This window comes from Meriones unguiculatus, chromosome 3 (assembly GCF_030254825.1).
Source record: "Meriones unguiculatus strain TT.TT164.6M chromosome 3, Bangor_MerUng_6.1, whole genome shotgun sequence".
NCBI lineage: Eukaryota > Metazoa > Chordata > Mammalia > Rodentia > Muridae > Meriones > Meriones unguiculatus.
Window position 1 is genome coordinate 95,194,898 of NC_083351.1, and position 72,089 is coordinate 95,266,986.

The following is a 72,089-nucleotide window of genomic DNA, read 5'->3' on the forward strand; positions in this document are numbered from 1 at the left end:
GCTGCTTCCTGGCTCACAGGTGGTTCCTTCTCTCAGTAGGAAGGAGAGTTCCCTAGAGGTCCTTCAAGACCCAATGACGATATTAGGAAACACGGCTATGTAGAGATCATTGGGTCTTGTAGTAAAAGGTGAGGAGCATGGTGAGATTTTTATTCATGTCCTGGGGCTTTTTAGATGGGGTTACTTGTCAGTAATGAAACTGAGTGTTTAACTGAGCCTATTTCTAAGTGAAACATTGCCAATTAGGTCTCAATTCTGATTATCATGAAAGAAGACAGATATGACTCAGACAGACATGTTGATCAGGGAAGAAGCAGAACTAAAATACGTAGAAAAAAAGATCTATAAACTTCTCAAGCCACTCATACCAAAAGGAGTGGAGAAGTCAGCCTAAGAGAGAATCAACACTAAGAAAATAGCCATGGGTGGCCAAGGCTCCATTTCACTGGGAATTGGTAAGGATACCCTCATCTCCACAGCAGCAGCCAGGATTCTCCAAGCCAAAGGAAGAACAGCTGTGAAGGCAATCTTAGGTTTAGGCAATCTACAGGTGATAGGGGCAGATAACAGAACTAGGTGGGCACCTCTGGAGCAGTCACAGGCTCTTGTGCCTTAGGACAGGGAATATGACAGAAACACATCAAGCAAAGCAAGGGAGCTTACTAAGAAAGAATTGACTTCTGAGGGAGGAGGTGTGTTCGAGCACAGAAGAGGACACATGCTTAAAGGCAATGTCAAAGCTCACTTGGGGCTTTGAGGTCATGTTCTGTGGGCTTTGGGGGCAATTAGCAGGGCCATTCGCTTGCTGGCTTATTTGCACAGTGTGGGCATAGTTTATGGGCAACTCAGTGCATCATGTCTCATTAGCACCAGAAGCCTCCACCCAGGGCTATGTATGGGACAGAGGTCACCCTCACCTGCACGGGTGGCTGTACACAGTTATGGTTAGTCCTGGTCTTGGGCTTTTCAGCCTTCGTTTTGCCAACAGATTTTTCTCATTTGGTGATTTGGCAGCCTAGAGGATTTCTAGGCCTCACTCTCTGTCCTACTCCCTCACCTCACCAACATGTTGCCCCTCCATCTCAGCCCCAGAGCGTGAGTGCTGGCACAGGGAGACACGAGGGCTCATTAGTTGTTCTTTTGATTGCTCTGAATGAAATTCCTGAGAAAATAACTTAATGGGGTAAATTATTTATTTTGACTCATGCTTGAACTGGTGTCATCCTGTAAAGGCCAAGGAAACATAGAGCCCTCAGGGACACTCTTCCTATGTGCTTGCTCCAGCTGCCCACCCCTTCCCTTAAGCACCTTCCAAAACATCTGTTCATCAAGTAAGATTTGTCTGACTTATTACATTATTACCTGATCCACTCCAGAGATGCCCTTATAAACACACACAGGTGTGTTTCACTAATTCTGGCAACTCCTAGCCCAGCAATGTCCATAGTCAAGATTAAACATCACATGCAGCTTCAAGGGAGAAGCTGTGGCTTGTGCAGGACCTGAGAGCTACCTCTCAGAGCCTGGTATACAACATGGGCCTTGGGATCCACTTTCCTAGCATGCATAGGAAGCAAAATGTCATCATGGTGTCTACATGATTCCATCTCTACTGCTTTGCAGAACATAAGGGTCCTAAAGACATGATGTATCCAACCAGATTTCCATGGGTGAGCAAGGCCAATCCTTCCTGTACCCTAGATAGTTGTCTTCCCAAGAGTCCATCCAACCCCAGAAAGCTAAGTTCTTCTGTCCTCAGGCTCCTTAACACACTGGGTCTCTGACCCTGATTGTGTTACCATATAGCATTGTCATACAGCTCAGGTGGTAACACATGTAAGTCACTCTTTGCTGACAGTGCAGAGCTGATGGTTCCTTGACTTACACTGCTAATCTCAGCACTGCCGTTCGCACTGTTAATCTTCCCACATGGTGCCAGAAACTCTCCTGCTTCTTTTTGCCACTGACAGGCTTAGCCTTGCAGATTGCTGGCACTAGAAAGTTAGACTAAATGCCAGGAACCACTTTGCCCAAATTAATTGGACTTTTAACTATTTGCACTTAGGGAATAAATAAAATGTCTATATAATTTGCCAAGTATAGAACAAAATGTAATTAAATTGGAATTAAAGTTCATAAACCTTATTTTAGAAGGTTGTTAGCAAATGGAATTATGAACTAAAACCTAGGCTTTGCAGAAAAAGAAGAAACTACTTCAAATGATAGCAATATCCTTAAAGAAGAACTAGGTGTTGACTAGTCAAGATACTGGGTTTGGGGCCAGGCAGTATTGAACTAAGCAGATTTTCCACTCTCTAAGGGATTATCCAACACTGAGCCCTTCGTTTTATGATTTACACGGCAGCTATGGTCATGGAAGATTGTGGCTAACATCTCTACTTTCCTCGGTTGGCAGGTTCAGTGGTAGACTGTGTGCTTGCTTGTGTGAGGGCTGGGTTCATCCTGTTCTCACCACAGACACACAGGTAGGGAGTAGAGAGATAGCAGATGACAGGCCAGAGATAAACAGAGATAAACAGGTAGATTATAAATCATAGATAGAAGATAAATACAGAGGTATATTCAGTATCAATAGATTACATTAAATGCTAAATTCGTTACTTTAGGAAAACAACATTTATTAACCACAATTCCTGCTTTCTTCTAGAAAAGAATACAGGCTACTGTTAGAACGAATCTTTTGGTGGCCCCACTTCTCTTCCTCCAGACTCATCCATCATGTTCTGGCTACTGGTGCCCCCAGGTTAGCCCTTTCTTTTCTAGATACCATCCCATCTCCGAAGGCTGTCCCTTGCATTCCCTTTATTCCACTCACACACAACCCATGTCTCTCACATCCCACAGTTAAAATAGCACAGTTGAGTTTTGACATCTCTGAATGAGATTGAAAAGTTGAGTCAATTAAGTGACCCTGACTCTTGTGCAGCCTTCTTTGCTTGGCTTCCCAAGTGAACTCATTTATTTAAGTTAGATGTTTGCTAAGTCTGCGGAATGTTCTAACATGGCAAGCTGTGGTCTGGTAAGGGAGCTCTGGTCTTTGACAGGGGAATGGTGTAATCTGAGGAACACTGGACACCTGCCCTCCAGATAACACTTGATCGTGCATGATGGTGATTGTACGTGTTGGATGTACCACTGTGACAATCAGAAAGAAGACAGTTCTCCTCAGATGAACTGGACCCAGCAGTGTTCTGTGTCCCCAGCAGTTCATGGAAACATAGAGTGCTGGCCGTTGAGACTGGAGTCCATAGTGTCTGTACCAGGTAGCATGTCCGCCAGAAATGAGCAGTGTTCCCCTTACCCCATCTTTTCACCATAAACTGTTTTGTTTTTTTTAAATCTTGGCCATTCTAACTGGGGTATGCTGAAATCTCCGTGTGATTTAATTTTCATTCCCCTGATGGCCAAGCTTGTTGAATGAACACTTCTGGGTTCTGTTTGTTTGTTATTAACGGTCGGTCTGGTTTGGTTTCTGGGTTTTTTTGAAGACAGGGTTTCTCTGTATAGCCTTGGCTGTCCTGGACTCGCTTTGTAGACCAGGCTGGCCTTGAACTCACAGAGAACTTCCTGTCTCTGCCTACATGAGTGCTGGGATTAAAGTTGTGTGCCACAGTGCTTGACTTGTTGAACACTTTTTATTTAAATTAGTAAAGAATTGATCTATTCACTTTACATCTGGATCATAGCCCCCTTCCTCCCCTTCTTCTTGTCCCACCCTCCCTACCTTTTCTGCCATCTCCCCTCCCCTATTCCTCAGAAAGTCGGAGCCCCCACCCTCCCACCTACCCCAGCTCATCAAGTTGCATCAGGACTGAGTCTATGTTCTTCTCCTGTGGCCTGGCAAGGCAGCCCTGCCAGAGGGGAATGATCAAAAGCAGGCAACAGAGTCCATGTCAGAGACAGCCCCTTGTCCCCTTACTAGGGAACCCACATGAGGCCTTAGCTGCCTGTGAGCTGCTTCTGTGTAGGGGCCTAGGACCATGCTGTCTTTTCTCCATTGTGCACTTTTTGCTTTTCTCTAAAAAAAAAAAAAATCTGATATCCATAGGTGTGTGGCCCATGTGTGGGTTTTCAATTTGATTCCATTAATTGACAACTCTTTTTAAAATGCCAGCTCCATGCTGTTTTTATTACTCTAACTCCATAGTACAACTTGAAATCTGACATGGTAATACTCCCAGCAGCTCAGACATTATTCAGGATTGTTTGAGTTCTCCTGGGTTTTTATGTTTCATATGAAATTTAAGATTTTACTTGAATTTCTGTGAAAAAGTGTGTCAAAATTTTGATGAGAATTGTGTAGGTTGCTCTTGGCAGAATGACCATTTTCACAATATTAATCTTACTGATGCATAAGTATGGGATATTTTTTACTCTGCTTGTATCTTCTGTTTTTCTTCAGTGTTTTGAAGTTTTTATTATATGAGTCTTTCACTTGCTTGATTGGAGTTATTCAATGATGTTTTTGAGGCTACTGTGAAAGGTAGTTTCTAAGTATGTTTGTCTTTTGTACATAGATAGGCAGGCTACCAATTTTTGTGTTAACTATGTACCTGGCTACTTTGCTTAAAGTGTTTACAAACAGTCTTTGGGGTCTTTGTGTATTAAAATCATAAAATCTGACATGAAGTTAGGTTGGTAGGGAGGTAAGTAGAATCTAAGATGACTTGGCAGAAGGAAAAGAATATAATCAAAATATAATATATAAAAAAATCAAATAATTTAAATTGTGTGTATGTGTGTATGATCATGCATGTGTGTGTGTATGTATGTGTGTGTGTGTAAGAGTCCAGATTAGAAACTGAGTAGGGTACATACCAACACTGAAATAAATACAGAATGGTTGGATTATTATGTACTTTATGGTGTATTCATTTTTGGTGGGAGGATAAATGTCAATATTATAGAAATACCAGATACCATAGCTTATCTGTTTAACAAAGCTGCTGTCAGCCATGTTTTTGAACAGTTTAGACCAACCATGAATCTTCTGAACCAGGCAGAGTGGTGCATGCCTGTAATCCCAGCACTCAGGAAGGCAGAGACAGGTGGATCTCTGTGAGTTCCGGGCTAGCCTAGTCTACAAAGTGAGTTCAGGACAGCTAGGGCTACACAGAGAAACCCTGTCTCAAAAAACAAACAAAAAGATAAAGAATCTTCTGAGTCTCCATCAAAGATGTAGAGGTGATACTGTGAGGGCCACAACATTTGCCCCTTGAAAAATTCGTATGTTGAAGCCCTAATAGCCAGCACTTCCGAAGGTGTCATTTTTTGGAACCAGGATCCATATGAATCCAGTTAGTCAAGATGGTTCCTAACCCCATATGCTGTTGTCTTGAAATAGGGAAACTTGGACACATACAAAGGAGCACAGAAGGAATATGGTGTGCAGAAGTAAGAAGCAGTATCCATGAGCCCAGGACAGAGGCTGTACCAGGTTCCCATTCAGGGTCAGAAGGAGTTAACCCTTCCATAGCTTCATCTTGGACTCCCAGCCTGCGCACCTGCAGTACAGTACACTTCCGTCTAAGGCACCTTGCTGTGGGCGTTCTAACCAGGAGAGAAACTACGCAGCTCGCCCACGCAGTGCCCTTCAGGAGCCTGCAGTCAGGTCCCCTTACTAGCAGCAGCAGCTCTGAAGGCTGCAGCTCCCACGGACTCACCATGTACCCCAGCACCTTCTGTGCCCAGTCCCACATTCATGTGCTGGTAGCTCATGGTGCCCAGAGGACCAGAGAGAGCAGCCAGTTCTCTCCACAGCCTCCTTCCCAGAGCACTCTAGGCATTCTGCAGCACTAACTAGGTAATTACAGACATCGGTCTCTGTCAGGAGTTTGTTTCATTAGCTTCACATAGACATGACTGCCCTGGAGCTAAACTGCAGAATAATAGTTGAAGCTACAGGGAGAGTGTCAGGCTGCCCAGACACCCTCCCATATCTGAACCCTGAAGGATTTGGCTGGTGACAGTATGGTAAGGACAGCCATGAATCAGCAGCTTAAGGAGCAGGAAAATGAAGGGCCAATATTTCTGGAAGCTAATAGGGAGGGAGGTGCCTAGCTATGAAAGATGGATTGATTCCCAGGAGGTGCAGTTCTGCTGGGCAGGCTTGCCCACTCTAGCTCTAACCTCAACCAGGATGCAGACGGGACTCCACCAGACCACTATCTGTGGCTTTCTGAGAGGGATCTGCCTTGAAGGCCCAGGACCCACAATAAGCTTCTCCCTAGTCCTGGCCTCACTAGTTAGCAGCAGAGATGATTTGGGGTTCATGCTGACTCTTCCCTGGACAGACCCATAATCTGCCTGAGTCATCATTCTCCTTACTCACTCACAAAAAGGGAGCTCCTGGGGAAGGGCAGGAGTAGACAGATGGGTCTGAGAGAGTCAGCATGGGCATTTGGCCCGGGGCCGGCCACTGCACATTCTTCCTTCAGCACAGAATCTCTTGAGACAGTCTGTCCAGTCCCTTAGTTTTAGAACCAATAGAGGAGGGGCTGGGTGGAAGAGTGAGCAGCAAGTGTTAGCCATCTTGGATCTGCAGTTTTTATCAGAACTGTTGCTGACTTTAATAAACATGAATCAAATTAGGTAACCAGAAAATCAAAATAAAGTATATTTATCAAGAAAAAAATACTACAGCCTCCGTCTAGGGCAGAAGCCAGGACCCAGACATGTAGAGACATGAGAACTCTGCTGTAATGCATTGTGGTCATCCAAGGACAGAGGAGTGGTTTTCTGCAGAAGGGGCTTCCAGGGAGGAAAGGCACAAACACCGTTACTTTCAGTCCCCTGTGGGAGTACCTGAGCTTATTATCAGAGCAGAAGCCTGAGCACTGACACCCACTGCATGTTGGAATAGAGTGGGAGAGCGCAGTTTCATCCCTGGGAATCCCTGACAGAACACATCTGTACTCACAGGTTGCTAAATGATCATGGGTCTCTGTGGACAGTGATTGTCTCCCAGCATCTCACACTGGACCCAGTCCTGCCTCTACCCCTCCTTGTCACACCTATGGCTGGTTGTCATAGGATGCACAGGCTTAAGCATCTGTGTCTTGGTAAGGCAGTGTCTAGGCTGTAAGACAGTTTTATGTAGCTGAGGAAGTGTAACATCCCCGTTCAGCATTCTCCAATAGCGTCTTACTGACTTGAACGCAACAACCCCACTCCAGCAGAACTGTGTCCTAGCTGGCCTGACACACACTTGCACAGCAGGAACTACCAGTGCTGCATGCTTTGCTTCCTTGGTCCTTTTGGTCTGACTGCAGCATGTCACCCAGCATCCAATGCTACTCATCCTGCTGTCTACCTCAAGGAACTGGCAGGAACTAGGGCAGGGAGAAACTAGCTTTCTCAGGGTTCGGGGAAGCTAGGTGGGTGGGAGAGAGCACACCGGAGAAACTTCAAGGCTGACCGTTCTAGGCCAACATCTTGTTGCCAGTGGAAGTATGGCTGTGTGCAGCAGAAGGCTTTGCTGGTCCAGGCTGCTTTGTTAGCCTTGTGTGAGGGGCAACAGACACCCATAGGTTTTTTCTTGCACTTAGGACTGAACCAGCCTCAGCACTCTGATGCCTACAAACTGTTCCTACTAGCACAGAGGAAAAATGATCCATGGCAAAGAACAAGTCAGCTTTGACACCAAAGAGACACATGATGAATTGAAATGATGAATTCCCAACACCAGCACACGGTCGAATAGGAGGACTCATTTATCAAAATTTCCAGCACCATATACAACAGGAAGAGTTTTAAAGGTTTGAGTTGGTCGATAGGGAAATTGACACCTTTACTAAAGGTTTATATAAAATCCGATGTGAAGCTTTAATTTAGCAGCCTGTGCTTTCCAAGTAAGTGAGACGGCACAGTCTACCTGAGAGACATTCCTTTGCATTTGCTATGCCACAGCCACCACTTACCACAGTTCCTGATACATGCTGAGTTGTCAGCTTGGTGAGGCCTGGCTCTGTGAAAATGTGAATTTCTTGTGATTTTAGACATTATACCTGTCTGCACAGTGCATCATCCCTAGCACACAGAATCAAGAAGAAATTCTGAATGCCATCAGAACCCCAGGTGTCCTTGACTGGGGCAAGTGACCTCACACGCCCTTCCAGCTGTGTCTCCTCAGACCACCTTCCCAGCAAGCCCTAGCAACCATGAACTAGAGGTAGCTGGTGCACTGTGATGGAATTTTCCTCACGTGGGCTTCCATGAGAACCATCTCAGCTGCTGGCTCCACTAGTGCAACAACAGAGGCCACCATCACCACCGTCTTTATTAACATCTCCTCCCTGGGGTAGCAGTTTTGGTCATATCATTTCTAGCTTAATTCTGAGAAGACATAAATGTGTCTCTGCATGCCTAAGGCGACTTCTCAGGAGAGAAATGAGAATGTCTCATTGTGTAGGAGGGAGGCCTGGTGAGGTTGTGCATAGAGTCACAGTTGGCGGAAGATCATGGGTCCTGGTTTAGGTCTTTGGCAGTGTTCCCTCTAGAACAAGCTAAGGTTCTTGCTTCTGAAAGGTCTGCAACGGTCCACTGCACAGCCTTCCCTTTATGTGAGGCCATGCCCACTCCTGGACCGGATGCAGTAAATGGAGCTGGGAATTGCCTCTTCAAGCCCACCTATGCAGAATAAAGTTTGCTATTTCTATTTTGCAACTCACTTCCTCCTACATTCACATAGCTTTGGAAAATATCTAGCTCCATAATATATATATATATATATATATATATATATATATGTATATATATATATACCTGCTGTATCGTTGGCTGCCTTGGCTCCCACTAGGTCCAGGAAGCTCTATGAGAAATGATAGGTGTGTTTGCAGGAAGCTCTTGACCTGCCCTGACTTTCCCCATTCCTATCCTTACACTCTTAGCTAGGGCCACTTCCCACCTTGACTGAGCCCTGATGCATCCCAATCTCTGCATCCATACTGAGTATCTCCTGGTCCCCTGGAGTCAGAAGGCACCATGGCCAAGGTTCTTCCATCATGGGGAGGGAGCATCCTCAGTCCACCCTGTGCAGTGGGTGTCACAGTTTCCCTCTCTGAGCATTCAATCAGGCCTGCTTATCAGGGCCAAGGGGTCATTTAACTAAAGCTACTGAAAAAAAAAATACAACAGTTCAGGGTTTTGAACAACATAGATGTATTATATCATAACCGGAAGGCCGTAAGTTTGATTCTGGGGCACGAGCAAGGCAGTTTCCTCTTGAGAGTTGTGAGAGAAATTCAGGCAGGCTCTTCTGCTGTTGTTATAGCTTGCATGTGAAATACATCCCATTGGCTTACATGCTACACATTTGGTCCCTGGCTAGTGGAACTGCTTTGGAAGATTCTAAAAATTTTAGAGTGGAGCCTAAGAAGAGCATTAGAGGGGCTACAGGAGGTAAGGCACTGTAGTATGTCTTTGGAAATGATATCTGGCCCCTGGTTCCATGGTTTCTCTACTCCTGTCATGAGGAAAGCAGTTCTGCTCCTCCCTGCCCTCCAGTGATGGCTACTTGACATAACTTTGAGTCGTTTTTGAAAAGGAACTTAAACCAAGAAAATGCCCCCCAAAGATTAGCCAGTGGGAAAGCATGTGGTGTACTGCTGATCGATGATTAAGGTGGGAGAGCCCAGCTCACTGTCAGCGGTGCCATTCCGGGGCTGGTAGTCCTGGGTTCTACAGGATAGCAGGCTGAGCAAGCCATGGCAAGCAAACAGTAAGCATCACCACTCCATGCCCTGTCCATCAGCTCCTGCCTCCAGGTTCTTGTTTGGAGTTTCTCCCCTGAATTCTCTTCATGTGAGAGTGTGATATGGAGCTATGAGCTGAAATGAGCCCTTCCCTCCCCCCACGTGCTTTTGGTCATGATCTTTTCTAATCCTAACAAGACACCTCCCACTATTCCACTCTGCCTCACCAAAGCTACAAGAATGTGGACATGATATACTGAAACTGAGGCAAAACCAAAAACCATCCTTCCGTTTTTATTGGTGTCGTTGGTATTTTGGTGACAGAGACAGAAAACTTATTTAGTACAGAAAATTAGCACCAAAATGTGTGACTACCTGAAAATACCAAAATATGTGACTACCTGAAAATATCAGAATGTATGACTAACTGAGAATAACAAATTATGTGACTACCTGAAAATACCAAAACATGTGACTACCTGAAAATCTGGTTTTCAAAGTTCTTTGCTTCTGGTTTTCAAGAAGAACCTGGAAAAGTTTGGAGAAGCAAGCTAGAAAAGGCTTACACTGTTATGCATGCAGATTAGAGGTGATTCTGGCACAGTCAGAAGCCTAAAAGGCCAACAGGAATGTGGAGAGTCAAGGCTAGGCCCTTGAGGTTTCAGATAGGAATGAAATCTCCATCAGGAAATAGGCCAAGTCCACACATATTTCATCCTGACAGATTTGTCTGCCTTTTATCTGTGCCCAAAGACTGTGGAGGTGGACACGGTTGAAAGGGAGAGACCAATTAATCAGGTGCAGAAAATTTGCAACAGTCCAGCTTGCAGGTTGGGCGGAGAGTGGGGGGAGCATTGCTGACTGCTATTAGTCAGATTTCAAGTAAGTGCTAGGACTGAAATTGGCACTTGGTCCCAAAAGTTAGCATAAAATTGAACTGAGGAAGGCCTGGTAGCTGAAGAAATTTTAAAGACAAGTGCATATGCATTTGCCATCAGGAAATCGGGGAGAGGCTGAGATCAGCTCAGAAACTGGCCGAACTCCACCTGTCATAGCCTAAATAATATAAAAGACTAAACTCTTCCCCTGCAAAGAGAGAACCTTGGCGCCTCCAGCTCCCACAGCGCCACCTATGAAGCTGCCTTTCTGGGATTTGTTTCACAGTGTCTTGGCACCCAAATGCTCAGAGGCCAGTGCAGGCATTGTGTGAGATGGTGTCAGACCTTGCCATAGTCTGGATAATGCTGGTTTTATAGGAATGCAAAACACAATGACTATAGCATCAAAGAAAGGGACTATATGAGATCCACCCAGATTCCAATACAGTGCCTAAAAAGCCAATAACTACGTGGCAGGCTCAAAGTCTACAGGCATCTACAGAGAGGATGGTACAGGAGTGAAACATAAGCTGCTGTGGAGACCACAGAATATTGAAAGTGCCAAGAATATGGAGTGCCTGTTAAGGAAATCTGTGGGCAATGAGTAGTGTTGGTATAATGTTCTTTTAAAATGTATACACCTTACCCTTGTCCATTCAAATGCTGATTTCTCCCGCCCTCCCCCCCCCCCCAACTCTCTGATTTCAATCCGGATATTGCATTGTGGTACTCATTCTAAGCATCTTGTCTCAACTCTTGTGTAAACAGGACAAAATAAAGCAACTATACACAATGTTGAGCAGGGAAGAGCCAGAGGACAGGAAAGAGGGGAGGAGCCAGAGGGCAGGAAGTGAGTGGGAAGAGAAGGGGGGAGAGGAGAGCTAGGAGAGCAGAGTTGGAGGAGAGATCTTGGAACTACGAGGAGGAGAGATGGACTGGACCTAAGATATCACTAAAAGCAAGTATAATGTGGGGAATCTAAATGTTAGGAAACTATTAAGGCTTGGAGGTTTAGGATGGAGTAACTATTGCCCAGCATTGTGTTCTAGGTTAACTAAATAAACCCAGTCTCTGTGTGGTGATTTGGGTATACAGCTGTTTAAGACTAACAGCAGCATTACCAGAAAAGAATTATTAGCAAATATTAATCACCACCTACAACAGAGTAGAGATGGCTTGAGAGAGAAGCTATGTGGGCTGCAAATAGCAGATACAGAGGTGAGGTAGCTGACACTTGGTAGAAGCTCCTCGCATACCAGGATCCTCACATGTCAGGATCCATGGACAGGCATCTATAGGAGTTGTGTGTCCTTCTGGTTTTCAGTCATGTCTGGTTCTGTTCCTCCTTTCTATGCCCTCATGACATCCTTTCAGGATAGTGTCTTAGTCAGGGCTACTATTGTTGTGATGAAACAACCATGACCAAAAGCAAGTTGGGGAGGAAAGAGTGTGTTTGGCTTTACACTTCCACATTTTAGTCTTTCATCAAAGGAAGTCAGGACAGAAACTCAAACAGAGTAGGAACATGGAGGCAGGAGCTGAGGCAGAGGCTGTGGAGAGGTGTTGCTTATGGGCTTGCTCCTCATAGCTTTGATCAGCCTGCTTCCTTATAGACCCAGGACCATCAGCCCAGGAATGGCACCACTCATAATGGGCTGGGCCATCTCCCATCAATTGCTAATTAAGAAAATTCCCTACAGGCTTGCCCACCGCCTGATCTAATGCAGTCATTTTCTCAGTTGAGGCTCTCTTCTCTCAGATGACTTTTACCTATGTCAAGCTGACATAAAACTAGCTGGCACAAATAGGGTGATGTGTACACTGTGTCATATTATGTTGGGATTACAAAATCACTATGATTAAACATGAATTCACACACACACACACACACAGTATCATGAATTGGTTGCCTGATAATGTACTTTAAGACAGTGGTAGAATCTTGAGGGCTCAGAAATAGTCAGTGAACTTATATGATATGTCATGATTAGTAAGTGATGAAAGATAAAAGATGGTTTGAAGGTGTAGGTCCCCAGGCGTGGGTTTTTAGGGGCTATCTTTTGCCATACTTCCTTTCTGTTTCTTCTGTTCCCTGCCCTCCATATGGTGTATAGCTTCTTTCTCTACACACCCCCTGTCATGCTGTTTTTGTCTCACTCAGAAGCAATAGACCAATGATTACATACATAAATCTCTGAAAGTGTGAACTAAAGGGAATCCTTTTTCCCTTAAGTTGTCTCTGTCAAGATTTTTGGTCACAACAATGATAAAACTGGTACATTAACTATCTTTATTTTTTTAATTTTACTGAAGGGGTTCACAGTTAAAAGCGTGTCTTGTGTCTCGAAGAGGCTTTTGAATGGTGTTGGAACTATTGGTTTGGGAGTACTCAGAGATAAATGCATTTTTCATTACGAGATGGCCATGCGCTCTTAGAGCCAGGGGAACAATATTATAGTTTGAGTATAAGATATTCTCACAGGTTCATGTGTCAAATGTCTGGTCCCCCAGCCATTGCCTCCTTTTGGACGTTGTTGTAGGAGGTAGAGTATAACTAGAAGCAGGAGGTCACTGAGGCACGCCTTTAAAGGTACAGCCATACAGCACATGGTGAAATCCTCTCTCTGTGTGTCTGTCTCTCTTTCTGTGTATGTCTCTGTCTCTCTCTCCAACTCCCATGAGTTGAGAATCCCTGGCTCCCTCACCAAGAGCTCAGGAACAATGATACTGGTGATGATCAACAGATTCCTCACTTTTTGTTGTTGTCTGTAGTATTTTGATCATATCTATGGAACACTATCAGATGTGACTTCAAAAGGTGGCTGTTAGATTTTATATCCTCTGGCTTTTAGACAGACATATCCCCCAACTTTGCCTTTCATCTTCATATGAGGTTTCCACATGTTTGTGTCTATCTCTGTGTCTAGGTCTCCATTCCTAATACTAAGAACATCTGTAATATTGGATGTCTGACTCCAGAAACTTCATTTTAATGGCATCACATTTGGGAACAACCTATCCCCAAGAGAAGTCCGGCCCTAAGGTTTGTGCATCAAGCATCACACAATACAACCCATGAAGCTGGCATGAGGTGAGTTAAGTGAAGATCTTGTTGCCTTCTAATACTTCTCTATGCTCTTGCCACCTCGTCTAAAACTCTGGATATATCAGTTTGTACAATACTGGGTCATTGTGACACTCGAATAAGGTGATGCCTACAAGTGCTTAAAATGGCATTTAGCACACAGACATTCTCAGCAGCTCTTAACCATGATTACATCTATTAAAATCTCAATCAGGAAAACATGGGTTTGAGGTGTTTACATCACTTTGGGTTTTTATAAGCAGCTCAAGTTCAAATTAGTGGACACAGCCTACAAGAGTGAAATTAAAGCTGGTCAATCAGGAGCCGACAACTAACCAATGGAATTAAAGCTGGACAATAGGAATTGACAACTAACCAATGGAATTAAATCTGGAAAATCAGGAACTGACAACTAACCAATGGAATTAAAGCTGGCCAATCAGGAATTGATAGCTAACCTCTGACTAGGGCTCCCCCATTTTCTTCATCCTGCTTCTCATAACACGTTGCATAATTGGGCCTCACATCCCCTCTGTGCAGCCCTGAACTTCTCGTGGTCTTGTGCTCCACTCCTCAATTGCTTTGTAAACTCGAAAGTAAAAACTTTCATGTACCATGAACCTAAGTTTATTTTTTAATGTTGTTCTTTAGGCCTCAAACAATTTATGATTTATTATTATATATGTAATGTTGTGTCTGCATGTACACCTGCATGCCTGAAGAGAGCACCAGAACTTATTATAGATGGTCGTGAGCCACCATGTGGTTGCTGGGAATTGAACTCAGGACCTCTGGAAGAGCAGTCAGTGCTCTTAACCTCTGAGCCATCTCTCCAGCCCGATTGTTGTATTTCTTAATATACAATAGTGTATAGCACATCTCCAAATCCTTTAAGATAAAGAATACATGTGCCATAAATTGTATGTGACACAATGGAAGAACTAGGGGTGGAAACTTCTGGAAGTTGGCCTTGGGAGGGGAGCTGTCACACTGTCATGTTGTGCTTGCTGTCAGTGTGTATCTGAAGGCCTGTCAGGTGCAGTGAGGGAAATTAGTGTGTCTTCCAAACTCTTCTGATACTCACTCCCCTTTGTTCATTCATCTGGGTTGTTTTTCCTTAATGCAGATCCGTGGATGCAGAACTGCCCAGAAAATGCCAGGAGGACTTGTGGCTTTGTTCTGAACTTTGCGTGCATTCTCTTATGGTTTGGTAAATATTTGGGACACTGTTTCTCTCTTCATCTCTTTCAGTCCAACCAACTCCAGTCCAGTTCAGTTCCATTATAGAGATAGAGTTAGAACTCAGTTTCATTTTTGGGCTTCATGATTATCAGAAGCAAGCTAACAAGAGCTTCTCATTCAAAGTATGTTGAAGGAAGCAGCGTTCTAATCTACCTGGAGGCTGAATCTATATTCTCCACAGGGCTCACTGAGGGGAGCCTTTCTGGGATATGCTTCAGAACGTAAGCCATATTGCATACAAGAGAAATGCAATATAAGCAGTGAGAGGGTAGGCAACTGCCCTTGTTAGACAGGTAGAAAAAAAAATGGACTGGGAAGTGGCAAACAGGCAAGGCAGTAGAGAAATCTCAGGTGTCAGTGAAGCCAACCTCATGGACAGCACATTAAGAGGAGGCCTGTTGGCACTCCTAACCCTTTGTGATTTGGACATGATAAATGTCCCCAAATGTTTCTCTGTTGAAGGCTTGTTCCTCAGTTGTCAGTACTTCTGAGAGATGGTTGGCTCTCCAGGGTACCAACTTCACTGACTCACTAACCTTCTGATGAATATGTAGCTGAACAGGCTGGTAGGAGTGGGACAACTGGAGAAACTGAGTCACTGAGGACATGCCTTTGAAAAGTAGGTCTTGTCCCTACCCTGCTCCAGTTTCCTTACTCTGCTTTCTGATGTGTTGGTGTGAACTTACTCTACCCTGGATACCTTGGTGTGAAGATCATGGCCATGCTGTCTGCCATACAAGTGGCTTGACCATAGACTAACATCTCTGAAACTGTTAGCCAAAAACTGCCTTCCTTTTAAACTGTTTCTCTCCCAGGGGTAAAGACAATCCCAGGAGCAGGCTTTGTTTCTGGAGCCTCATGGACAGAAGCAGGGACAACATGTCCGCCTGCGCATCTACCCTTCAATCTGCTCTCTCTCCACCGCATGAGCTACCCCTCTCTTCCCACGCTCTGCCATGCTGAACTAATACCCCTGAAACTTTGAGCCAAAATAAATCTTTCCTCCCTGAAGTTGTTTTGCTGAGGCATGATGTCATAGCGGCAAAAGTCTAACACAACCACAGACAGATCCTGTCTAATGAGGGCATCACTCTTATCTCATGACCTTGTTAAGCCTAATTTGCATTGTAAAGGCTCCAACTCCAGAGACAGCCCCATTGAGAACCAATACCTTAGCACAGAAATTCCCAGGGATCATAGTTCAGTCCTAACACACTTTAAAAGGATGGGAAGGTCAAAGATGGAGAAGAATTGAGTTTATTTTACATACATGCATGAGAAATTAGCAACTGCCTCGTGATAATAAGTGATTAGATCCAAGTAAAATATTTCTATTCCAGTCTATTTTCTTTGAAATAGTGTTAAAATGAGTTACATGAAAATATTCTTTCTAAGATCTTGTTAAATTCTCTTTCCTGTTTTTAAAGGAGAACATGAGCTTCCCAGTAGGATGTGCCTGCAAGGTGAAAGTTTCAGGGCATAGCAGTGAGAATGAAAACACCGTATTTACTGCATGCCTATCTTTCAATCAGTGTATTGGACTTCCCAAGCATCCTGATTTCCACACTGGCCAGCTGATGGGAGAGATGGGGTGCCCTCAGTTGAGCTGTTAAGAAATCTCAGCCATACACCTAGAGCTGAGACCCTGATCCAAACTCAGCTCTGGCCCGGTGCATAAACTGATCCTTAGAAAATGCAGAGCAAACATAGCAAGCAGTTGGTAGTGCAAAGCTGTTTTCTCCTTGGTGAGCGTTGCTTTGGACAGAGACACTGAGCATCTGCTAGGTAACTGTGTCTTGTCATCACTTGGCTCCCTTCCTCGGTCGCCGCCTACTCTCAGAGCCGGACGCATCATGTGTCTGTTTCCTACTTCAGAATGGAAGGTGGCATTTACTGGTATTGATTGTCTACAGTAGCTACAGTCATCTTTCTCGTCTCTGGATACAGAAAACCTAGCGTACTCTGGGCTTGGAGCCCCTCTCCAAAAAGGGTTCAATGTTTTTGCACTGTTTGTTTTGATGTAAGCCCTCTGCTCATAGCTCAGATCCGAGGAGGAGGTCCTTTGCAGGTCCTCAATGGGATGCGGAGCTCAGGGTACTTCTACTTTACAAAATACAAGGCGGGCATGCCCTGCTTCCCCATCACACTAACTCAGACTTTAATGATGATGCTTTGTTGCTTCTTTTTCAAAATATTTTTATTTTTTATAGTTTATTCACTGTACCTCCTAGTTGTAAACCCCTCCCTCATCTCCTGGGCCCACACACTCTCTCCCTTCCCATAGTTCTCAGAAAGGGGGAGCCCTCCTCCCCTACCGTCTGACCCCAACCTCTCAAGTCTCATTAGGACTATCTGCATCCTCTTCCTCTGTGGCCTGGCAAGGCCACCCAGCCAGGAAGAAGTGATCAAAGAGTGGGCATCAGAGTCTACGTCAGAGATAACCCTTGTTCCCTTTACACATGGAGACTGGGCTGCCCATCAGCTGCATCTGAGCAGGGGTCTAGCTTTGTTGCTTCTTACCCCCGCTACCAAGATTTTAATTAGACCTATGAAATCAAAGCATAACTTTCATATCACAAGTGTCATCCTTAGACTAAAGATAGTTAGTAATAAATTTTTGTTAAAGAAAGATATTTGGATTCCAGCGCTCAGAGAGGCAGAGACAGATGGATCTCTGTAAGTTAGTTCATGGCCAGCCTGGTCTACGAAGTGAGTCCAGGACATCCAAGACTATACAGAGAAACCATGCCTCAAAAAAACCAAAACCAAAACCAAAAGAAAAAAGAAAGGAAGAAAGAAAGAAGGAAAGAAAGAAAGAAAGAAAGAAAGAAAGAAAGAAAAAATCACAAGTTGGTGGTACTGCTAGTGGCAACTTAGGAGGCGTGGCCAGAAGTAGTATGTTATTGGTGGTGTGGCTTTTAGACCTTAAGACCTCATCCTGTTATGAGTTTGCTGTCTCTGCTTGGTCTTTACATTTTTCAATTTCCTTGCATTGCATTGTCTTTTCTCGACCATGATGGACTCTTATTCTTCTGAAATCATAAACCCAAATAAACCCTTCTTTGTAGAATTTTAAAAAAAAGATATTTGGGTTCCTTTAACTGTCAATGCATTTGATACGAAGTGATGGATTAGTCCTGTCTGAGTGGAACCATATTATGCCATTTACGCCACAGTATTTCTTCTACTTATTATAAAACCATTTATTTTCAACAAGAAATGAGCTAAGTAGCCAGACAAGGATATTACTTGTTTATGAAGTTCATGGCATCTCTCCTTTCTTTTCTACAGTTGAGAATTCTCTCTCTCTCTCTCTCTCTCTCTCTCTCTCTCTCACACACACACACACACACACACACACACACACACTTTCTCCTTGCTTCTGCTGTCTGGCTGAGAGGCCCGTGTTGGTATGTTACCTGAGCCAGCCTTTCATGGGTCTCATTGGATAGTCTGCCCAGTGTCTGCCCTCCAGCAAAGAGGATTTCCAAAGTCATGCTGCAAAACTTCATGTGAAAAGTTGGATTGCCCATTAAGTGCTGTGGAGTAGCTGCAAGGGTCACCTTCAATCATATCACCTGCCGTGCTGGCTTCTCTTCTCTCCCTCTAACTAATGGCTATTCGCTGGTTGGCTCATTTGCTTTCCTTTGTTAGCTGAGTTCTGTCCTACATGAATAACAGTGATGAAGTGTCAGTCCTACACATGAGACCATGTCATACATAACCACTGTGAGCAACTGAGCTTTCTCCCCTGGTACAGACCAGTTGTTAAAGGAAAGAGGCCTGGGCCATCCCCTGTGAAATCCCAGCCTCTCTTCCCTCTGAGATGGGTGTTGTTTGAGATTACCCAACTTGATAGAAAGAAATGATAAAAGAAACAAAGGCTATAAGAACACTGGGGTTTCTGCTGGCCTGTCTAATATGAGAATAAGATTACTTTCTATTATTTATTGCCATCCCACAGGCAGCAGAATCAGAGCCCCAGCTTCCTCTAGAACAGACTGGACAGAAATAAATGTGGCCTCTGGACTGTCTATAGGTCCCACTGTGGTTGTCACAGGAGCCTGGGAACACTGCCTTCCAACATTGGTGGAAATAAGCCATTCAATCTACTACAGGCCATCCGTCAATGTCAAGCAACAGGATTCAGACAAAACAAAAGGCATATATCTTGCACACATGGGGGAGGGTGACTCATCATCCCCTGGCCCCAGGGAGGCAGACATACAACACCTGTGCACCCAGAAACCCTGGGGACCTGGGGATGCATGATCCTGCCCTTGGGTTGAACTGCTGTGTTGCCCTTACATTGTGTCCCCCTGCCTTCCCATTTCTGAGCATAAGATCCTTCATCAATACCTTTCCTCCCTCTGGCCAGTGGCTCATAGCCGTCAAACCCTTTTATCACACCCCCAGTTCACCCTAAATTCTGTTTTACATTTGCCAGCTAGTTAATAAAAAATGTAGAATATTTTCAATTTATCATCACTAAAATACATGTGATTATGAACATAGATAAAGATGGGAGTAGAAAGATTGTAAGAGCCAGAGGACTGGGACATCTGCTGCAAGGTAGTCTTCTATATATGACAGAAAAGTTGCGCTTGTGAAATCTTAAGAATATGGTTGCCTAAAACAAGACCTAAGTAGTCAGTCATAGCACCAGTTGGCATGCCAGCTGGCAGACGGGGAATGTCACAGGTTCCCACCCAAAAACCAAGAACTACTGGAAATCAGTGGCTGTCTACAGAGTGGGAATCAGTCTTCTCTAAGGCTCAGTCTGATCAAGGTGATCTAGTCTTGAGTAGTCAGTCCTAAATACATAGACATATAGACAGCGCTAAAATGGTGTGTGTGTGTGTGTGTGTGTGTGTGTGTGTGTGTGTGTGCGTGTGCATGGGTGTGTGTGTGCGTGCTTGTGTGTGTGAATATCAAAATGTGGAGGGGGAAGACATAGACGAGCTAGAGAAGGTGAAAGTAGGCAGTGGAAATGACGTGAACACAGTACTCATGTAGGAAACTCACAAAAAAGAAAAAAGCTAATTCATTTGCTCGTGAATTTTATACTTTGTACATGTATGTCTTCTTAAATATGCTGGATATCATTCGTCTTCTTTTTGTTCATTAGCTTTCCTAGGAATTTCAATTACCCAATTTAGGATATTTAATTTGTTGACACACCTGTTTTTGCTCTTCTCTTTCTGAGATCTCGTTGTCCTTACCAAGCTGCCTCCGTCCCTTCCATGTGGTGTCCTTGGAGGCAGCTAGGAGTCACAGGCAGAGTATGAAACACTGCTGTGCTGTATGAACACTGGAGCCAGACACAATGGGGCTGAGACATTGTAGTGTTCATTAGACAGATGAGGAAATCAAGGCAGAAAGAAGTTATGCTACTCCCCAAAGGAAGACTGGACAGCCATCTCTGTTGTGTGAAAGTACTACAGACCCTGGTGTCCACGATTTGTTCGACTCTGAAAGTCCACACAGACCATGTGACTCCGAACTCCATCTGAGAGGGAAAGGCACCAGTTTTCTGCAGTGCTGAGTCAGTTGTACCTGCCCAGGGAAGCCAGCGTACATCACAATGAAAGCACTGTCTTAGAACCACAGGAACAGACTTTCTGGAAGTTCTGGAAGCTGACAGTCTGGAACTACCATATCCTTGGAAGGCTTTCGGTAAGAACCTATGCCATGCATTCCCCTGGGTTTCTGCTCAGCAGACATCGTCAGTTTAGGCCTTAAGCCCACGTAAGTCACCCCATCAATATCCATTAATATCACCCCAGTTCCACCTCATCCTCACGTGGCTTCTTTTCTTTTATCTTCGCATGAGACAAGAGTCACTGGGTCTCCAGCCTGCCCTGACCCCAGTATGCTCGCACTTCAAGGTCCTTACTTATGCGCAAAAAAACCTTTTTCCAAAATACAGCCACACTGGAAGGCTTTAGGCAGGCATGAATTTTGAGGGGAATTTTTACCCACTACAAATGCTTACAGCTGAACTAAGTGACTTGACATTTACTCTTTGCGGTGTATCAAATTCAACTTGCAGCGCATGCCTCTTCTTTACCTCACGCCCTCTGGGGGAACGTTTCTGCAGTACGCTGGCAAAATCACCCATATTCTTGTTACTGTGCACCCCACCTTCAGAGGGGTTAGAGGATCTTATCTTCCTCTGTTCTGCGGGACTGTGTGGGACCTCCAGTCCTATGCTAAGTTGAATCCTCTGTAGGTACTTGTGCTTCTCAGTATAATGTGCACCTGATTCTCTTGATAAAAATTCTCTTCATATAAAAATCAACCTATGAGACCTGGAGATATGCGAAGCAACTGTGAGGAACTGAGTTCAGTCTCTCAGCACCCAAATAAAAAGCGAGAAATAATTATGAGTGTCCTGGCAAGCTTCACAGCTGAGTATGATGAATGTTTACCTTTCTCCTCTGGGACTGTACTCAGATTCTCTCAGCACTATGAAAGCTGGGATGAACTTTCCTGACCAGTGCCAGATTGATTTCTATATATTCTATGGCTCAAATAAGTGATGTCAGTAACAGGGCCTTGCTATCTAGTTCTGTAACGTTTGGGGTCTACGCAACCTCACTGACCATTCCCAGTACTAGGAATTTTATTTGTTAGCTTCTACTATCTACCCATCATAGGGTAACTACATATATACATATATGGATATGAATATATACATGAAATATATATATATACATGTACATGTATATATATATATATATACATGTATATATGAAACCTAATTCCTGGAAAGACATCACCAGTGGTGTGAGTGAGCATCATTGGAGAAACCTACCACTTCCTGATTGGATTTAAGTCCTGTTCCACAGAATGAAATCCATAACTGGTACCATTATAAGGTCAAGAATCTATGGCATTAGAGGTCATAGGCCCTAAGACAGAACCTACTACTATTATTCTGCCAAATTTTCATAGTATTAAACCAACTTCTAACAGCTTATTGTGGGGTTGGGGATTTAGCTCAGTGGTAGAGAACTTGCCTAGCAAGCGCAAGGCCCTGGGTTCGGTCCTCAGCTCTGGAAAAAAAAAAAGACAAAGTAACAAAAAGACCAAAAAAAAAAAACAACAAGGTAACTAATAGCTTATTGCTATACCCACAGAGCAATGTGCCTCTCAGCCCTCATAAGATAAGCTTCCATTTGCAGTAAATAATAGAGAACTTCAACCAGCTAAGGTATCGAGAACAGCAGACTTTAGAATGTTCATCTCTGTGCAGAACACAACTACTGCTCCCTCTCTTCCCAAGGTTCAGGGATCACTGTGGAAAAGAGGGAGGAGAGAATGTAAGATCCTGAGGTGGCCAATGACTACAAAGGCTCGGTGTCTTCCAGACACAACAGAGAAGCTGCACATATGAGCTCACAGCAAGATCTGTGCAAGCCCAAGCCACACCTAGCATGGAGATGGAGAGTTAGGCATGAAGTTCCATGTGGAATGAGGAACTATTGGTAACCATTAGCTCCTGGGAAAGGAAGAGCCTGTTTTCACTGGGAGTGTAGCCCCTGTTGAATCGACTACAGTCCAGTGGAAAACCACACATCTAATAATAGTTGGTTAGCGCAATTTGGTCTTGATGGGGTAAAAATAAAACAAGAGAACACAATTTGACTAGAAACAGAAGGGGATGTAGACTTGGGAAGAGTCGAAGTTGAAGGAGGGGGAGGATGATGTCATCAAAATGATGTTATGTGAAACTCTTGAACTCATAAAAATTCTAAGATAAAAATAAAAATTAAAACCTCTCCAAAAGCCAGGCACAGGGATGCATACTTATAATCCCAGCACATGGCAGGCAGTGATAAGGGGATCTGAGACAGGCTGGTATGAGACAAATTGTGAGTTCCTAGATCAGTTGATGTGCACACACACACACACAGAGAGAGAGAGAGAGAGAGAGAGAGAGAGAGAGAGAGAGAGAGAGGTCCATTAGTACTACAGGGGAAAGGGCAGGAGGGCTGGCACAAGCAGTCAAGTGTTTGCTGTGCAACATGGAATATAAGAAGAGACAACTTGCAAAGCTGTCCTCTGACCTCCATATGTGTGCTGTGGCATACTCATGCTCGACAATAACATATATGCACAGAATAATATTAAGTAAAACTTTTTAAAAAAAATAAAATAGGCAAAATGGCAAATACGTGGTTATCTCTCAGTCGTTCTACCCTATCCATCCATCTGTCCATCTGTAAATCAGACATCTAAGCCGTCTTTCCTTATCTTTTTCATTGTCTGAGTACACGTGGGAGTGAGGGCACATGTGCACACATGTGCATGTGCACGTGGGAGCCAGAAGACAGCTTCAGCGTCGCTTCAGGGGCAGCATCTACTTTTCGGAGACAAGGTTTCTCACTGGCCAATAACTCACTAACTAGGCTGGACTGGCTGGGCAGTGAGTCCCAGGAATCTGACTGCTCTTGCAGGAGTCAGTGTTGGAATTGGCAGCACATGACTCCAGAGCCAGCCCCTCCCCATGGTTTCTAGGGAGTGAACTCAAGTCCTTATATTTGCACTGCAAGCACTTTACTAAGCTACCTCCTCCACACTATTCTTTTCCTTTCTGTGCAAAATTATGGGCAAAGTAATTTGTAGATATACTTGATAAGCCCTGTGAGAGCAGATTGCTGTTGGCAGTAGTGCCTGCATACTGGGATTGCAGAGGAAAAGTCCTTCATGCATGTGTATGACATCTTGAACTTGCACATGTTCTAGAAGTTTCTTTTGTTCCCACTTTCTAGAAACCCTACAAAAAAGTTAGGGTTTACTAAAACTCAAATGAGAAGACACTCTGTTTATGTATTAAAAATGGCTTTAGTCTATCAAAGTTAATAGCCTCTATTACAGCTTTTGAAAAACCAATAGGCATAATAAACAAAGCTTAGAATGTTGACTTGCTTAGGAAAGTACAAAGAAAGATACAAGCACGTCTGCGACACCGCTGACTCTCAAACTCCTGCTACAGCGGGCTGACTCCAGATGGCATCTTTAATTTCATGGAAACTAGACGAAAGAAAAGAACATAGCCCCAGCCTGTTTATTCTTTCATACACAGTTGAGAATGGGACTCTAATAAACAATAAGCAATAAAAATCCACGAACCAGAGTGGAACCAAGTAACACACTAAAATGCTACTCTGCTGCTAGCCCATTGGATACCTGGAAGATGCCCGAGTGCTGCATGGTTTGAGTCGCTGGACTTGCCTAAGGTGGTTCCTACTCTTTGCTAATGCCATCTATTCACCATTGGTGTCACAGCAGCTTCCTCTTACCAGGCACTATAACATCTGTGCAAGGATACAGTGTGTGCATGCCTCTTTGTCATTTCATACTGACATAAAAATAGACATAAATAAATTTTATTTTTAGAAAAGCACACTTGCAACTGTCATCACACCATCCCCTCTCTGCCTCAGGTAGAGTATGGGCTCATGCTTTGTCATTCAGATAAACCCTTCATGCCCCTGCTCTGCCTGCTCCTTTAGCAATCTAGCACTTCCTTAGGGTCTCTCTGATGGTTCTATTGTCAACTTGCCATGAACTAGAATCATCTAAGTAGGGAGCTTCAAATAAAGAAGTGCCCTGACTCTCCTAATTAACATGAGAAAGCCCACCCAAGTGTGGGCAATGCTACCAGATGGTGCAGCCCAGATGAAAGAGGCTATGGCAGAAGGAAGATCTCTCTCCTGCTGCTTGCCTGGCCATCAGGTTCCTCGCTCTTGCCATAAGGTTGATTTATCCAGTTGCTATGGCTTCCTTATCTTCGTCCTTTCTATCATTTCCAGGCTTCCATCATTGACTGAGAACTAGCAAATTGCCAGGAAACTTCGAGGTTTTTATCTTCAAATTGGGATAGCTGAGCACTCAGGTTGAGGAACTGAGAAACTACCAGGTTCTCAGCTTATCAGATGGGAGACTACTTGGTAGAATTCTAGAGAATCCTTACCAGAGAATCCTTGCCCTTCCCTTCCTATAATTTCTGAGGACTCTAATGAAGCCACCCATAAGAAGGTGACATTACTACTATACTATACTGTAGTATATATTCTTTGCTGCTATACTACATGAGCAGGAAGTGGACTGCCTGGACCATGAGAGCCCACAGTGAGTTGGCTCCCCTACATCTTCCTGTGGCTCCTTGGCTGCTCCACATGGCTTCCTGGTGCCCAGTGTACCAGGTCCTTCCAACACTCTGGACCCATGGATCTCCTATTTCCCTTACAGCAGATGTCACTTTGTGTATGAAAGGTCTCTTGACTTTCTCATTCTGTTTTAAATTTATCTCCAGATCCCAGAACACAACCTCATGTGTGTGAATAAAATGCAATAAATACCTCTCAAATGAACAAGAGAAAGACAAATGTGTAGGTTGACATGGATGCAAAAAGGAAATGAGAATGAACAAGATGGTGAGATTCTAAAAGCATTTGGTTTACTTCAGACTAGCAGGTCATGGTGATGAGTTTGGATTTTATCATGGAATCATGAGAAGGCATGGGGCATTTTGAGCAGTGGTGACTTTTTGATCAATATGGGAAAAGAACATCATGTATCCTATAAAAAGGAATTACAGAGGAATACATTGGAAGTAGGTAGACACATTGGGAGGCTTCTAGCCTCACTGGATGTGATACATGGAAGAGGTTAGACCCATAGTGGGTGTTTGGAGGCCATAGCTGGTTGATGAATTGGAGAATGGAAAAAAAGGGCAAAGTCAAGGCTCCATGCAAGTGTGTAACCTAAGCTTCGGGCTACCCAGAGAGAAGCTGTCTGCTTAGAGGGGCGAAAAAGGGAAATGCCGGTGTGAGTGACAGGTAAAAGGTGCCTTTCTGGGCCTATACGGCTAAAGTCAATCAGGTATGCAAACAGGCACAGAAAGCAGTCTAGCCACATGGCCTCGGAGGAAGATGGGGCTGGAGCTGTAGTCAAAGTCATCGCTGGCATATGTCAAAGCAAAGACACCAGGACAGCATGCCTAGCAATGAGAGCAGGAAACAAAAGTAGGCCAGGAATGACCAAGGTGTTGAGGAGAGAAGGGAGAGCCAGAGCAAGGTAAGAGGATCAGGATCCTTAGAAGAGAAGGAGCAGAAGACGTATGCACTGTTTCTTCGTCCCTTGTTTAAAGATGAGATGGGGAGAGAGGACAGATAGGTGACTGGGAATAAACTGGACCTCAGGGAGATTTTGATGCAGAAGACAGAAAGGATAATTGCAAGAGCAAACTTTAGTGGTTACAACTTAGTCCAAGTGACATTACTGCAAAGATAAAATAGGTACTTAAGTCCATAGGCTGACAGGGGGTACTAAGACATAGAGATCTGTTAAAAGGACTAATGGATGGAAAAGAGCACTCTGGTGACAGAGGAGAGCAATAAACCACTAAAACGATGAAAACGCACTGCCTATAAGTATCTATAATTTTCCCAGGGAATAACTGAGTGTTTCTCCAGAATGTATTTGTCCTGCATAACTGTCTTTAAAGCACAAAGCAAAACAAGCCCCATGCTTCCCTGGATAAGCACCACGCATTTTTATGCCATGAATATGCATCCCCTTGTTTCTGAATGTGTGATTCATGCACCATAAAGCGGCCAGAAAATGAGCACATTTCATGGATCGTGCGTCTAGCATCCCTTCCCTTTATGATGTGCGGGAGGTTTCATATCCTCATAAGGCAGTCAGTTGGTTCAGGATGCTAACAGTGTGTGAACTACATGCTGATCAGTTGCTTACCATCTTTGCACCTTGAGAAGATATTGCTTGGGTCTAGGAAGAGCAATCTAATTACAATCTGCCTTAAATAGGTTTTCTTAAATTCTGGTTTCTCCAAGAACTAACAATCTTACTGTTTCTCATTGAAACACACACACACACACACACACTCACTCACTCGCCCGCACAGAAACTCTGAATTCGGAAACAGCTCAGCTGCTTGCTGTCTCTGTGCCCCTGGATTAGTCAGTTCATATCTTAAGGCTTTGGGGTTTTCTTCATAAACAGGTACAATCACACCTGCCTCTTTAAGGTGTAATTTAGATGAGGTGAGACAAAGCTTGTGGCAACACCTAATGGGGTGAAAAACGCAGGAGTTGCCAAGTCGGGAAAATCAGCTCTCTGAAAGAGCTGCCTAGTCTCAACTGGCCAGACACTCCTTGTGCTGTTTTTATGGAGAACCTCAGCATTGTTTCTCAAGCACAATGCAATAGTCAGTTTTCCCCTGTGCATGTCTCATGTCTTGAGGCTCTGAGGAACACCCCATCACCCCTTTCCCACCAACACTGCACACCTCAAAAGCTCCTACCTGAGTGACCTACTGTGTTTGCCAATAGGTTCTTCCCAAATCACGCTGCAGTTTTCAGCTTCATCGTGTATTTGACTTCAGCCTTACATCCTTCGAGTTTAATAAAAATAAATAAAAAGCATTGTACAACATGAATTTGGGGCAGCGCTGTTTGTTTTGCTTGACATTGACTTCTCTACCTACAAGGAATTCTAAGCACATGGAGTATATCATGACCAAGAGAAGCAGTGGTGACACACAGCAAGTTGGTATGTGACTGGAATCTGGGACATTGTGTGGGCACAGCAGAGGGCAGTCAAGGCACTGGGCCACGGAGTGCCACCCCCAAGGGCCTCCACCATCGTGCTTGTTGTCTATCATGTTCCCTGTGAATTAAATGGCGCATTATAAATTAGGGCTTTGGAGGGGGACTTTGGTACATGAAGGGCAGGGATGGGAACCTAGAAGGGCAAGCTCAGTCATCAGGCACGAGAGCAGCATTCCTGAGTGACGCTGTGTGGTAGGTGTGCAGGTTTGGGGCTGCAGGAAGCTAATCACTATCCGTCACTGCAGAGAGCTACTGAGCCTGGCCAAAAAGTGTATCCACGAGGAAACCTGGAAATAAACACAGTCGGCTCACAGGGCCCACAGCGGAAGCATTCTAAGAGCCCATTCCTGGTGTGGAAGGCAAGAAGGAGCTATGTACGCACTGCTCTTCCTATGCACACATATTTATAATGGAGATTAATTTCTAAATAAGCAAAAATGGGAAATGGGAGGTAAAAGTCGGCCACAAAGAAAGCAATGTAATAAGCAGGATAATGCAAGCATACATAGATCAGTACTTTTCAACCCTCCTAATGCCATAACCCCTTGATGCAGTTGCTCATGTTGTGGTGACCCTCCTCTAACCATAACATTTCTTTTGTTTGTACTTCATAACTGCAATGTTGTTACTGTTACTGAGTCATAGTGCAAAGATCTTTGCTTTCAGGTGCTCTTAGGTGACCACTGTGAAAGGGTTATTTGACCTGAGAATCTTAATCTTTATAAAAAGAAAACAGCAACATTAGAAATAAAATAAAAACAGTCCTTTAGATGTCCCTCCTATTCTAGAAGAAGCTTTATGTTCCTAAATTCAACTACTTCAAAGAAATAGGATGAGAAGTTCAAACACACAGAGAGTGTATTTTGGTCATACTCATTACCACTTCCTCTTAAATCTTCTCTGACCCATACCCAAACCCCTCCCAATTAATGTCCTCTTTTTTTTTATGGCCCACTAAGTCCAAATCTTGCTGCCTTTTACCCCTAAATGTGTAGTCACTCATACCTCAGCAGCTTTAACTGTGAATATCTCCTTAGCTAAGGTTAGGGGTTGTGATGCCCTCCCTCTCCATGCTGATCTGTTGGCTGGCTTGATCCTGCCCCCGCAGCTGCTGTGAGCTCATGAGTGAAGCCGTCCTGCCGTGTCCAGACAGCACTGTCATGCTCCAGATCGCCTGACCTCTGGCTCTTACTGTCTTTCTTATCCCTGTTCTGTGATGATTCCTGAGCCTTGGAGGGAGGAATGTGATATCAATGTCCTGTTTGCGGCCAAGCACTTAACAGATATGTATTCTCTGTTTCTTGAGCAGTTGTGGCTTTTGGCATTAACTGCTGCACACTGCAAAAGGAAGCATCATCAAATGATGTCTGAGAGCTGCAGTAATCTATGGGACAGAGATACAAATTTAGAGGCCAGTTTGAGACTTGGTCTATTTAGCAAAATAATAGTAGTATGTTCAGCCCTGTGATCTATGAGTTCCCCGACCGTGGATTCCCAGCCAGATTAACAGTACCAGGCATTTCTGTAGATTCCTAGCCAGATTAACATTACCGGGTATTTGTGTCCTCTTGTGGAGTGGTTGGTTACCCCATAGCATTTGTGTCACAGTTGCACCGATGGCTGTATCTTGCCATGCTGACCATTATTGTGTTTCCCAGAGCCCACAGCTAGGTGTGACTAGTGATGACACTAGTGATGACATTCCCCCTAGCATCCTACAGAGCACCTTCCAGTACTACAGGAACCAACCAGCACAGAGGAAGCCTCCCAGTCAGAACCAACTTGATTTCTATGACTTGTGGTCAGAGTGTGTGATGTCTTCAAGCATAGACTCTGACCATTAAGTTCTGGTGAACAACCAAGAGTAGTGATAATAACGTGAGTTTTTCTGGGGGACCTCCAAGACACCCATGACCAACACGTGACCAACAGCTCGAGAGAAGATATTATACACACATGCACTGGGATTTTTATTTGGTAATCTATGGCTTCTGGGAGGAGCAGCATGCTCTGCATAGGGCAATTACAGATAGGGCAGAAGAGAAGGTGGGGAGAGGAAAAACAAAAACTAAGGATATTGGAGAAAGACATGTAAAATGCTACAACTTTGTAAGCTCCATATACATATACATGTGCATGTATGCATATGAGTTTAACTAGAGATAAAGTTTCTTTTAAGTAGGTCTTGAGGGTTCTATAGTAACCACAGGTCAAGGCAACCCTGACCACAGAATGTTAGGCACAGGTATGTCAGGTGAGGTGCAAAGAGGATTGCTCCTGTATTATTATTATTAATTATTACTCATTATTCAGTCATTACTCATGGGTCCCTGAGAGATTACAGAGAGATTCTAGGTAGTGTTACACCATACTGATGCGCACCTGAGGGAAACACAAAGAGGAAACATCTACTTTGGCTCATGGTTGCAGAAGTTTTAGAACATGGTGAGCTGAATCCATTACTCTGGTCCTGAGGAAAGACAGAGCTATCACGGTGGGGATCATGTGGCACAGCAGTGACTAGCTCTGAGGCATCCAGGAAGCAGAGAGAGAAAGAAGGAAGAAGGGGTGTAAAACAGGGAATATCTTCCTCTCATAGACCCTACCTCCTGCTTTCGGCGGGCTAGAGACTGAGCTTTGAACATGTGCTTCTGTGGGGCATTTCCTGTTCAGTCCCTGACACAGACGATGACAGGAAGCCCCTGGGAAGTCCCAGGGAAGCCCCAGAAGCATGGTGAAATCCACCAGTTTGTGCAGAGAACACGAACACACGTGTACATATAAAAAAGAAGGAAGAGATCTGTGGGTGAAGACGGAGGAGGATCACCAGGAAAAACATCAAGATCCACCGGCATTCTCTCTTCCTTGGAAAATGCAGATGGATTTACCTAAAATGAACATTTAAAAAGATGCGTTCTGGAGCTGACCAATGGATTTCATCAGCTTTGGTGGCTGTGGGCTGTGCTGAGCTGGATCAGTGGCTTAAGGATCTTACAGGCCACACCACAAGCAAGCCCATGAAGGGGTTTTTAACTTAACCACAGATGACTGGGTTTCAAAATTCACATCAAATGTACAAACAGATGCCCAGGCAGGAGCTCTATTCAGTGAATTTATGATAACAACTAATTCCCAAGAACCACACATGCTAAACTCAGCCACGATTAGACAATCTGAACTATCCTAAAACCATTGAAGATATTTACATTTTTGTCTCTTCTTATCCTGCCTTTTCTTGGTGAATCAGAGAAGAGATGTTTTGCTGGGTAGCAGCATTAAACTTCACAGTTCACAGGTCATTCTGTGTCATACCTCCTGGTGGGGGCCAGGCATTTGTCCTCCTGAAATGTAAAAGCTTAAATGCATCCTTGGTGTCAGCTTAGGAAGAAGATGTGGCTATTGTGAAGTTGGGGGGGGGGGGGTGCAAGGTCCCAGGATTGGGAAGTTATAGTCATAATTTTGGTGGTTGATCTGACTTTGACAAGATTTAGAATCATTCTAGAAACATTCCTCTGGGCACATCTATGATGGTTTTCCAACATGAATAACTGAGCAGAGAAACCTACCCTCAACATGCCAGCTACAGAACGGTGATCCAAGAAATACTGAACAGTGCTGCCTGGCTGCTTTGTTCTTTCCCAATGAGCCGCCTCTCCCTATTGTCCCCATCCTGCCCTAACTCCAGGTTCTTCTACCTTTGAGTGTCTACTGTATTCCAGCAGCTTTCCAGGGAGCTTTCAGGTACCGGGCCCCAATTTGGGACTGTTTGAGGCATCTAGTTCCGTGTGTGGAGCAGCTGCTGAGTTCTGCTCCTCCAGCACGCACACACCCTCCGTCATGGGCATCCATACTCCTCTCTGTTGGTTCTGTGGCTCTGGAAAGCTGTGTATAGTGTGCTACGCCATCCTCACGAAGCTGCCGTCACCACTGGCTGACATCACGACATCACTTCAAACTGCATTTTTTTTCTGAACATACTTTTCTCTTGCCTTCGAAGATTCTGAAATTTTGCCAGGTCTTTCAGCCAAGTTAATAACATTCCTTATTTAAGACTGTCTTTAACCTCCTCTCCTACTGTGTGCTCAGCCTTTGTGGTCCCCTACTGTGTGTTCTTTGCCTTTAAGAGAAGGTTGGGGCCAGCCTCACTATCCCTTGGATTCCCCCATGCAATCTGCTTTTACAACCTAAGCTAAAATGCATAGCTTAACTCTTAAGTTATATACTTTCATGCCCGTGAGCTAAAATTGTGTGCATTTGTGTGTGTGTGTGTGTTTGTGTGTGTGTTTGCGTGTGCATGTGTGTGCGTGTGCATATGTATGCGTCTGTAATCGTTTTCTGGAAACAGCCAATAGGCTAAAAGTACCCTTAAGCAAAGCAAACCTACACAATAAACATTGTAAGCAACATGTGGATATCTGCGGCTTTGAGTGCTGTTATGGGTCAGTTGGGAGCAGTAATGTAGCTTCTTACCTTGTAAGACTCTGAAAGATTTCTATAAAAACTGAGCCCTCATCCATTTTCCATATTGTGCTTTTTTTGTGGTGTTCAATAAAGAGCAATGCCCTTGCTAGTGGCAGACATATCACATATATCCCCATGCACAGACACACACACACACTCACACTTACACACTCAGCAGACAGACAACAGCAGACACACGACAGACCACAAACTGAAGACAGTCAGAAGACATGATGGAGGAGTGGAGGAGTGGGAAATTCAAATCTGGACTTTCTTTGGTGAGCTATTCCAAGATGAATCTCTCTCTCTCTCTTTCCCCCCCTCTCTCCATTCCTAATGTAATTTTAGTGACCCTCTGAGGTTACTTTAATGCACGGTTGACTCAGTTGATGTTCTTTCAACCTCAGTTTCCAAATGTGTCAGAAAAGCTGACACATTTGATGGAATTCCATGGACAGGGATTGGGGAACCTGGAACAGGAATCTGGATACCCTCTCCCAGAGCCCAGACAAGTCTCTGCTCTCATGGCACCTCTGAGACTCTGTGATACACACAGGACTCGGTTTCTTGTTGCTGGCTGAGGTCAGAAAGCAATACCCAAGTTAACAGGTGGTGTGATGGCTATTCTTGTCAGCTTGACTACATGTGGGATTAGCTAAAACTCAAAAATGGAGGACACTCCTCTGATAGATTTTTGCCAAATTTGAAATAGGTAGACCCACTTCTAATCAGTATCTTTGAGATAGGAAGGCACACCTTTAACCTAGGCCACACCTTCTGCTGGAAGCCCATGGAAGAACAGGAGAAGAAAGCCTCCCTCTTTGCCTGCTCTTGATAACAAGCCATTTTTTTTCACAGCATTAGAGCCTACTCCTTCAGGGTTCCAGTGTCTGCTGAAGACCAGCTGAGACATCCAAGCTTTGAGGACTGAACAACTTCTGTATTCTTGGGCTTTCTGTTCACAGCCAGACATTGGTAAGTTAGCTGGACTGCAACTTTAAGTCCTTCTAATAACTCCCCTTTCTATATATATAGAGAGAGGGATTCATTCTGTAATTCTGTTACTCTAGAGAACCCTGACTAATAAAGATGGAAAATGAAGAGCAGAGTGAGTGCTGAGAACATCCTCAGGTAGGGGTGGGGGAGGGAGCAGCAGGTAGGGGAGGCTAGGCAGCTCTTTGGGGCCCTTGGAAGCAGAACCCGAGCTTCTGTACTCGTCAACTGTGACAAGCAGAGGTGGCAGGACCAGGCCAGTGTGGGCCACAAGGTTCACACACCCAGTGGCTCCCCAGTCCATTGTCTGGATTACATAGATACAGAACAGTTTTTTTTTTTTTTGGGGGGGGGGGGGCTGGTTTTTACTTGGCCCTGTATAACCAGTAGAATTGCATTTCCTAGCTGACTTCTCAGAATAATGTTTCCTTCTCGACTGTTCTGCCACTTCAGCTGGAACTGACATTGTTAAAAGTGGAGAAAACAACACAAGAGTTCAAGCTGTTCCTTTCGGTTGTTTTAAAACTGGAGAAATGCTTTATGCACACAGCTTGGACGGGCCAACCCCGGCCCAGTCCTCACTGACATCCTGGTGGACATAGTTCATACCCAGAGGCCCAGAGCAGAAGGCAGACTCTGCTGACAGGAGCAGTCCCCTGCCTGCTCAGGCAGTTCGCCAGCTGCCTCCTCTCCATCTGCAGGAGAGGGGCACAGAATGAGGAGGAGCATACTCTTGCAAGAGCAACAACTGCAGGTTTCAATTGCTTATTCTTGTCCACACACTTTCTGCTGTGGTTTCCATTTGTTCAAACCCAAGAAATAAAATAACCTTTATCTGCACACTTGGTGTGGAGATAACTGTCTTCCTCGAAGAGAACTGACTCACACATCTTCCCATCCTGAGTCCCAAGGGAGCAAGGCATGGAGACTCTGCTCCAGTGCAAACATTTAATTCCGCATGGTATATGAATTGCCTTTGTGGGGAAAAGTGTTTTAAAATCACATTTGTATAAATGCCATTATAGGCTCAGCAGGTTTTCTGTGCAGGATAAACAGAGTCTTAGCAGCCACATTAACATGTCTGTGTGGAGAAAACTACACGTGTAAAAGGCTTTCTCTCCTCCCAGAGGGCCCATTAGTGAGGGGTAAACACAAACTACACGGGAACCTTCTTGGGAGAAGACACTTATGCTAATTTTTAATCATAGCAAGTTGTGCCTGCATCTGAGAACATCTGCAAACCTCATCCATCAAGTGATGTTCAGGTGCAGGCAGGTGTTCAAATCCACTCAGGGAGAGGCCTGGGCAAGGACTCGACTGCAACTCATGTTTGTGAAGCACACAGCTTCCCTGCGTAAGAATTTTGTATTTGCTTGTGAAAAGAGATCCCTGTGAACTCGTGCTTCCATAAAGGAAAAAATAAAATAATAAAATCAAATCCCCAAACAAACTTCGGAGAGGGTGCAGTGGGTCACATGTTTGCTGTACAATCATGGAGACCTGAGTTCAATACTCAGCCCCCATGTTAAAAAAAAAAAAAAAGTAAAGCTGATGAGTACCTGTGACCCCAGCTCCTAGGAGGCAGAGATGGGAAGAGTCCTGGAATTTTCTATCCAAACAGCCTGGCTACATACGTGAGCCTCAGATCTAGTGAGAGACCTTGCTTCCAAACAGAAGATATCCAGTGTCAACCTCTGGCCCCTACACACTTGCACACATGTACACCCAAAAATACAAAGGCAGCAGGGTACAACAGAAGTCCAACACATTGAATTTTAAGCGTCAAATGGCTTTCCTTTAGCACTTCATGGATGGAGGGCATTCTCTATGACAACAGAGAAGTGTTCTGTTTGGGTACAGCACATGATGTCTGTACCGTGGCTTAAGCCAGAGCAAGCAAAAGGCAAAACATAAAAATGCAGCTGAGTGACCAGTTTCCTCTATTATTCTCCTTGTGATCCATAAAGCAAAGGAGAGGGCCCTTTCTTATCTCGCTTTTCAGGCGGTTTTGGCCAATTTGTGTTTTTGGAAGGCATTGCCCGTTGGGGTGATTTTCCCGTTACAATGTTGCAGTTGGATATTTAACATCAGCTTTTAACCTCGAGAGTTTGGTTTGGTTTGGTTTGCTAGCGGCTACTGAAGAAAGAAGATGAAAAATAGTGGCATTCTCTAAATTGTTTTTGGCATTTGCTGTTCAGAAACTAGTAGAGCCTAATGCTGTTAGCTGTGGTTCTCCTTCACTAATATCTGGAAGCTTTAGCCTTCTGAAGTCTCCCTAATAAGCCAGAGAACGTAGGGGTTTAAAGGCAACAGGCGTTTATCTCTGTCCTCAAACTCAAGAGTCTGTAGGGGAAGGAGATGGGGGAAAGAGAGAGGGAGGCTAGGACTGGGAGGAGTTGAGGGAGGGGGCTTCAGTCAGGATATAGAATGAATAAGTTGTGAAAAAAATAAAAATAAAAATTGAAAAATAAATAAAAATCCCTAGATCTGTTTAATTATCATCTCCATGGAGACACATGGGCCTCTTGGGTCTCTTTCTTCCAAGGTCACTCACACTAAAGTGGGCCAAATATTTTCTAATCGTTTCTCTGTTGTTGTGTGTCTGTGAGTGCATGAACACTGCCGTGGCATTGATGGCATTGAGGACAGTTTCCCTCACACCCCACTCTGGGTCCTGGGGATCAAACTCAGATCAACACATTTACCTATGGAGCATTGTCAACAGCTTTAAGCTAACTCTTTAACTGGCTTCTCTTGGTAGTGAGTACAAGTCCTCAGTGGTTACCATGGAGACACCCTTTCCAACCTCTTGAGCCATGTCTTGGGACCAGCAGCTCTTGGCAATTCCTATGCCATATAGGAATATGGAGTTACCAGGGATTTGGGAAATGCCAGTGCCCAGTACCCTGTGTCCAAGTGGGACTGGTAACTGTGGAAAGTTGGTCCAGGGAGTCCCAAGTGCAGGATGTACCTTCTCTTCCTGTCCCAGCCTCAGAGAACCTGCCCCTTCCACTCCAGCTCCTCCCCTTCAATTTCTGCTCTCCAACCCACGCTCTGGTACCAACAATACCAAATCAGAATTATAGTTTCCACAAGGGAATGCACAGTTTAACTTTTAAAACTTCTCCAAATGAGGCAAAAGTGAGACGATTCATTAATGTACAAAACAGGAAGTCTTAAGGAGTCAGTTATGCTTCTGAAAAAAAAATGCTGAGGCATGGTTTTAGGTCACTGTGCATGACAGTATGCCATCTCAGCGGAAAGTTCCAGAGCCGTGGAACTTCTGCACTGACTAAAGATCGGCTTAGTTAATGCATTTCATGTCTTGTCCTTCCTCTGTCTGCTATGAGTCTGTCCACACACACTTTCCCTCTTTATTTCACACTCTTGTATGAATTGTCAACATGGTTTTGCTGAAGGATTAGCATAGCACTCGTTAAACTCTCTGAGATAGCCTTTCTTAAATATCAAACCCCACCCTCGATGGTCTCTTCCCCCTCTGTGAGGGAGGATCTTTTCCCCACCCTCCAAGTCTGCACGGAGACACTCGCTCTGGCCATGACACACATCAGACACAAATCCCTCATTGGCTAAAAGTGCTCTGGCTTCAGAAAAATCATATTTATAATGTCTTTTAAAATTCCATGCAATCATTTACCCATTTGGCCTCCCAAGCACATGTAAAATCCTGGGCACCCCAGTTGATAGAAATATAAAAGTGTGTTACTTAAAGAAGCCTCATGTTTACAAGACAAAAAAATTGCACACACTGTGGGAACACTTCCTGTCTGTAAATTTCTGGCTTCTGGAAGTAGAGTTGAGTTGTAGAGAGCCATCCCTGGCATATGTGATATCTTGGGTCTGATCCCAAGAAACACAGAGAAAGAAAGAAAGAAAGAAAGAAAGAAAGAAAGAAAGAAAGAAAGAAAGAAAGAAAGAAAGAAAGAAAGAAAGAGAGAGAGAGAAAGAAAGAAAAAGAGAGAGGGGGAAGGAAGGGAGTGAAAAGAACAAGGAAAAACAAAAGTCTCTGAGCAAACACCCCAGCACCAGATCAGATGTCATCTGAAGTCTTCAGCATCTCAGAAAATAGCCTTAGACAACTGACAGAAAATGCACAGGAAATATGCATGTATATAAGAACACCACAGTGAATTGTTTCCCCAACTTATGAAAGTATGTACCTTGTTTATAACTAAAATCAAATACTGTGTTCAGTGAAGACCAGACAGTTTGCTTCTGAGCCTCTCCCAGAAGAAGCTCTTTAGCAGCTAAGAATAAAAGGAAAAGCCAAACTCAATACAAATAAGTCAATCTGCTCTCATTAAAATGTTAACCAACTCCTCAGTTTGGTGCAGAGAGGCCTGTGGGAGACTGACAGCTGAAAATGTTACAGGGACAGTGACGCTGCACACGTGTCCACCCAGCCACTGTGAAGCCGTCACCTGAAATATTATTCAGCGGGTGGATGAGCCTCCTTGCCATACCGGGCATGCGTCTCCCTGGGTACAGTGTACAAGAAACTTGTAAGTCACAGTGGGAAGATGAAAAATTGAGTGATAGAATAAGAAAGTGTAAGAACTTAGCAGAGTCCTGGGTAGATTTTTAAACAGGCTACTAAGCGTATACATAATTGATAAGGTGATCCTGGAGCAAAGCCTTGCTGGCAGGAAGAAAATGAACCACAAATCCAGGCTGGCACACTAAAAGACTGCTGCCTCCCATGGATCCACATGAAGAGGACCTCATTGTTCTCTGAAAACTCTGCTGTAGGAAATGTGTAGGCCACAGACCAAGAACAAAGCAGAAGCTTCAATATTCTCTCCCCTTGGTTTGATAGTCACTGGCTTCTTGATGCCATGTCTATGATAAGGGTAGAACTGTTCTGTATGGTAGCCAGGGACACAGGTTTTTCCAAGCACTTCTGTGGTTTCTAGGGCCTTAGCCTCTCCCTGCATTCTCCAGGCAAATGGGCATGAAGGACAGGAGAGGAGAGGTGGAGATGGTCCTACGGAAGGAAAAACTATGACAGATGCTACAATCATGACAGCTCATGAAAAGAAAATGGAAACTCTAAAAAAAAAAAAAAGAGGCAAAATGATTTAAATTACAAATACCATACAAATTGAAAAAAAATACCATCAAAGATTATCTAATAAAAAACTTGAAAATCTGTGTAATAATAAAATATCTTAGAAACATGCAAAGTGACAATATGGTTTAAGAATTTAATAGTATATTAATGAAAATAAAGTATAATATAAGCCAGAAAATATACATTCTAAATATTTGATAAAGATTCACTATTAGTATTTGTCTGATAATTTATAATTGTAACAGGTTAAAAGAAAAATAGTATTTGGATTTATATTAAACATAATTATAACTAGACACTACTATTTATCAAATTCAAAATTTTTCCAACAAGAATCACAGGGGAAATTATACATGTATTCTTTATTGATTTGGCAAAAAAATTCCACAGTCACCTTTACTACTAACCATAGTCCCTTAATGAGGAGAAAAATAAAGAGTAGCAGCTGGGAAGGTGTCATCCTACTTGCGGTTTCCACTGCTGAGATTAAACACTGTGACCAAAAACGCCTTCAGGAAGAAGCTGTTTGTTTCAGCTTACAGTTACACATCACAGCGCATCAGCAAAGGAATTCAGGAGAGAAACTCAACAGTGCGGGAACCTTCAGGTAGGAATGATGTAAACAGAGACCATGGAGGGGTGCTGCTCACTGGCTTGCTCCTCATGGCTTGCTCAGCCTGTTTTCCTTGTGCCTCCCAGGACCACATGCCCAGGACAGCAGCACCCACAGAAAGCTGGGCTCTTCCACATTAATCACCAAGAAAGCAAATGCCCTACATACTTGTGTACAGACCAATCCTACAGAGTCGTATTCTCAAACAAGATTTCTTTTTCCTAAATGACCCCAGTTTGTATCAAGTTGACATTAAAAACTAGCCAGCTAGCCAGAAAAGGGAGACACACAACCATAACTATTCCATCAAGCTACAACACCTACACAGGGAAACAAACATAATTAACAATCTTTGACCTAGAAAAAGAAAAAACAATACACCCAATGTTTACAAAGGTTTCAGGATCAGCCCTAAACCACTATGTAATTCATAAAATTCTCACAAACAAAATAAAGTATAAAGATATCATCACAGACAATAGATTTAGGGAGATTTATGGAGAGTCTTGAACTTACTTCATTCAGCTATATGGCATTCAACAAATTTTAGTAATGAAACTTGTGAGTTAGCCATGCAAGCAGGCAAAAAAAAAAAAAAAGAACAAAGATCTGCCTCACATCACACAAAGACTATTGACCTAACTGTGCTAGGAAAAAAAAAACAGAGTTAGAAAAATGGAGAGAGTGACTCTAATCTGTGTTTGGGGAAGACTGCTCCCAGCTTTGTTATCATCAACTTGCCTTTTCTGGAAAAGCTTTCCTTCATGCCATCCAGCCATGCTTTAAGAATTCCTATTGTCTTTATGTAAAAACAGACACATTGACTCTAAGGACATCACAAACAGCCAGATTACATTGTAGTTTCTGTGGCTCAGCCTTCAAAGCATAAGGACTGAAACAGCACCTGCTTCAGAAGGAGACACAGGAATCGACTGAGGATTCAGAGATCTGATGGATAGACGCCAGATATGATGTTCATGGTATGGTGAATGTCTTAGTTGGGATTACAACTGCTATGATGAAACACCATGACCAGAACAACTTGGGGAGGAAACGGTTAATTCAGCACTCTTCCACATCATAGTACATCATCAAAGAAGTTTAGGACAGAAACTCCAGCAGGGCGGGAGCCTGGAGGCAGGAGCTGATGCAGAGGCCAGGGAGGGGTGCTGCATACCGGCTTGCTCCTTATTGCCTGCTCAGCCTGCTTTCTTATAGAACCCAGGACCAATAATCCCAGGGATGGCACCACCCACAGTGAACTGGGCTCTCCTTATTTATTTCTAATTTAGAAAACGCCCTACAGTCTTGCCTATAGTTGGAGCTTATGGTGGTATTTTGTCAATTGAGGTTTCTTCTCCCTGATGATTTTAGCTTGCGTCAAGTTAATACAAAAATAGCCAGCACACTGTATGTGTGTAAGCTGTAGTGGGACACAGGAACCTCTTACATATGTAAGCTGTAATCATCAGCAGTCCCTTATACCCTAAAAGCTACTTTCTGCTCTGAGTCTCCCTGTGGAGCATCTTTTGTTTATGTAACTATAGAGTTTCCATTAGAATTTGAAGAAACTAACGGATACCACCCCTTTTCCTGGTCATAAACCACTAATCTGACAATAGTGTCATCACCATGAAAGACGTGAATGTCAACTACATTCAGCTTGATACTCACTCATGGCTTCCAAGTTAAGTGGCCCAACCTCAGCACCATCACTACTGGGCAAGATAATGATTGCTCAGCAAGAATGAAGTCTGTGAGCTGCACTCAGCCAGAGGTCGTGTTCTCAGCCGGAAGGTGGGGAAGATGAATAGACGAGATCTGCACTGTTTGGATCCCAGGCTTATTCATCTAAGGACCCACTCTGCTAACCTCAGCGAGTAATGTGTGCTTTCTACTTCTCACAGACTCATGAATGTTGTAGTCCCCGTCTCAGACGTTCAAAGATCCTGAGGGATCATAGATTGGTAGAATTAACATTGTGAAAATGGCCATCATGCCAAAAGCAATCTACAGATTCAATGCAATTCCCATCAAAATACCAACTCAATTCTTTAAAGACCTTGAAAAAAAGATTCTCAGCTTCATATGAACAAACAAAAAACCCAGAATCTCCAAAACAATCCTGTACGACAACAGATCATCTGGAGGTATCTCCATCCCCGATTTCAAGTTGTATTACAGAGCAATAGTAATAAAAACTGCATGGTATTGACATAAAAACAGAAAGGAGGATCAATGGAACTGCATAGAAGACCCAGAAATAAACCCACACACCCATGAATACTCAATTTTTGACAAAGAATCCAAAACCATTCAATGGAAAAAAGACAGCATCTTCAACAAATGGTGCTGGTCGAACTGGATGTCTACATGCAGAAAAATGAAAATAGATCCATATTTATCACCCTGCACAAAATTAAAGTCCAAGTGGATCAAAGACCTCAACATAAAACCAGATACTCTAAATCTGTTAGAAGAAAAACTGGAGAACAGCCTAGAACTCATTGGCACAGGAGACAACTTCCTGAACAGAACACCAACAGCACAGGCTCTAAGAGCAACAATCAATAAATGGGACCTCATGAAACTGAAAAGCTTCTGTAAAGCAAAGGATATTGTCATCAAAACAAAACAACTGCCTACAGATTGGGAAAAAATCTTCACCAACCCTTTATCTGACAGAGGACTCATATCCAGTATATATATGAAGAACTAAAGAAGCTGAAAAGCAGCAAACCAAATAATCCACTTAAAAATGGCGAACAGAGCTAAACAGAGAGTTCTCAACAGAGGAATATCAAATGGCAGAGAAACACTTAAAGAAATGCTCAACCTCATTAGTCATCAGGGAAATGCAAATCAAAACGACCCTGAGATTTCACCTTACACCCATCAGAATGGCCAAGATGAAAAACTCAAGTGACAACACATGCTGGAGAGGTTGTGGAGAAAGGGGAACCCTCCTCCACTGCTGGTGGGAATGTAAAGTGGTACAACCACTCTGGAAATCTATCTGGCGCTTTCTAAGACAATTAGGAATAGTGCTTCCTCAAGACCCAGCTATACCACTGCTAGGTATATACCCAAAGTTCGTTCAAGTACACAAAAGGGATACTTGCTCAACCATGTTTATAGCAGCTTTATTTGTAATAGCCAGAACCTGGAAACAACCCAGATGCCCATCAACGGAGGAATGGGTACAGAAATTGTGGTATTTTTACACAATGGAATACTACTCAGCAATCAAAAATGAGGAAATCATGAAATTTGCAGGCAAATGGTGGGATCTAGAAAAGATCATTCTGAGTGAAATCTCCCAGAAGGAGAAAGACAAACATGGTATATACTCACTTATATAATAGACCTATAAGATATGATAAACATAATGAAATCTATACACCTAAAAAAGATAATCAAGAGAGCGGACATGGGGTAAGATGATCCATCCTTGTTTAGAAAGACAGATGGGATGTGCATTGAACATATGACAGGAGTCTACTGAGCGCATCTGAAAGACTCTAACTAGCAGTGTTTTCAAAGCAGATACAAAGACTCATGACTAAACCTTCAGCAGAGTACAGGGAATCATATGAAAGAAGGGGAGTTAGTATGATGGGGAAAGGATAGGAGCTCCACAAGGACCAAATATATCTGGGCACAGGGTCTTTTCTGAGACTGACATTCAACCAAGGACCATGTATGGGTATAACCTAGAACCTCTGCTCAGATGTAGCCTGTGGTAGCTCAGTAACCAATTGGTTTCCCATAGTGAGGGGAACAAGGACTATTTCTAACAGGAACTCAATGGCTGGCTTTTTTACCTCCTCACCCTCCAAGGGAGGAGCAGTCCTGTTAGGCCACATAGTAGGGCTTCGCAGCCAGTCCTGAAGATACCTGATAAAACAGGATCGGATGAATGGGGAGGAGGTCCCCCCCATCAGTGGACTTGGAAAGGGGCACAGTGGAGATGAGGGAGTGAGGGTGAGGTTGGGAGGGAATGAGGGAGCAGGACACGGCTGGGATACAGAGTTAATAAAATGTAACTGATAAGAAAAAAATAAAATTAAAAAAAAAAGATCCTGAGGGAATGAGGCTCCTCCATCAAACACTGGCCAACCTGCAGCTGCTCGGTAGAGGCTTTGTGGGTGTCTTCTGCCAGCAGCAGATGCTTCACCGCAGTCGTGGAACATCTTATTTCCATGCATTTCTTCTTATTTGGAAATAAGGTTGGATCTTCTTGTGATTTTAGTGATTATGGATACAATGTTGGAATAATTTCCTTATTTTTTTCTTGGAGTTCTAAAATTTCAACTTACAAAGTGGGTAGCAGGGTGAGATGCTAGTATACACACATACACCCCCATACACACACTCACACACATATACCCACACAGACATACTCACACTCATACACACACTCACACACATACACACTCACATATATACGCACACACATACATATACACGCACATACATACACTCATACACATACATACATACACATACTTACACACACTCTCCCATACACACCCTCACACATACAGGCACACACAGATCCACACTCACACAAACACATACTCACACATACACACAATCACACACATAGACACTCACCCACACTTACATTCTTACCCACTCACAGACACTTATACATACATGCACATAGACATACACACTCAAAGAGACATGCACACACACACCCTCTGATAACTGACATATGTCATTACACCATTACTGAGGAACAGAGCCTCACTGTGGCCTAACAGTCTGGCCCAAGCACAGTGGCTGCCGAGAACTGCCTGGGGTTTTAGAAGGCTGTGTCCAGACTATGACCATCCATTTCTTCAGGATTTGCTGCAGCAAATGGTTCAGGATTAATGTTGAGTATAAAGGCTTTTATAGCTGTAATCCATATTTCATTCCTGGCCATAAAATAATAATTTGAGAAACACAGAAAAATACACTGTTAACACTTTAGCATTCACTTTCAATAAACGGGAAGCATTTTACACAGAGCTGCAGCCAGTTACGGAAATCATAATTTGTGTTTGGTGCCAGGAAAATGTATTCTCAACTTCATTGCACCTTGTGCCCAGATATAAAGCTTTTGCATTATAGATACTCATTATGATGGATTAACAAATACGGTATGAAAAAAAGTCCTGTTGAAGACAGCATGCAGCATTTCAAATGAAGACGCCAAAACATGTCAACTCTCCTGGCAGGGTTGGCAGAACTGAAATTGCCTCTTATTTATGCAAGGCAATGCTAGAGGATGAAATGCAGATTACCCTGCATTCAGATGATCCTGTCTGTGTACGCTAATTTATGCATCCTGCAGTTCCCAGTGCAGCAAATGTTTTATTTTCTCCTGAACTTTACAGAAAATCCCAGTCTTTGCATCTTGAAATTAGATTGCATTTAAGCAAATTCTGCACCTGTTTCTATCATTCAGTTCTCTCGTATCTTATGTTTCTGCTCATCTGCACAGAGCTCCCATCTACTCTAAAATTCAGACCTAATAAGACACGAGGTACTGATGGCACAAAGATGGCAGCATCATTTGTCTTACTGTAAGAGCAGTGGTTAAAAGGTGCCAGCGGATGGAAATAGAAGAGGCTCAATGGCTTGGAGGTGAGAAATAAGACAGTTGCTTATCCGGCTGATTAGAAAAGGCAGTTCGTATATGTTTTTTTCCTGTATCCAGGTAAAAATAATTCAGATAGCAGATGAGTATCAACAGCCAATAATAAGAGAATTTTGCTTTTCAAAGTATCCATCAGTCGAAGACATTCCCAAGTAAAATCTTACATGGATGAGATTACCTCCCTTCTTCCCTTCCTCATAAAGGATATTATGAGAAACTATATATCCATACACATATATAATTACACACACACACACACACACACACACACACACACACACACCATTTAACAGAAAGCCGCACCGTGCTTCTCAGTTTTCAAATAAAGGGGACATAGATAAATCAAAGGGGATAAAACTGACTTGCTTAATCTGAAAATTAATGTATGGCTAGCATTTCTGTCCTTTTATATCAAAAAAGAAATATTGGATGTTTGACTGTTGCAAAATCTCTAAGTGAGACATGGGTGTTTGCGTATTCTCCTCAAATCCCTGTGAGCAAAGACAGTAGGTCAGCATATTATCTATGAAGGCTGACTGGGGCTACTGGCTAATTTTACATCACCTTGACACGACCTAGAGTCCTATGAGAGGAGGGAACCTCAGCTGAGGAAAATGCCTCCAAAGACTGGGTTGTAGGCAAGCAAGCCTTAGGATACATTTTAATCAGTAACTGAAGTGGGTGGGGCCCATCGCATTGTGAATGGTAGCATCCTAGGTTGATGGTCCTGGGTTCTACAAGAAAGCAGGTAGAGAAAGTCATGTGACAACCACCCATGGTCTCAGCTTCAGTCCTTACAGCCAGGTCCCTGCCCAGTTTGAGTTCCTGCCTTGGTTTCCCTCAGTGGAACTGGGATTCAGGATACGTAAGCCAAATATTTTCTCCCCATCTTGCTTTTGGTCATGGTGTCTCATCACAGGAGAGACAACCCTTATTAACACAGTGGGAAAGTTTTTATTCCTCATGAGAAGACCAAGCACAATGATGAGAAAATTAAGTAGGCACAGAGCTCAGTGCTGAGCCAAGAGGAAGGTGCACAGGGAAGGCCAGGAAATGGCTCTCTTGATTCCTTACTGAAGAGTGACCTTGAGTTTGCCTTTTCAACATGAGGTGCACTTCCCCTGTGTATATGTACACTAGCACACTGCCATCCTGCTCACACTGACAGCTCATCTCATAAAGACTCTAAGCAAAGCTGTGCAAAGAGAATCAAATCTTCCCTGTGTTCACTGAGAAATTTGAATTTTCAGTTTAGACCTTAGTCAAGATGAGTGTCTGCTCCCAACAGCACAGGACACTTGGCAGAAAATGCCTCAAGAGGGATCAAGAACTCTGTTGACAGACTTCTGCATAGCACAGCCCTCCACCAAGGCAAGCAGGGCTCAGGTTTCCATGGGTGAGCCCCTGACCCTCAGAGCTAATGGGAGACTTGGAGGCTGAGACTGTCTGATAGGGTTCCTATAGCAGAAGATTCTATAGGCTTTTACAGGATTCTGAGATTCTAACTTTCATGCTGACAAGGTTGGATGGAGGCATCAGTAATTTTGACACCCCCTTATCTGAACCAGATTACAGAGGTGGATATATTGGAAAACTAGGTGAGGAATCACTGGCCATGAGCAAAAGAATATGGCTTCAGCCTATACCTGCATTCAAGTGGGGAATATCAAAGCACAGACTTTAATGTCTAAGGCAATCCCCTCTGGAAGATGATGTTGAAATGAAGTCAACTTCAGACCAGACATGAGTGGCTCCAAGCTGATAAAACCAGATCCTACCTGCAAGAGAAACCTAGCCTAGATCCTGCAAGTGTCTATTCAAATCATCAGCTCCACCTTCCAAAATGGCACTGATAGACACGTGTGGTAGTTTAAATAGCAATGTCCCCATAGGTACATGCATTTGAATGCTTAGTCACCAGAGAGAATTAGGATTAGGAAGTGTAGCCTTCTTGGAGGAAGTGTGTCACTGGAGATGGTTTTGAGGCTTCAAAAGCCCAAGCCCTGACCAGCCTCTCTCTGTGGCCTAGAGATCAGGATGGATCTCTCAGCCGTTACTGCTCTGGCACATATCTGCCTGCATGCTGCCTGCCACACTCCCCACCATGATGATAATGAGCTAAGCCTCTGAAACCGGAAGCCAGCCCCAATTAAGTGATTTTTTTAGAAGAGTTGCCTTGCTCACGGTGTCTCTCACAGCAAAGAACAGTGACTGAGATACTACTCTCACCCAGTATACTACTGTCTGAAAGACAGAACAAAGCAAAACCCTGCTGTGACAGAAAACAATTGCAAGCATTTGGCAATCTCTCATTTTGCCAGGTAAGTTGGCTGTAAAGCCTTGGCTTGGCATCTCTTCTTCCCAGCCTGTTTAGAGTTTTTGGGAAGGGGGGGGGGGTGCAGGGAGCTGGTGCTCCAACTAGTCTCTTGCCTACACCATAGACTTTTCAATTTTTCAATGTGATCTAATTGTATTTCTTACAATGATCAATACAATCATCAGGGTGGGTTAAAGGATGACTGAGGAGGAACTCTTCCAGGCTAGACCAGCACAGGATGTGGACCGTGGACCGTAGGGGCAGCATTTCCACTGAGGCCATCCCTGAGCTGGAGTCCCTGCATTAGCTCTGTCTGCTGCACAGGGGTTTTTAGGATATCACATAACCTCTCTTAGCCTGGCTTAATCATTATAAGAGAAAGTGGACAATACTTTCTCACAGGGCACTGTTAAATTTTAAATGTCTCTGGCAGTGACGGGGCAGTTAATGAATTATAGCTATTATAATAAGGTTAATTGAGAAGGTTACAGATTGAGTGTGATTAAAATCTTTGTGCAGAAAAATGCTTCCTAAGCATTTTCTGCTCCCCTTCCTTTAATGGCAATCACAGGAAGAGCTTCCACCTCCTGCAGGGAGAGAATTCCCCAGAGCCCTCGTGGGGAGTCTCATGACCTTCCAGAGTTCCCAGCTCCCAAGGTACTCTTTCTTTAGAATCTTGATGGCCAACAAGAACCCTGGAAGCCCCGCCTTCACACAGCCAGAACACTTAGCCAGCATTCCAATTTCCCCAGAGCATCACTGAAAGACAGTAAATCCTGGCTCCCCAATGTAGGGCTCAACTCGGTCCTCACCTCTCTTGTACAATTGTTTAAGCTATGAAACTTTATAGCTGGGGTCAAGTAGCCCCATGTCACAAAGGCCACAATTCCCCAAGAACCCGGAAATGGCTGTTGTACTTTACTCACTCATGTGTGTCATTGCCTTGGTAGGTTTTTTGTTTGTTTGTTTTTTTGGGGGGGGGGTTTGTAGGGGGAGTTGTTGTTGGTTGTTTGTTCATTGGTTTGATTTGGGTTTTTTAAACTCCACCCAAAAACTTGTAATAAGGTACAAAAGTAATTATGTTCCTCTTCTACCACTGTCAGCAACCTGGGACATAGCAGTATCTTGTCACAACTGATGAACCCAACTGAAGCATCATGTTGGCCTAAAGCCCATGGCTGAGGTCAGGACATGTACATCCTATGGGCTTCAACAAATATGTAACCACATGTGTTAACTGTGCATTGTGAAGTTTTGTCTGTCACTCAAATCCCCTGTTTTCTGCCTGTTCATGGCTTCTCTCTCCTCCAGCTCCAGCAATTGCTAGTCTTTTTATTAACTCTTTGGTGTTGCCTTACCAAGAAGGCAATATTGTTAGACTCATCACATGGATTTTTTTTAGATTGGCTCCACTTACCTTTCTTAAATGTTTTTTCACAAGTTATAGCTGTTCACCTTCAAACATTGAATACAGTTTATTTTCTATATATACTAAAGTTTAGTTATGCACTAACTACTGAAAGACCACCTGCTTGCTTCTAATTTTCATCAATTACAGATAAGTAATGCTGTTATTAACAATCATGAGATCTCTGTGTGGACAGGTTTGCTAATTTGTTTAGGGAAGTAAAGGTGAATACAATTAAGGGTTGCATGGTAAGTGGGTAGTCCATGCTTGCAAGTAACTGTCAACGTATCTTCCATAGTGACCAGGCCATCTTTTGTCTGCTTCAGCAGTGATGGTTCCTGTACTTGCACACTCGCCAGTATTCGGTGTTGCCAGCACTGGGGATCTTAGCCATTCCAGTGGGCATGTGATGGTGCCTCGGTGCTTCACTTTCCTGATGACACACAATGCTGGAGGACATCTTTTCCTGAACATGTCTGCTTTTGTCTTTGATGAGATACAACTAGGTCAGCCCCTTGATATTTGATGTGTTTAAGAGTTGTTTGTATATTGTGGATAGCGGTCTTATATTAGATACACATTTTGGAGGCATGTTCTTTGAATCTGCATTCATGGCTTTGGTAGAACAGTCTTCTATTCCATCAACCACTTCCTCAAAGTAATCATGGCCCACCAAATTTTTTAAATGCAGATTCACCCCCCCCCCACACACACACAAACACACGCTTTATGTAGCTTTGACCACTGGGGACTCCAATGGCGGCATTAACTGTTAGAGACTTCTATCTCTTATTTCCAGAAACACTAATGGTGACGGTCTCAAAACTATTCATGTCTTCATCATTCCTGAACATTCCCAGCAAATACCGAGCAGAGGACCCAACCTGTCAAATCTCCAGCCATTAGGCTATATCAGCCCAGGAGACACAGAAGTGTTCCATTACAACAAAGACCCTCTTTGATTATGCCTGTCCACCAAAGGACAATGCTGATTAAATAGTAATTAACTACTCAACACAAGGGATTAACTAATCAAGCAAGCTGCAGGTAATGTAATTACAATAGGTTTTTTTTTTTTTTTTTTTTTTGGCTTTTAGTAATGATCTTGTAAGTACTGATGTGGAATTTTTTCTACCTAGCTGCAATCAGCCCCAAACCATAGAATGTACCTTCTTTTCCCTATTAGGGCCTAAATATTGATTTTCAATCTGCAGTCCCCACATGGTAGAAAGGAGCCTGGCTTTGCCACCTCTTATCTAGACTGTTCCATGTGTGCCCACGAGGCTTATGCTAGACACCCATATCACCTGTAGAACCTGAGGGGACCCTGGCAGCCAAGGCAGCTGAGACAGCCAAGGCCACAGGACACCATAACAGGTTACATGAGACCATGAGAAGATACACTCAGGTTCAGCCAAGGTGGTAGAAAACAAATATAAAATCAAAAAATTAGGAGTGCAAGAAAAAAGCTGATACCTTAGCAACCATTTCTCAGGCTTCCCAGGACATGAAATGGTTATGATCATATCCACACACAAAGTACTCAAGGCAACATTCAAGGCCTTACTTCACTTTGCATAAAGTAAACCTCCATCTCCTCCCGATAGAATTAATCATCTGATGTGTGCATGTCAACATGCCTCCAACGCACTGGCACTTTCAAAGTCATAGCTCCTGCACTCAGACCTCCCATTCCTGAAGCTTCAAGAGGGGGCCTTTAGGTTACTTTATGAATGAGCTCACAAAACCAGGGAAGCCAGTGGCATTCGAGAAGCCATTAATCAAATTGGTGGGATCTCATCATCATCATAACCCATTCCTTTACAAAGGTCCTGGCAGGGGACACAGCTCCGCATTTGAGCACATACCTAGCACATGAGAACATCAAAGCTCAATCTCCCAAACCTAGAAGTAAAGGACATAAATTTCCCTGTACATGCCATAGAAAGATTTGATGGCTACAAAGTCAGAATGCCACAACTGAGGAGGCTTCTCCCTGCCCAGGCATACTTTAGAGAGTTCATACTTCTATTTCTGCATTAGCCTTAAGAAAAACAAGCCTTACTTTACCAGCCAGTACAGCTCAGTGTCAACTGTGAATAAAGAAACCCATCCACGGAACTGCTTTCAGCCCCACTGTCTTCACGAGGAGAATATTTACTCTCTGCCAGGGAGCTGGCACTGGGCTAGCTTCTCTAAGGGTCTCTCTTTCGCTCCCAGCTGCCCCATAAATCCATTGTTAGGAATGTTGCCATGGCAACAGAAGGGCAGCAGAAGGCAAAGAAGCTGACAGTCACCCACACGGTGCTAACTGGATCTGTGGGCCAATTAAAAGGTTCCATGCTCAGGGTCATTTTGTAAAGGAGAGCTGTTCAGAAACCCTTGGCCACAAATTACTCCACCCAGAAGCCCCAGACAGCCCCAGCTTCCCAGGCAGGTGCTAGTTGTTCTCAAAGTCTGCTCTATTCTCTGGGAGCAAGGCACACACAAGGCCATCATTGCTCCCTGGATGAGCCATCTTATTAAATGCACGCAATCTGCTTCCTGCCTGTAGGTGCATAAAGTGAAGAAGTGCATTGGTTAAAGGCAAGCTGTTTTCCTTGGGGCTGGTCCTAGTGTGGCGTCACTGTATATTGAGTTGGTTCTAGAAGCTTATCCGTGTTCTTGAAGGCTAGTACTCAGGAATGAGAGTGGTGATCAGGAATAGTATCATGTCTAGAAAGCAGTTAGGGTTTCCCTTGATTGAGTTTCATGGGACAGACAGACCCTAAGCAGCTCCGGAATTTGCATCAGGATCTAAATTAGTCTCCCTGAGCATCAGCACCTCAGCCTCCCATGCTCAGCTCTACCTCTCTCTCCTCTTTCATCAGGCCACATGTTATGGCCCCTATTCCACTCAGCCCCAGACCTACAGCTTCACTGAAAACATTGAAAAGCTTGCTGTCTGACTGAAGCCAGACTCAGAGCTCTCTGGAAACTATTCAAGAACATAAAACTGCCTCAAGAAAAGAGAAGATCTCTCTCTGGGACGAACTGATCCCACATATAGGAAAGACCCCAAAACCCCCAGAAAGCAGGCCAGAACTTCCCTGAAAGCAATCTGAGATGACAAAGTTCTGCACCATCTCAGCTGAGTGAACACCCTGATGGTTACCAAGACAACTGAAATTTGAACAGACTAGGATCTCTCAACTTGACCCAATCTCTGAAAAACTCCTATGAACTTGAGACATCCAGGAGTGAATACAAAATCTGCCAAGTTCCCAGCAGTGTCCACTGAGGCTCTGAATACAGGGTTCTGCGCTGCACCCACTCACACTTGCTGTGCTTGCCCGGCGAGGAACCCGTGCAGGCCTCTGGCCAGTGCCTAGTCTGCAGAGCTCTGTCCCTGCAGAGCAAGCCTCATCTGCAGCTCTACCCACTCAGTTTTCCAACCCTGCATGTGGGCTCACTTCCTTCTGACCCCTTGTCAGAGCCTCAGCATCTCACTGGACATCAGGCTCTGTTGATGAGAACTTCATTCCAGTGCAGCGAAGCTCATTATGGCCATAAACCAACCTCACAGCCTAAAAAGAGGGGGCTGCCATAAACAAGGCTGAGAAGACTCTCCTGACATAAATGACTGGACATTTTTGGAGTGGGCCATAGCTGCTATGAAAACAAGCCTCCCCTTTTAGAGAGACTGGGCCTTCCAGAAACCAATCTAATGCTTCACGGTGGCCTTCCAAAGATTGCAATTCTTATTTCCTTAGATGCTACAATGTTGGGCTCATCTTATCTTCCTGGTTGCTTTGTTAGCATCTGTTTTATTTGCAACTGAGAGATTAATAGACAAGCATTTCAAAATTAGAGCAAATCTTTGTTAAAATCTGTCATTTGTTATGAACAGTCTTGGAAATGGAAGTGGGACCATGCCGCTTCTGAAACAATATGAGGCATTGACAGAACTGCTAGGATTAATTAAGACTTAGGAAAGGTCTGTGCATACCCAGGCACTTTGGTATTATGGAGTGGATTTAGACTATCCCACAAATGAATTCTGAGATCCTAGCTATATATATTCACAAAGCTCTGACTTCCTGAAGTTTTCTTGGCACAGCAAAGGAATTCATCAAGATCTGGACTCCTGTGTGTTTCCCAGAAGAAGTCAGCAGTCGGGTACTTCTGTCATTAAATCAATCCACAAAGCAAATGATCACAATGTAAGGAATATCCCTGCAGGAGGTCCTTCAATGCCAACAGTGCCCAGATACATTTATGCCATGCCATTCTGAGACCCTTTGAAAAGTTTGCCAGATCTTATCAAATTGAATTTGAGGCATACAAAGGATCTCCAGAAAGCTCTTCTGGAGATCAAAATGGAAATTTATAACAAATGGAAGCGACATGGTTCTGAAATGACTTTTGATAGCACCGTGCTAATGATCTTTGGTGAAATTCTTCTCAGAAGTATTAGCCCACGGGCTGTTCAATCAGAGAAGCAAGGTCGAAATAGGGAACTTTCAAATTAAAGACACCATTTGTCATAAATCAATAAGCAGCAAGATTACAGGAACAACGGATTTCCCAAAATATAAAGCAGAAAATCAAGGCCGATTCTGACTGATGTCACCTGGCCCCTTGATGACATAAATGCAACAAGACTGAATCTCAACAGGACTGTAGATGTCCAGAAGAGAAGAAAATGATTCCATACAAGTGGGGAAGACAGTACAGAAGAAAGATGTAGAGTAGGGCAGGGTGGGCTTTACATGAAAACTGAAAGGTTTGGGCTTATTCTCCTTGAGGATTAAGAAACGATCCTAGTGACTTGGAAATAAGATTCATAACAAAGAAAGACACCCCCCCCCCATCGTGCTGACTGACATATCAGAAGCCCAGCCTAGAGGCTGCACAAGGCCCTGGAATCCTATGCTTTAAGAAGAGTGTGCAACTGGTTCATTGCACTGGCAGTGACTCCACAGCAATCCCACACAGAGGGGCATCAGAGACCACCCAGCCTTGAATATTGCAACTACAGACTTCAATTCCTGGATACCCTGCTCCAGTCTACCAACAATCTCCTGTACCTGTGCATAGCTGAGCAGGGAGACAGGAACGCCCCAAGGTTGCTGCCTCCACCCTGAGATGCTTTTTAAAAAGGAACAGCATTCCACTGCCAGTCCCTGAGGCTACACTGGCTCCTGTTAGCTATAAACCAATGCAATCTAACTGCACATCTGTGTGGCAGAGAACCAGCCTAGCATGGCTTCCCTGAGGGAGGGCAAGCAGAGCCAGCCTTTAAGGGCTGTTGCAAATAAAAGAACACCCAGGAATCCAATCAATTAAAACTTGCCCCCTCCCACTGGTGGAAGGTAATGATTGGCAACTGCAAACAACTACTTCTGTGTCACAGTATTGTAAAAATGAAAACTTTTTTGGCACTGAGGATAGATAAAAGTTTCAGAGGGTGTCTCAGCCCAGCAGACTCCTCAATCCAGAAAGGAGAGCAGAACAGCAGAAGAGAAAGAACTTAGGAAGCGCCAGTTGAGTTCTGGGGGCCCCACTCCTCGTCGTGAGCCCTGTCGGTAAAATATCAGACTCTCTGGGTAAGTCAACAGACCATTGGCAGGACAGTGTGAACAAGTGAGTCAGGGGTCAGGGGTCAGGAGGAGGCAAGAACATGGGCTTCAGTGACAGCAGAAGGACAGACTTAGCAAAAGCAGCAGTGCCTCTCGTCGACTCCATAGGGACTGAGACTGCATTTTCCTTTGACAGTCACATGTGGTCTCTAAGGAGGCAAAGTCAAGTCCAAAGCATCAAGAAGACTTCTGCTTTCTCAGGCCCGGCATGACTCATTCTCTGCTCTGTGATAGCCCCACCCCAGCCTTCGCAGAAGGAAAATGGGAGTTTCGTTCTTATTTCTGAATCATGGAAATAGAAGGTAAAATGAGGAAGGAGACCTTATTCGCTTCTACCCCAAGACAGCATTTCAAAGCATCAGATGTGTACAGTGTGATTAAAAACCCCAGCTCCTTCTGATGTCCCTGCCCTGGTCCAGGGCTCCCCAGGAACTAAACCCCTCATGCTTAGCTGCAGATCCAGAATGTTTCTCCTCCTCCTGATCTTCCCATGTGGACACCTAATAGGTTTCTCAGACATGACACATGTTCCACCCAGAATTCCTAGATCAGAACCTTCAATACTAAAGTCTTCGTGGCTCAAATAAAACATCTAGGGATTACTGTTTGGTTTCTGTTTCTTTCACCTCCTGCCTAAAACCATTCAATTAGGTTCTGCTAATTCCACTTGAAACACACTGCAAGGAGTCCAAAGAGGTGTTGCCCGAATCAGATAGCATCATATCCAGAGTCCATTTCCTCTGCTACTCCTTCTCCACCCACCCACCCTCCAGCAGAGGAGGGTCTCAGGAAGCACAGACAGATCGTGTCATTCTCCTCTTTGTTCTGATGCACACAAATTCCGTACCTGCTGGGGCTGTTGATAAAAATACAATGATGAGAAAGAAGGCAGACATTCTCCTTGGCAACTGTCTGTATGCCACACCTGTCCTCGAGGGTATTTCTGGCAGTAAACATGATGACAGAGTTGGGGCCTACATTTCTCCTCTCAGATGTCAACGCAGACGCCAACATCACCTGCCAGGCAGCAAACTCGCCTGTGGGTACCCATCCCTCTTTCCCATCATAGGCATAGTCCCCAAATGTCTCTCTCCTCAGGCTTGGCACTGCCATGCAGCAGTTGCAAAGGTCACATCCTGGAATGACCCCCACATCTCCTTCTCCTCTAATGGCACCATTACAGCATCAACACTGGCCTGTGTCACCTCTTTCATCATTGCATACCAATCTACCCTTCCACCTGGACTCTGCCGCCTACCTTGTGGGTCTCCTTCCAGTCATATTTTTCCTCAGAGTGTCAATTTCCAAAGTGTGACACTTCAACAGGAAACTCCTTCCCTTTTCCAAGAGCCCTAGCTCTACGTTACACACTTTTAGTGTGCTGTCTTCTGTTTCATCAAAGAACTTAGTTAAAACTCCTTCAGTTTGAGTAAAGCTAATTGGCAAGTGGTTCCTCACCACAGTCACAGCACAGAGGCTGGGAAGACATTCTGCTCACTAACCAGTATAGCCAGAAGCACTGTGCAATGTCTGTCTCAATGTTTAATTTTGGACTTAATATCTCCTTATTGGGAACATGTTTTCATGTAGAAACAGAAGTCTCTGCAGAATGGAGTCTGGACACTCTGGTTTGTATTAATGGCTCTTTGTGAAGAGAGAAACAAAATGGTTCTGACATCCATACTACCTGACAATGTCTCTGGATGTTTACAAACAGCCATCCAGCTAAAGTGATGAGAATGAGAACTATTTATGCTTGTGCAGAGCTTTAGAGTCCCTATGGCATTTCATATCCAGTGTTAAAGGCAAAGATGTCTGAGAAAACATGCAATCATCAAGCAGGGTTGCTAGAGCCCTCTTCTCTACCTACCTGTAATCTTGATTGAACAAGCAGTGGGGGTGCCCTCGGTGATATGTTGAGCTGACATGAAGTCAACATGCAATCAGGAAATCAGAGAGCAAAGCAAGAGTTCTGTGGTCCAGTTGAAGGTAATGCCACCCTCTAAAAATGAGCAGAGTTGATCAGCAGAGCACACTGCCTGTCCTTAAAGCATCCTCTCCCAGGATGTTCTTCCATCCTACGCCATCTGAATGCCACTTCTCCATCCCCACTTCTCAGTCACTCCATGGTCATCACTTCCCCTAGGCTTTTAAAACATGTGTGCAAGAGTGCCTATGTGCACATGTGTACATGTGTGTGCATATACCATGCACACATGACATATATGTGGAAGTAAGAGGACAACTTGTAGGAGTCTGCATTCTTCTTACACAGGGTAGGTTCCAGGGCTGGAACTCCTGACCCACAAACTTGGTGGCAGGCACCTCACCAGCCATCTCACCAGCCCATATCTCCTTTAGATGCAGACCCTGCATGGACCATATGCTGCTTGCATGTACATTGTGCATAGATGAAACGCTAGAAAAATGAGCTGCTGAGAAACCTGCAGCTCACCCCGTGACAGGATGCACACTGTACCCTAAGGAGGATCCATGGGCCCCTCCCCTGCCGGAGGGCTACTCAGGGTACCACTTCCCTCACAGAGGCAGCGTCCCCTTCAACCTTGACAAGAGCTCCTCCCCAGATGACAGTTTCTATGTCACCCTCTCTCAGCAGGCAGAGGACAGGACATAGCTTTCACAGGAGCCATGCGTGCCTGATTTTAGCCTCAGTGTTACAGAAACTGCTTACCTTGCTTTGTCTGAGCTGTTTCTGCTTTGTTCTCCCAAGGAAGCACAATGGATTTTACATATCCCACGTTTTCTAGAGCATCAAAGAAAACAGTCATACACACACACACACACACACACACACACACACACACAAACAAGCAGATATGAAACATGCATATACATTTCACACCTAACACACATGTATGACACACATATAACATGTATGTGTACGCAGTGTAGTTCTTAGAATAGACTATCATCCAAATATCATCCTGCCTTGTAAAATAAGACATTGTTCCACTTAAAACAAAAGAGAGAAAATAAGAAGAGGAAGGGGGAGGGGAAGAGCCCTTGACTGCCAACACCAGATCGATGACTCTTAATCTCCAGTGGCCTCTGAATTACTTAGAGAAGTTGTGAAGAATGGGAGTCCTGGCTCCCACCCCAGGAAGCGTGATTTAACAGGTCTTGTGTGACTATAAATCTGTGTTTATAACCAGCACCCTGCTTGATGCAGCTGCAGATCCCGAGCTGAACTGAGACCTGCTGCTGAGCCTCTCACCTTCCTGCTAAGTGTCCTTCAGCTGTCCTCTGAGGAGCAGAGTAATGCTCAAAACATCCCAGGGAAGCTGTGGGCTTGTCCAGACCATCTCTGTCTACCCTGCTATCCCCAACTCCTGGGGTGCAACCCACGCCACAGCACAGGACTGTCCGCTCACAGCGAGCACTGAGATCACACTGGAGCTCAGCTCAGAGCCTGTCCTCCAGGGAGCACTCAACCACTTGCAGGAGGCATTGCAGCCGGCTCGGCAGCCTCCCTCGTCATGTGGCTGCTTCTGATGCTCCAGTAGGACCTACCCAAATGCACTCGCATAAGGCATCACCGTGCTTTTCGGTTACTGTGAGAGAGTAGTGAGAATGGGTGAGGGTTTGTTTACTTGGTTCACAGTTCTGGATCTGGGAATCCAGGAGTGGTTTTGCATTTGCCTGGTCTGTGGTGAGGGTGTTGTTTGCAGTAAAGGGATAAGGGTAAGCAAGAGCTGTGACTCAACACCAGGAGCAGGCTTACTTCCTGGTACCTTGCTCTTAGGGATGAATGAAGCCAGAAAGACATTAGTCCTCCTCAGTGACAACATAAAGGCCCAGCCCTCAGAACTCCACTAAGAATGGCAAACTGACAAACTTCAGCATTAACTGGCTTCTGCTTCAGTTCCTACTTCTTGGTTCCTGCCTTGACTTCCTTTGATGATAGACTGTGATGTGGAATTGGAGGCAAAATAAAGCCTTTCCTCCCAAAGTTCCTTTTGGTGTCTTTTTACAGCAATAGAAACCATAACTAAGACACATGGTCAGCCCCTGGGCACTCTGTAGTCACCCTCTGTGCATGTCTGTGTTCTGATCTCCTATTATAAGGAACAGGAGGTCATAGACAACCACAGCCATACAGCATGTGAGAAATAATGTTCATTATCTCATGGGAAATTTAGCCCAGTTGCCCATAAGCGAACCTTCCCAAAGTCTGAAGAACATCCACCTCTGTGCCTAACTACTTTCATGTTCTGCAGCCAAGAAAAAGTGCTGCTCAGAATTATTGCTTAAAAACTCAGAGTTTTTATTGTGGTTATAAAAAGCCAGCGATTTCTGAGTAGTGCATGAATCACAGGAAAGAGCCCGGATTTTTTTTTTTTTTTTTACCCAGGATCTGGCAGTATTCAATGATAGATACATGCAATAGATCATGAAGTGCAGCGTTCCTCAGTGCTAGCTCAGCTACTCCAAACCACCATTGCCACAACTAGAAGAAACAGCTTGTCCTCTCTTTCCTATGACCTCAAGAGTGCATGGATGTCTCCAGGAGCCTAAGACATGCCTCACAGAGGACAGAATGGACAAAGAACTTCAAAATTCAGGAAGATCCAGTCTCATTTCAAGCAGGTTAGCAAAAATGAAACTATCTGTCAAGTGATGGTGAGAAGGTGATAAAGTGAGCCCCTTACTGAGGGACTGCATAATGTGGACAACTCAATAAAGCACGCTGGTCATTCTTTTGCAAAAAGGAGGATGCGTACACACTGTGAAGCAGAAAAACTTGCATGTGTGTTTGAGAAAATACCCAGGGGAAAACTTTGTTTGTTTGCTTGCTTGTTTGCTTGCTTGCTTGCTTTTCTAGACAGGGTTCCTCCTTGTAGCCCTGGATATAGACCAGGCTGGCCTCCAACTCACACCAATCCTCCTGCCTCTGCCTCTCAGAGTGCTGGGACTAAAGACATGTGTCACCACTCCCATCTCCAGGGGAATACTTACTGGATATTTACCATGATAGAATAGAGAAAGAAATTAAAAAAAAATAATTCAACAGAATGCCAAAATAAAACTACTTCTATTGATGACGTTGATGACAATGATAATGATGATGATGATAAATGAAGGAGGAATATCCAGATGTATCCGACAAATGAATTTTAAATTTACAGTGTGGAACTGAGAAGACAAATCTAACGTGGCTAGTGTGCATAAAAGCATTGAGAAGGCTGAAAGCACAGGCCTGGGATGGCTGTATGCAGAGTGGGTTCTTGGCTAAATGTTTGAGCTTACATTCTAGGAGTTGCAACCATTTCTTTGCCAGTAAGAGTGGCTCAGCACATCCCCCTTGTGTAGAGATGAGGTTTATGTTTCTGAATGTTTTTTGTCTCTCCTCTATGTGCCCATGTGATCAGCCCCAGTGAGAACCCTGGACACTGGTTCTTTGCTTTTGACCACTTTCCTCATGTCACAATGTGCTACTGGGAAATTTTTGTCCTGAGTGACTCTGTCAGAGATCCCCCTTGGAGCTGGTGGCTGGTTCCCCCCACAACACCCTGGGCGCCTTTTCCCTTTTGTTGATTTAATTTATCTCCTTCCCTGCAACAAGCTGTGACCATAAGTAGAATTGGGCATTGATGTTGAGTCTTCCGCGTGTGGCCTAAGACATCACAGGAGCTGAGGGCACGATTGGGGACCTACGTAAAGGTGAGAGCAAAACGCAGCTCAGTTACCTTTAAAGGTATGCAAAATCAGGCTATGAGCTGTTGGCTGAAATATGTATCAAACTGAGAGAGGTACATAGGTAGGCTCTGCAGGAGACTTTATATCCCTTAGGTAATGGAGCAAATGTGCAAAATATTAAGACTCTGAGGCTCCTGGTGGTTTCCAGTGCCTTCATAGTGTTCCCTGTATTGTTCTGTTTTAAATGATTTGGTAAAAAAAGGCAGATACTGAGACTCATAACCAAACCTTTGGCAGAGTACAGGGAATCATATGAAAGAAGGGGGAGTTAGTGAGACCTGGAGAGGGCAGGAGCTCCACAAGGACCAAATATATCAGGGCACAGGGGTCTTTTGTGAGACTGTATCTCCAACCAAGGACCATGTATGGATATAACCTAGAACCCCTGCTCAGATGTAGCCCATGGTAGCTCAGTATCGAAGTGTGTTCCCTAATAGGGGAAACAGGGATTATTTCTGACATGAACTCAATGGCGGGCTCTATGACTTTCCCACCCGCCACCGGAGGGAGGAACAGCACTGCTAGGCCACAGATACCAGCCAGGCCTGAAGATACCTGATAAGCTAGGGTCAGATGAAAGGGGAGGAGGTCCTCCCCTATCAGTGGACTTGGAAAGGGGCAGGGAGAAGATGAGGGAGGGAGAGTAGGATTGGGAGGGAATGAGGGAGCAGGATACAACTGGGATACAAAGTTAATAAACTGTAAATAATATTAAAAAATAAAAATTTAATTAAAAATAAAGACAGTGAAAAGCAAACAGCAGAGAGCATAAGGAAGGACCCCTTGAAGCAGATTAATTGGGCATGTTTCAGTCCTAGGAGCCTTGCTTCTTAAAGCCCAGAAGGAGTCCAGCAACTGTAGTGCCACAAAGTAGCACAAATCTTATGCTCAGACCTTTACCACACAGAACTGCAATTGTGGGAGAAGAAAGTAGGGGTTAGTACAATGCCCACCCAATGATCAGAGGTTGAGTCCCAGGTGTAGAGCAAATGCTCCAGGCTGCATCTCCAAGGATGGGCACAGATGTAACTTTAATTTTATTACCCACCATCACTATTGTTATAGACATATGCTGGACTGTTGGTGACCTCCCCACATGAGAGTTGGTCTTGTCCTTCAAAGTGTTGTGCAAAGAAAGTAGCACAGAATGAAAGTTGGCCATGGGACCAATTTAAACACAAAAGTGTTAATGGTTTATTCAATTTTCCCAACACAGCTCATTCAAAGAGTGCAGGATGGGGCAGCAAGCATTTACTGCACATGAGGCATTCAGGGATGCTAAACCACAGTCTTCATTCCAAAGCTCAGGGTCATAAGACAGATTCAATGGCTTTGCCTTGTATGTGGGAAGAAGCAATGGCAAAGTTGGCCTGTGTCTGACTTGTTCACCACTCCTGTGTTGGTTTTCATTCCTCAGGACTAGCACTCTCCTCAGCAACATATCCTGAATGAAATAATGACAATGGTGACCTTGTACCATGTAACTAGAATATTCTCTTCATTTATCAAGGATTAATAGGCACCTCTGTTGCCCCCATAGGAACAATCACTCTGTATTCTGCCCATTACAGGATTCCTGGGAAACAGGAATTTGCTTCTGTATTGCTGTGGATGGCACAAAGACATGCAATTCTAGCCTGGCACAGCTGTCCTCTGAGTTGCTTCACCCAGCAGCTGATGGAAACAAATGAAGAGACACACAACCAATCACTGGGTAGAGTGCAGAGAGCCTTGTAGAAGAATTCGGAAAAGGAGAGTAGGACCCAGAGGGGACAGGATCTACACAAGAAGGCCAACAGAGCCAATTAACTAGGGCAGGGGATGGGGGCTGTGGAGACTGAAGCACCAACCAAGGACCATGCATGGACTAGGCCTATACAAAGCCCCCTGCACAAATGTAGTTGATGGGTAGCTCAGTACTCATATATGTTCCCTAGTAAGGGGACTGGGGGCTAACTCTTACATGGGCTCTGCTGCCTGCTTCTCTATCACTTTTCCCTAGTGTGGCTACCTCAACAGGTCACAAAGGAAGAGGATGCACTCAGTCTTGATGCAACTTGATATGCTGGGGTGGGTAAGGGAAGGCTCCTCTTTTCTGAGAAGCAGGGAAGGGCAGATAGGGGAAACAGGGAGGGAGGAGGATGTGACTGGAATGTAAAATGAGTAAATAAAAATTAAAATGGAAAAAAAAACATGCAATTCTGCTGTCCTACTTCAAAAATCAACACCAGTGGGCAGGAATGCCTGCTTCTCTTTGGACCTTTGTTGCATTCCTAAAGATACTTACAGGCAGTGAGAGCATGTGAGACCACCAGAGCATGCTGGTGCTTAATCAGTGGGCCAGGAACTCCCCTAACAGTTCTGGCTTGAGGACAGGTCATCAGGCTGTCTGAATCTTCTCTGACCTGTCCTGAAACATGAAGACTTTCTTTCCTTCATCCACAGATATCTGGTCTACCATGGAGCATAAAGGCTCCTCCTGTCTTTTACAGGATCCAGAATCTTTGCCCACCTGCTCATTCTTGTCCTGGCATCCTTAACAGGCATTCCTCTGACATTCACACCTGACCCTACCCTTGGAGCCCCTTCTCAGAAGACATGGGTAGTACAACTGTATTTTCAATACTAGTAAAGAGCAAAATCAATAATGGAGTTAAATTACTAGTCTTCGATAAATTACTGGCTTCTTGGGGGAAAACATAAGTTTTTACATCATAGTCTCCAAGAAAGAGCAAACTATTCTTCGGTATCTGTAACTGAAGAAGTTATTAAAGAATGAAATATTTTGTGTGGTCAGCACTGCTTGCACTGTTCATTATTTTCAACAGGATTTCTTTATTCATGGAGAATAATCAGTCAATGACAAACCATTCAGTGAGACTATGCAATATGAGGAATAATTGGTAACTTAATTTCTGCTTCATGTGTTGAGTCACATTGAATTCTTTGAAGTCCTCACACCAGCAGAGATAGAGCATGAGCTCTGAGGAGCTACCCAGGTCAAAACTGTGCTCACAGGCATTGCTGCCGGGGAGCTAAGTGTGTCATGTGTACACTGTTGGCGTAGTGACATGTATCAACACTTAGTTTTCAGCAATGACCACAGAGTTGTTTTTCAGTCTTTGAAGATTGGAGGAAATAACAAGAATGCTGGTTCAGTCCAGAGCTCATGGCTGCTCCCTAGGGGAGGGCTGCAGAGAGGAGTTGGGAGCCACAGGTAGTGGTTGGTGTGGTTCTGACTTTCTATCAGGCCCCATCCCCAGTCATGTACCATGTGGCTAGCGAGCAGCACTAACTGTTGCTCTTCAATCTCCTCCTCTGCCTACTACCCAGCATTCTTTAGTGTTCCACATGCTTGCTCGGCCTGCTTTCTTACACCATTGAGGACCACCAGGGCTGGGCTCTCCCACATGAATCATTAATCAAGAAAATGTTCGCACACACTTCCCTACATATAGAGGTACTTTCTCAATCAAGAGTTCTTGCTAGAGATGTCTAGGTTTGCACTGAGTTGGCAAAAGCTGACCAAGCCAAGTACCTTATCTGGATCACACGGTAACAAGAAAAATGGACCTAAAATAGAGCAGCCACAGCGCTGTTCTGCAATTCAATTTTATGTTGTTGTTTTTTTTTAAGTGACCAATACTCTTAAAATTTTGATTTGATTTCATGTGTTAATCCCACCAAATGAAAGTAAAGATCAGTGACCCAAATTTTGGTCAAATTAAGCAAGCTTTAATTCTGTGCACAGCAAAGCCGGTCCTGCCACTCTGCTTTCCTAATGTCAGGTTCAAGAGATCAGCAGCTCCTTTTCTAGGGCAAAACCATAAACTGGGGGGTTCTGTTAAGAATTTGGCAACATGGAAAATTGGCAAGCAACATACAGAAGCAGAGAGAAGTTTAAGATTATTTGGAAGACAGGATTGCTCATCTGCCTGGCATATGCTGATGAGGAAAAGTGAGAGATGACCTCTCCCCCCCCTCACCTTTTGTACCCTGCAACAGACAAGAGAGCTGGCCTCATGGTCATGAGAGCGAGAGAGTGGGCCCTGCTGCAGCACTTGGGAAAGTGTACTTCACACCTTGCCTGGGCAGCACAGTAGAGCTGACCCTGATGGCAGGGGAGCGCATGAGTTGACCCTGAGGGTCTGAGCACAGGAGAGATGGCCCCACCCCTTGCCAGCTATAACACTGGGTGAGCTAGCCAGAGCAGTGTTAAAGAGCTCTCCCTGTAGGAGCAGGAAAGCTGTTGGGATGACTCAGCTACCACCAGACCCAGATGTAGACCTTTGAGTTGGCCACCTCAACCTTTACCCCATCTATGAACTGCTAGAGCATGTGAAGAAGCCAGTCCTGCAAATCCAAAGCTGAAGGTATCCATGACACAACAGGATATCAGAGAGAAGTCTGGTGAGGATCCAGTATTGATATTGTAGCAGAAACCAGAAGCCTAAAATGAGACCAATGACTCATTGCAGTGAACATTTGCAAGAAAAGATGTGGACAAAATAGCATACTGTGTGACACACTACAGCTTCCACGATGGGGTTTTTGTTGTTGCTGTTGTTTTGTTTAATTTTCTTTTGTGGGGAGAGGATTGCAAGGCAGGCCAGATAAGAAGGGACAGGAAATGTGAGGGATTAGGGTGGATGGTGTGAGATTCTCAAAGAATCAAAAAAAGTTTGTGTGTGTGTGTGTTGTTGTTTTTTTTGTTTGTTTGTTTTTTGTTGTATATATATATAATATTGCTCAGCAGAACATCTAGGGTTTCAGGAAGTGTGGCTGTCAAGACATGTCAGGGTGTGAAATAAGTCAAATTCCAAGAAATGGATCAAGGCATGGTCAGCATATGGAAGAAGACATATTCTAGAAATATGTTTTACAGTGAATTTATTTTGGCCTTGTAACAAGATGGCCTCTGATATTAAGATGGAGTCAGGCTGATCTATCACATGATGGAACAAAGTAAGATTTGGGTTACATTCCTAATAAGGATGATGTCATCACAGAGACAGAAACTGTTAACTTGTTACAATGAACAAGTTACTGCCTTTGTAGCCAGATTCTCTCACTTCATATAGAGATGTTTATAAAGAAGCCATCTGCTTCCAGATCCTGGCTATTACGAATAAAGCTGCTTCAAACATGGTTGAGCAAATGTCCTTGTTGTATACTTGAGCATATTTTGGATATATGCCTAGGAGTGGTACAGCTGGATCTTGAGGAAGCGCTATTCCTAATCGTCTGAGAAAGCACCAAATTGATTTCCAAAGTGGTTATACAAGTTTACATTCCCACCAGCAATGGAGGAAGGTTCCCCTTTCTCCACATCCTCCCCAGCATGTGTTGTCACTTGAGATTTTTATCTTAGCCATTCTGATGGGTGTAAGGTGAAATCTCAGGGTTGTTTTGATTTGCCTTTCCCTGATGACTAAGGATGTTGAGCATTTCTTTAAGTGTTTCTCTGCCATTTGATATTTGTCTATTGAGAATTCTCTGTTTAGCTCTGTACCCCATTTTTTAACTGGGTTACTTGATTTGTTGCTTTTTAACTTCTTAAGGTCTTTATATATTCTGGATATTAGTCTTCTGTCAGATATAGGGTTGGTGAAGATCCTTTCCCAGTCTGTAGGCTTTCATTTTGTTTTATAGAAGCTTTTCATTTTTATAAGGTCCCATTTATTGACTGTTGATCTTAGAGCCTGTGCTGTTGGTGTTCTGTTCAGGAAGTGTTCTCCTGTGCTAATGAGTTCAAGGCTCTTCACCACTTTTTCTTCTAACAAGTTTAGTATGTCAGGTTTTATATTGAGGTCTTTGATCTTCTTGGACTTTTGTTCAGGGCGATAAATGTGGATCTATTTACATTTTTCTACATGTAGACATCGTATTAGACCAGCACCATTTATTATAGGTACTGTCTTTTTTCCATTGTATGGTTTTGGTTTCTTTGTAAAAATCAAGTATCTGTAGTTGTGTGGGTTTATTTCTGGGTCTTCTATTTGATTCCATTGATCCACCATTCTGTTTCTATGCCACTACCATCCAGTTTTTATTACTATTGTTCTGTAGTACATTTTGAGATCAGGATTGGAGATACTTCCAGAAGATCTGTTGTTGTACAGGAACACAGATGTCCCTCAACTGAGGAATGAATACAGAAATTATGGTACATTTACACAAATAATACTACTCAGTAATGAAAAACAAGAAAATCATAAAATTTGCAGGCAAATGGTGAAAACTAGAAAAGATCGTCCTGAGTGAGGTATCCCAGAAGCAGCCACACATGGTATATACTCATTTATAAGTGGATATTAGATATATAATATAGGAAAATCATACTAAAATCTGTATGCCTAAAGAAGCTAAGCAAGAAGAAGGACCCTGGGTAAGATGTTCAATCTTTGTTCAGAAAGGCAAATGGGATGGACATTGGAAAAGGGCAAAAACAAGGAACAAGACAGAAGCCTACTACAAAGGGCCTCTGAAAGACTCTACCCAGCATGGTATCAAAGCAGATTCTGAGACTCATAGCCAAACTTTGGGAAGAGTGCAAGGAATCTTATGAAAGAAGGGGGAGATGAAAGACCTGGAGTGGACAGGAGCTCCACAAGGAGGGCAACAGAACCAAAAAAATCTAGGCACAGAGGTCTTTCCTGAGATTGATATTCCACACAAGGACTATGCATGGAGATAACCTAGAACCCCTGCACAGATGTAGCCCATGGCAGCTCAGTATCCAAGTGGATTCCTTAGTAAGAAAAACAGGGGCTGTCTCTGACATGAACTCAGTGGCTGGCTCTTTGATCACCTCCCCCTGAGGGGTGGGGGAGCAGCTTTACCAGGCCACAGAGGAAAACAGTACAGCCAGTACTGATGAGACCTGATAGGCTAGGGTCAGATGGAAGGGAAGGAGGATCTCCCCTGTCAGTGGACTAGGGGAGGGGCATGGGAGGAGAAGAGGGCGCAAGGACAGGATTGAGAGGGGGCTACAGCAGGGATACAAAGTGAATAAATTGTAATTTTTAAAAATAATTAATAAAAAAATAAAAATTCTTTTTTTTAAAAAAAAGAATCTGGATTTAAAAAAAAAAAAAGAAGCTGTCTGCTAAGAATGTGCTTAAAAAAAAAAAGTTTGTCACCCAGATAGGTCCCTTTTCCCAATCCAACTGGAAAACCATGTCTGTTGTCTTTAGTGAGTGGCAAATCATTGACCAAATTGAGGCAGGAGACTGGGTGATTGGGAAGGACTTTCTGACCAACAAGTGGGCTTTACACAGCTTCATGAATGGCCGTTGCTTTCAGTGTATTACAAGTAAGGCACAGTAGATTTGGTCTTCAGTAAACTGCTCACATCAAAATTATTTTAAGCATGTATAATTGTTTAAATTATTTCACCATTGAATGATCAGATGGAATCTGTTTGTGCAACATACAAAGGAATCCTAAGCTATTCTGGCTGAAGAGACATTCACGAGAGACATTGGGAGCGAAAGAACACAGCCTTTACAGACCTCTAATTCCCATTAATCTTGTATTTTAGGATTTTTCTTCACTTTCCCAGTCAGAATTCTAGGTATGATGAATAACAATTACCAACTGGACAGGATGTTCAAACACCTGGAATGTCACCAGGATTCAGTTTGTCACTCCACTGTCTCTTAAGGCCACAGAAAGTCCACTTCCTCTTCTATAGGATATCGGCAGTTTAAAGAATGGATACAGAAATTGTGGTACATTTACACAATGGAATACTACTCCACAATTAAAAACAAGGGAATCATGAAATTTGCAGGCAAATGGTGGGAACTAGAAAATATCACCTAGAGTGAGGTAACTCAGAAACAGAAAGACACACATGGTATATATTCTCTCATAAGTGGATATTAGCCATATAATATAGGATAAACATACTAAACTGTATACTTTTTTCCTGAGTATCTTTTATTATTATTATTAATTACACTTTATTCATTTTGTATCCCCCCATAAGCCCCTCCCCAAGTCCACTGATAGGGGAGGTTCTCCTCTCCTTTCTGATCTTAGCCTATCAGTTCTCATCAGAAGTGGCTGCATTGTCATCTTCTGTGGCCTGGTAAGGCTGCTCCCCCCTCAGGGGAGGTGATCAAAGAGCAGGCCAATCAGATTATGTCAGAGGCAGTCCCTCTTCTCATTACTATGGAACCCACTTGGACACTGAACTGCCATGGGCTACATCTGTGCAGGGGTTCTAGGTTATCTCCATGAATAGTCCTTGGTCAGAGTATGAGTCTCTGGGAAGTTCCCTGTGTTCAAATTTTTTGGTTCTGTTGCTCTCCTTGTGGAGTTCCTGTCCTCTCCAGCTCTTACTATTTCCCACTTCTTATATAAAATTCCATTCACTCTGCCCAACAGTTGGCCATCAGGCTCAGCATCTTCTTTGATAGTCTGAAGAACAGAGGCTTTCAGAGGCCCTCTGTGGTAGGTTCCTAGTTCGTTTCCTGTTTTCTTCTTCTTCTAATGTCCATCCTCTTTGCCTTTCAGGATGGGGATTGACCGTTTTAGTTAGGGTCCTCTCTCTTGCTTAGTTTCTTCAGATGCAGAGATTTTAGTGGGTTTGTCCTATGTTGTATGTCTATATGAGTGAGTATATACGTGTGTATCTTTTTGCTTCTGGGACAACTCACTCAGGATGATCCTTTCCAGGTCCCACCATTTACCTGCAAATTTCATGATTTCCTTATTTTTCATTGCTGAGTAATATTCCATTGTATGAATGTACCACAATTTCTGCATCCATTCTTCAGTTGAGGGGCATCTGGGCTGTTTCCAGCTTCTGGCTATTACAAATAAAGCTGCTACAAACATGGTTGAGCAAATGTCCTTTTTGTGTACTTGAGCCTCTTTTGGATATATGCCTAGGAGTGGTATGGCTGGATCTTGAGGAAGCACTATTCCTAATTGTCTGAGAAAGCGCCAGATTGATTTCCAGAGTGGTTGTACAAGTTTACATTCCCACCAGCAGTGGAGAAAGGTTCCCCTTTCTCCACAACCTCTCCAGCATGTGTTGTCACTTGAGTTTTTGATCTTGGCCATTCTGATGGGTATAAGGTGAAATCTCAGGATTGTTTTGATTTGCATTTCCCTTATGGCTAATGAGGTTGAGCATTTCTTTAAGTGCTTCTCTGCCATTCGATGTTCCTCTATTAAGAATTCTCTGTTTAGCTCTGTTCCCCATTTTTAAGTGGATTCCTTGTTTTGCTGCTTTTCAGCTTCTTTAGTTCTTTATATATACTGGATATGAGTCCTCTGTCAGATAAAGGGTTGGTGAAGATTTTTTCCCAATCTGTAGGCAGTCGATTTGTTTTGATGACAGTGTCCTTTGCTTTACAGAAGCTTTTCAGTTTCATAAGGTCTCATTTATTGATTGTTGCTCTTAGAGCCTGTGCTGTTGGTGTTCTGTTCAGGAAGTTTTCTCCTGTACCAATGAGTTCTAGGGTATTTCCCACTTTTTTTTTCTAGCCGATTTAATGTGTCTGTAAACTCTATACTCTTAAAAAAGCTAAACAACAGGGAAGCCCTTAGGGAAGATGCTCAATCCTCATTCAGAAGGTCAAACACGACAGACATTGGAAACAGGATAAGACAGGGAACAGGGCAGGAGCCTACCACAGATAGCCTCTGAAAGATTGAGGTATTGAAGCAGATGCTGAGATTCGTAGCCAAACTTTGGGCAGAGTTCAGGGAATCGTATGAAAGAAAGGGGAAATAGAAAGACCTGGAGGGGACAGGAACTCCAAAAGGAGACCAATAGAGCCAAAACAAACAAACAAACAAAAACAAACAAACAAACAAAAAAAAAACCTGAACCTTTGGGGCCCTGCAGAGACTGATACCCAGCCAAGGATAATTCATGGAAAGGACCTAAAACTCCTGCTCAGATGTAACCCATAGACTCAGTCTCAAAGTGGGTTCCTTAATAAGGGGAGCAGGGGGTTTCTCTGGCATGAACTCAGAGGCAGGCTCTCTGATCACCTCTCCCTGGGGGGTGCAGCCTTGCCAGGCCACAGAGAAAGAAAATGCAACCAGTCCTGAGGAGACCTGATAGGCTAGGGTCAAATAGAAGGGGAGGAAGACCTCACCTATCAGTGGACTAGGGGAAGGACATAGGGGAGAAGAGGAAGGAAGGGTGGTATTGGGAGGAGATGAAGGAGACAGACACAGCCAGGATACAAAATCGAATAAATGATAATAATAAAATTTTAAAAGAATTTTGCAGATCCCCTGGAAGGTAGTTTAAGAGATGCAGGTTCTTTCAGTGGGAAGGCTTAGAATGAGGATGCAGCAGGTGGGCCTCCAAGGTCAGATAGCAATTCCCCCACCATTTCTGGGCTCCCTGCTGTTCCGATGTTATCAGTGTCTGCTGAAACTTGTTTTCTTTCCAGGATTCTCAAAGAGAAGCTTTATGGAGTTCACCAAACTACACCTGTAAATGAAGGGGAGAGCCTGGTGGGATAAATGGAAGACCAAGAGAGACATGGAAGGCAATAGTCCCTGAGTCAGGCCGTGTCCTGATGGATTTTGACAGATACAATATCAGCTCTCAGGAAGACTTCACTGTGCTTAGAGAATTGCTCCTGTCTTCTGCAGACCAAGAGGCCACACTCTAGAGAAACAGGAGTACTGTGCAAGACCGTTAGGCAGCCAGGGGAGGAAACCCAGCCCCACCCAAGTCTTCCTGCTGTGCACATGGGAAGAGAGGGTTCTACAGGTAGATCCTTCAAGCTAGGTGTGCTGCTGTAGTCGTTGATAGTCCCAGTGTTTTAAAGAAATCATGGTTCTAGCCACTAACAATAGTCACATAAGCCAGAATTACTCTGCCCCAAAATCACTCAGCCCCACGTGAATTACATGCGGCAATTAGTCAGCACTTCCTTTTATTGGAAAACTTTGTATTAAATCTGAGTTCAAGGGCAACATTGAAAACATGCTATCAATTGTCTCTACACTCTCAGTCTAAAGCAAGAAACACACAAATGTACATACATACGAGTGCACATATACATGTACAGACATGCACACAAGTAGGCACACACAAATGTACATAGACAGATATAGACAGTTAAGAAAAGGGATAAAATTCTTCCAAATGAACAAAACTAATGAGCTCAGGGAGACCCTAAAAGACCTCTCTGCCTTTGGTCGCTGGTGAGTTGCTCTATGGCTATGGAATCTGTTATGCAGGAATGGCAGTGATTCCTGCCCCCGGAAAAGCAAGCCGAGCTGGAGGGGAGCATTTGGTCATGGCTCTCAGGAGGCTGTCCAGTGTTCTGTGCAGCTATACATTTCTTTCTGGACTCCTGGTGGTCTATATGTGTGTTTTCTTGCTTTGATTTTCCTCCCAGGACTGTGAGATGCCTCAGGGCTAAAGGAATTTATCCTTAAGCCTCAGGACCTGTGTTCCATCCTGAGGGCCCAGACAGTGGCAAGATAGGACCAGTTCCTACAGGTTGTCTCTGACCTTCACAGGAATGTTGTGGCACATGCACAAAACACAGAGACACACACAGAGTAAATAATAAACAATAAATAAATAATGTAGTCATTTTCTTTTGAGATAGTAATGACATTTTACTGGTTCCTGTATGGATTGAAGATAGATAAAAATCTTTCTAGCGTGTTCACTGTGTATCTCTACACAGAATCCACAGCTCACCTCTAAGGAAGGACATTCCAACTCTACAGTGCATCCTCTTTAACTCACAGCTACTCCAGAGTATGGGCATTGTCACCAGACAAGTGGCCACAAACCCAACAGAGAACTATAAGCAGATGCCTGCCCAAGAGCGATGGAGGAGCCTCAACATCCACTCTAGGGAGACCATTTTCCACAATGCAAAGAATACAAGATCCTGGGAATGAGGAATCTGAGGCCATAAACAGGCCCACTTCCTGTTTTTAACCCATCATTTCCTACAAACGACACTGAAAAGTTCAGATCCATCTCACAGAAGGAATCTGCCAGGAGTGAAATGCTCTGTGAATTTGGTGACGATACGAGTTATAACATGTAGGCAGCTGCTTATCTGGCTCCACTGGTCTCTGTCTTCATTTGTTAAAATATGACCTTGAGTAAGACGCCTCACAGCTCTACCCACAATCCTGTGGTTGTAGGAAAATGGCCATGGATGTGCATGCCTTTGTTTTTTGTTTTGTTTTTTTTTTCAGATTTGTCAAAAAGTCAGGTCTCTGATAGGAGCAGGGATTAATCTATTTTCATTTGTAACACATGTGGAAATTCTCTCTAACAGATAGCTAAAAGTTTTATTTCTGCATGAAAGTTATCAATCAGAAGTTAATTTTAGAGATGTGTTAATAGCAATGGAAGGTTAACACTGAATAAGAGAATATGTCTGATTGGCATCTCCATGGTGCCTGGCATCGCCCTGGGAAGGAAGAGCAATTCCTCCTTTATCCCTGCATTTAAAGGTTGTAAGTGTCACTCATTCTGGGAGAAGCAACAGGAAGCTGACAGCTGGAGCTCCTGGAGAACTGGTGAAGATAACGATTGTCTCAAAGTGTGTTTATATATAGTGTCAGCTCTGTTTCAACAGCCTGGGGGTTGCGGGGCCCCTCCTGGATCTTAGTAAGAAGCTGTATTTGGAATATGAAGAG

At 43.9% G+C, this 72,089-nt stretch overlaps 1 long non-coding RNA gene across 1 annotated transcript; it reads left to right on the forward strand.

Moving 5' to 3' along the window:
• Window positions 1-13,524: 13,524 nt before the first annotated feature.
• On the forward strand, window positions 13,525-21,422 carry LOC132652785 (uncharacterized). Its single transcript, XR_009590344.1, has 3 exons — window positions 13,525-13,682; window positions 14,803-14,886; window positions 20,125-21,422. It is a non-coding gene; the product is annotated as an uncharacterized LOC132652785 (long non-coding RNA).
• Window positions 21,423-72,089: the final 50,667 nt, after the last annotated feature.